This window comes from Labrus mixtus, chromosome 20 (assembly GCF_963584025.1).
Source record: "Labrus mixtus chromosome 20, fLabMix1.1, whole genome shotgun sequence".
Lineage (NCBI taxonomy): Eukaryota > Metazoa > Chordata > Actinopteri > Labriformes > Labridae > Labrus > Labrus mixtus.
This window is the reverse complement of record NC_083631.1, coordinates 12,611,933-12,684,021: the sequence shown is the minus strand read 5'-3', so window position 1 is coordinate 12,684,021 and position 72,089 is coordinate 12,611,933. Positions and strand designations below refer to the sequence as shown.

Below are 72,089 nucleotides of genomic sequence, written 5' to 3'. Positions count from 1 at the left end.
GTATATACAAAAATAACTGCAGAAATCCATAGCATAGAAGATGCAGTGGCGAACAAACAAACAGATGAACAAAAGCACGATCAGCACCTTGGAGAGCGCCGCAGCACCCAAGGCACACATCTGGGGCCAAAGGTCTCAACCCTTACGGTGCACTTCCCACCGAAGGGCGCTTGCATCCCTTGCAGTGGGTGTTGATCTGACACTGCCTCCTTTTCTACTGGGTCTCCTGAGTCAAGACACAATGTAAAAAGAACTATGTGGAAGTACTGGACAAAGCAACAGAGTCTGCTATATGATGCTATTAGGAGAATATTGGCATTTAGTGCTTGCCCCATGTGAAGGAGTTCAAGTATCTCGGGGTCTTGTTCACGAGTGAGGGTAGGATGGACTGTCTGATTGACAGACGGATTGGCTCGGCATCGGCAGTTATGCAGGCGTTGTGCCTGACCGTTGTGGTGAAGAGGAAGCTGAGCCTGAAGGAAAAAAGCTCTCAATTTACCAGTAGATCTTTGTTCCGACCCTCACCTATGGTCATGAGCTATGGGTAGTGACCAAAACAATAAGATCGCAGATACAAGCAGCCGAAATGAGCTTCCTCCAGAGGGTGGCTGTGCTCAGCTTTAGAGATAGGGTGAGGAGCTCACACATTCGGGGGGAGCTCGGAGTAGAGCCTCTGCTCCTTCGCATCGAAAGGAGTCAGTTGAGGTGGTTCGGGCATCTGTTAAGGATGCATCCTGGACGCCTCCATGCACCAATCGCAGGGAATAAACGTCACCACGCCTCCCGCTTGCTCGAAGTGAATTCTCCTGATTATTCCTGCTGCATTCTCACATGAGCTCACTCGGTTTTTCTGCAGAAAATACTAAATGGCTGGCAGGAGAAAGCGCAGATAAAGTCAGAGTAAAACAGGAGACTGTTTGCATTCACACATGGAGCTCACCCTGATATCCTCAGTTTTTGGGGAGTTTTGTGCAAGCGTGAAAGTCCTGTTAGTGTGTTATAACAGTGCTCTGTATTAGAGATGTACTATGGAACAATATGTCTGATAATGAAGGGAAAAAAGTTTTAGTCACTGAGGCAGAGAGACAGGTAAGAGTTCATACTCAAAAACAGTGAAGAGCCCTGTGGTCATGTGCACTGCTTTTAATTTAATGAACTGATTTCCAGGACTGAGGATGGTATAGAAAAAGGCATACTGTATGTATAGAGGAAATAAATTAATTCCCTTTTATGTTCAAATCTGGATAAATCAAAACTCCCCAACCTCTACCAACACACACGCACACACACAAATACAAGATATACAATTTCCTTCCAATACTTAAATGAAACTTTGCCCTTGTATTCAAGTTTATTTTATTTTATTCTGTCTACCACTCATGTTGTTTTCCTTCTGCTGATGCTCAGTGGGAGTAAACAAACAGAACAGTTGTAAAAATCAATAACTCAAGGTAAGCCAGGACATGTTGCAACTTCCTCTGACAGACAGGTTCACTTTGGTTGTTTTTTTCTTTTTTTGTGGAGACAGAATAAGCCAGTGTGAGTGAAACATATCAGTGTGAAATCTGCTCTAAACTAATTCAAATGTCCTTTTCTTGAAACCATCACTCCCAGTATCCTCATACTGTGGGGTGTAAAAAGGTTGTCTACAGTAAAGTGCGGTGTACAGTTGTATAATCAACAGCTTCCAGTCATAGATATTATTTTGAGCAGAGCCATCTGTGACCTTTCACTGTACGTGCTCGCACTGTCAGAGCAGTTTTGCAGATTATGTGACAAGTTGGAGGTTTGAACCAGCACACGAGATCGTCTCATCTTCACAATCTTCTTCTCCGAGGCTTGGTGAAAATGTACAGTACTGACAGGCCAGATAACAAAGACACTTTCTCAGCACACAAACAAAGATCTGTTTACATTCTGCAACTCATGGAAAGAGAAAAAAAAAAAAAACCTGCGAGTCTTTCTTTTTTTTTTGCTGTGTAGGAAAGCAGTTTGCTTGAAAAGGTGCTGTTCTTATAAAAGATTAATAGATGCTAGTGGCCCAGAGGCACCCAAAGCAACAACTCGGGATTCATAAATAAAGCTAAATGAATCAATATTTCAAGACTTCAGAGGTAACCTGTGCCTACGCACACCTTTGGAGAGAAACTTTAAGAAAGGTTAGGTTTTTAATCGATGCCTCCAAACAGTAATAATAAAGAAAGTATGTTATTTAATCATCCAACTGTTTGGTATGGAAGTGAAATCCAGAAACTGTTTCAAAAGCTCCAAAACAAAAAAAAATACTCCCCTCTAATCATGGCGGTAAAAAAGACAGTCTCATGTTGTAGACTCGCATATCAAAGAGTAATTGTGTTGACACTACAGCAGAGTCCTTTTTTTCTACTGAATCAAAACAAGGAACAAAGGATGGTATGAATTGTGACAGAGGTACATTATTCCTCGCCTGGCACGCTGACATCAGACCCTCATCAATCAACTTTAATTGAACCTGAGTGCCAAAGCAGAATGACATGTTACACTGGAAATGAAAACTCGCTTGACAAATGTGACGAATCTAGACAATTTGCCTGCAGTTTTCAAAGCCATTATTATGGCAGCATGGTGATAATTATGAAGCATATGTTGGATTATACAAGCTGTAACAGTCACCAATGAATTTGTAAAACATTTGGCATTTGATCCTTTTTTATCAGGACGTATTTAATTATACTCTATTTACCTCGGTGTTCTCTGGAATATCATAACTGCTTTTTATAGCTTTAATAGAATAACAATGCTACTATACTATACTAATGTATTACTGCTATTCAGAGGACCAGTACTTTTTACTTCTTCATTTCTACCATTTAAAAAAAGTACTGTAATATTTATTTTAGACAGTCTCCTTTTTGCATCCTCTACTTTTATTTACAAGTTAAATTAATTTGTCAGTATCTATAATGAACATCCAAAATATAAATTGATAACCTAAGAGCTTATACAATAGTCACCTGGAACATAAAAACAACAGCTGATCTGCTTTTAGAAATGTAATAATGTTTTTATCACTATATCTTATAAATTTAGATCTGAGTTCACCTTTTACAGTACATCACAAAATTGTATTTGCTTGTTTTTCTGAAGGATTTTGATGATTCACAAAACGTAATAATACATGTTTGATCTCTCTCACAGTAAATGTGCACTTTGCACCACTAGTTTTAATACGTAAGGTGTTTATGTCATATATGTGACAACTGGCAGGATAAGTGTTTAAATCCTGAACTTAAACTTCTTTGTGATTGTCATCCATGAAAGACAAAAGGAATGTGGAATTGCTTCTGGAGAGGAAAAAAAACAAGTTCTGCTGACTCATCCATCTGTTTTTTATTCTTTTTTTCTCTCCCAAGGGGGCTGATGCCACGAACACTCGACAGCCAAATCACTTTAGAGAAGACTCCCAGCTACTTTGTCACCAGGGAGGCGCCCAGACGCATCGCCACCATGTCCCATGAGACCAAGCTGATTGTTGTGGTGCGTAACCCAGTCACGAGAGCGATCTCCGACTACACACAGACTCTCTCCAAAAAGCCTGACATTCCCACGTTTGAAGAACTGGCCTTTAAGAACAGAAGTCTCGGTCTTGTTGACTCGTCCTGGAATGCCATTCGAATAGGGATGTATATCCTGCACCTGGAGAACTGGCTACAGTACTTCCGCCCATCGCAGATGCACTTTGTGAGCGGGGAGCGGCTGATCACCGATCCAGCCGGGGAAATGGAGCGAGTTCAGGACTTTCTAGGACTGAAACGAATAATCACAGACAAGCACTTCTACTTTAATCGAACCAAAGGATTCCCCTGTCTGAAGAAGCCAGAGAGCAGCAGCCAGCCGCGCTGCCTCGGCAAATCCAAGGGCAGAACTCATGTACAGATCGACCAGGAGGTCATAGAGCAGCTGCAGGAGTTTTACAGGCCATATAATATTAAGTTCTATGAAACTGTTGGACACGACTTCAAGTGGGATTAAGAGTGCATTATAGGAATCGCCTTTGGAGATTTGAAATGCAAATTACGTTATCATCAGCAAAATATTTAATTCAAAAGTTTATTGACATATGTATACATTGACTAATCAGTATAAAAGAATATACCTTTTAGACATTTAAATAAATATATATATAAATGGTATCAAACCATACAGGGTCACTCTGATAACAAGTGCCACATATTTAAGAAATTATATTCAAAGCCTAATTTTCTTTACCACATACCACATACGTCAAATTGAATTAATCGTCAGACAACCATAATCATTTCGTTAAACAAGTCATTAATCTGCAACAGTCCCCATGCTGTCCTGTCATTTGGCTATTTCAGCCAAATTAAAGACATTGCTTGAATTATTTTTCACCCTGGATTTCTTATTTATTCATTGTTTGTGCGCCAAAATCAATCACTTGCATGGCTGTTTAAAAGAGCTCTCAATGGGAAGTTGCAGCAAAATGTCAGAGTGATAACAAAATCAGCCTTTTTAATTATTCTGCAGTGAAACGTATTAAAAGTTCATAGGTAACAGGGGAGAACTGCCTTTATAAAAGTACTGTAACTGAGAAGAAAAAAGCTATATTAAGACAGATGCTTTAATAAGAGTTTATTGTTGGTTGAACTGTATTTTTGTTGTGATCATCAAAATAAAAAAGGCAAAAGTGTTTCATTCTACAATTCATTTGGAGATTTCTGGATTTCTTGCCACATTGAGTCAAGATAAGCCGATGTTTTCTTCTTCATATCAGTTATGTTCCCCCTCATTTGTGCTGTATTTGTGTTCCCTTAGCGGTATTCCCAAAACATACTCTAACCAATCCTGCTGCCAGCGTGTGTTATACAGTAGAGTAAATACAGTGTGGTGTATATGAAGCCTGAAAACCTGCCCAAGGGGTAAAGTCTAGCTTAAACAGTTCTACAAATACAAACCCACTTTGTGTTTAAGCTTTACCTTCCGGAGTGAGTGTGGAAATTCTCTCTCACATCTCCTATCCTAATTTCAAAGAGTATATAACTTACTATAAAAATGATGTTACGTACTGAGAATGTTGAAAGATAAAACCTCTCTTACCAAATGCTGCCATGCATGTCATTGATCTCATTAACTTTCAAAATTCCTCTCTTGATGGATGTGATCGTGCTCTCTCTAAATGTGCCTCCATGCTAAGCGGATAGATTAACCTCTAGAATTTGCACCCTGAAGGCAATCAGAGTTGTCATTAATAATTTCCACTGAAGCCTCCAAAATTCTCGACACAAAAGAGGAAGGGAAAAGACTGGCAAAAAAGAACAAAAAAAAACCTCTGCAAAAAAAAAAAGTAGCTCAAATACAATATAAAACCAAACTGATGATATGCTAATTTATGCTGGACGTTATCTGTCTTCTGTGAAATATGGCAGCAAATGCATTCGGCAGATTAAAGATGTGAGATTAGCGCAACCTTCTGCAGTTATATCAAATGAATTCCCATGGTAATATTTGTGTCTTGTATGAATACAGCTTTCGATTTAACCTCCATTGTGAACTCACAACAACATGACCTTTCGAAACTGCTGAAACTGCAACACTATGTTGTTTCTAAGCTTAACATTTAATTACTTAATACGCCTAACTACTCTCTCTTCTTCAGCTTATATCATGTCCCTTGAATTGTTTTGGAGGTACTGACTTTGTGGTGTTTGCTTGTGGCACATCTATTTATTTGTGGCAGGAAAAGATGCACAAAGTACATTTTACAGTTTTCTTTCTTTATGTGGCTAAATAATCTGTTTCTGAACATTTACTAACAAGAATTTAACACACAAAGAATAGCTTTAATCGTCCTGTAATGTTCTTGATGAAAAACATGACACAATAAGACATGATACGATACGATGCAATACACATTTGATTCTCTTTATTGTCCAAGTAAGGACATTGGTCTTGGACTTGAATGATGCACAAGTAATTGTAATGTATCGCAAATACTGAAAACACAGACCTGCCAGTTAAAGGTAGAATCCGTAGCATTTTTCGTTGCAGCTTGTAAACACAACATTCAAACTGGAGGTCCTCGGCTCATCGCCTCCGGAAGTGCGCACTCACTGCAGGATGTAGTGCGTATGTTTACTGCTTGAACCTACACTGCAAGCTACCACACTAGCACAAGCTAAACGCCCACGTTTTGCACCTGTCTTTCCAACAGGCAGATTCCAAAGATACTGACTCTACCTTTAAGGTATATTATGTAGTTAGATAGCAAGATAGCAACTGTTGGATATAATTCAAAGTTGATAGTCTCTTCCATCACAACGACACTCTCGCAGTAGAAATGTGACGGCCAAAAGCTTATTGGAGCTTTTATTTCTGATATTCCTCCATTATTATTTGATTAGCCTGCCAATACTGTCCCTGTGGCAGAATCTAGAAGTAAAAAGAACTGGATATTTGTTTTCTGTTTTTTAATGTCGCTGCAAGCCATTTGTAACCCACAATGTGAGACATGTTACAAGCCATGGTGCAGACAATGGTGCGCCATGTAGTTCCTCAGTTCTGTACACATTCTCCCTATATACTTCTCATATATCTGTAATACTTCCTTGCAAGCCTGCAGCCTGCCTTCACCTACAGTGTCATACATGCAGCTGAGGCCATGACAACACGTTGTTCTTTGAGGTCTTAATGTATTAACGGCTCATTATAAAGGAAGGACGTGTTCACTGGGTGACTACAAGCTGTCTGACTGACCATTCTAACCTTCAGAGTAAATACCATAGAAGCTGTAGTAAATGTCATGAACTTTGAAAGACTCTGAGGTAAAATGCACCTCTGCCACTCATCAGAAATGCCTAACAATACACAAAGAAATCAATTACCACCAAGTACATTTTTCTTTTCCTTCTCATTAAACGGAGGGAAATAATGAGGAAGCATTCAGATATGTGCTTTTTTTTTTTTAACAGACTTCAGAACTGCAGAGGTCTTTTCTAACTCCTGCCTTGAAAACCTATTGAAATTCTACTGAGGCGCCAACCCTGAAACTTCACACACTTTACAAACCCGCGTCTGTAATCTCTGTATTGTGGAGACGACATCTAAAGCAAAAGAGCTGAGGATGTGCTGTGTCCCAGAAAGCACAGTAACTAGTGCTTCTTCAAAAAAGAGCACAAATAACAAAAAGAAAAGCTCAAATACAATAATGGGAAAAAATACTATCTTATAAAATCGTATAAGATATGATTTTATATATTTCTATATATAATGTCATTGTGCTTGTTTCTTTCTGGAAGAAAGAGGCTTCTCCCTTTTGCCTGCAGTGCTGAAAGTTGTAAATCCAGACATCTCCTTGTCCTATAAGCCAAAGCTGTGATGTTTCTTTTTTTCCAATGGACAATGAGAAGAGCAGACTTTCCTTTAAGATGATTTTACTATTGGCAGCCAGAAACCCCTCTGGAGGAAATCTCATTAAATACCAAAAGGGTCTGTGAGCTAACCTCTACCTGCATCATTGCACCTTTTGAATATATTGTTCCCTGAGGTTTCCCCAGGAACATATTCTCCTCTCCGGTATTAAACTTCAAGCTGTTCTTTAAATTAAGCAAAAACTTAATTTACATCCTCTGCAGAAGTATTTTTTTGTGTGTGTGTGTGTGTTTTCTCAGCATGTGCCATCGCTGTCTCTGCATAACCACTTCATGCTCTGTGTCACTATAATGAAAAGATTCACATTGAAGACGCAGTGCATTCTGGGAGGGGGAGCTGGGATAAAACACAGCCACAAAAAAAGCACACCTACTGTACTTACATACACACAACTGACTAAAGTGAAAACCTTTCCCCTCACCTCATTTCCTCTGGTCTGTTGAACATGTGCTGCTTGCCTTACCTTCACAAAGGTCAAGTGCAGAATGGGTCTCCAGGCACACAGGCAACTAATTAAGCAGTAGTGGTGGAGTATGCGTGCCAGCTCCTGGGAAACCACAGCGGTCGGTCAGTCAGTCGATAGCCACACTCAGGGGTTACGAACCTATTATTTCACATGCAGACGAGGTTGAGATTTACATAACATAGTTCTCATTTAAAACAGAAATAGAAGGAAATGCAGGAAAGAAAGCATATGGATGACAAAAAAAAAAGGTAATGGTATCAGGGAACTGTCCATTTAAACACTGTCAATGTTACGTTTCATTTGTGTCATTTAATTCTGTTAATATAGATGGGGGAAAAAACATACCAAAATACAACATTTGTATCCACATTTCTTGCTATTTTGTCAGCTACTGTCTCCTTCCAGCAAAAGTAAAAGGATCGTATACAAAGCTTGTATGTCACTTCCATGTGTTATTGCCTGGGGCTAGAAATAGTCTAATAGGCTACATATCCTGGAAAAATGCTAATTCTACACTTTGGCTTCATTCTGGTGAAACAAAGTGTTGATTAGTGTCAACCTTAGGGGATGCTGATTGGCAGGTTTTGTAAGCCATAGGACAGAGCCACGCTAACTGTTTCCCTTATCTCGAGTCTTTGTGCCCCGTTTAGACTTGCCTTTGTTTGATCTGTGCCATTGACTGATTTGATGTAACTGTCTGTTTTTAATGTCTCTGCTTGTTCTGGTCTTTTATTGTGAAGCACTGTGTGACGTCTGCTCTTTAAAGGTGTTACATAAATTCACTTGACTAATTATTTCTTCTTAAATACTGAGCAACTGAAGAGGGAAGGACCTTATGGAGGGATATGTTCTCATCAATCAAGTCAAATCAAACTATCTGATTACAGCTTAGCCAAAGTCAGACAAGTCAACCTTTACGCTGAGCCTCTTTCAACCTAACATCACAGTTAGAAATGGACTTGGTAAATGGTAAATGGACGTGAGCTTATATAGTGCTTTTGCGTCTTCTGACTGCTCAAAGCGCTTTTACACCGCAGGTCACACCTACCCATTCACACACTGATGCCAGAGGTTGGAGACGTAACTAATCCCATTTGTACACGCTCACGACGAAGCAGCGAGAGCAACTTGGGGTTAAGTGTCTTGCCCAAGGACACATCGGACATTCAGATGCAGGATCTGGGGATTGAACCCCCAACCTTCTGGTTGGGAGACGGCCGACTCTACCCACTGATCCACAGCCTCCCAGAAATCAGTCTAGCTGTGAATCATCAAATGTGTTCTTTGCATTTTTTTTTAAATGGCTGCCATTTGGACACAATGGATTGCTGCATTATATGAAGAATCTGTCAGTTCTGTTAAACTGTGTTATTGAGATACTGTTTGGTTGCAAAATCAAATGATTTCTGAACAGTATTGGAGGAATGTTCAGTGCAGAGGACTACAATGTACATGACTGCACCAAAGGGTCCCCCCACCCAGAGGGAAAGAAGGGGTATGCAGTGATTACATCCACCCTCTCCAGGAAGCTTTTATGTGTACAGTAAGTCTGAACCTGTGACTTAGACATTTACCTCCTTAATCGACTGAGTGAATGTGCCCAACGGTGTGTTCAAAGGTGAGGAAATGTAGTTAACTTTGCCAAATGACCAACACTAAATCAAACTTTCACCACATTTGACACTAATGCTAAAACTCAGAGCCTGCCCGCCTCGGCTTTAAGGTCCAGAAACGCTTTCTTTCCCAGGTGGAGGTAAAAAATAAAAAGTGCTTCTCTCTGAACAACTCAACTTAACTTAAATACTAATGTGTGGGGGAAAAAAGTCGGCTGATAATCTGAATGTAGTTAGTACGAGAAGCTGAGCTATATTACAGTAACACTTGTTTCTCATAAAGGTGCATACTGTTTTCAGTTTTCAAGGCCAGTCATCATGCTTATTATCTGTATTCTTTATTCCTGAACATACTGTAATAAAGAAAACAAAAGGTTTCCAGAGAGTTGCAGCGTTTAAACGTCTCATAGTCTCCGTCTTACAGCTATGTTTTACAAGACTAATGCTTCTGTTTGGCTTTTTGATCGATACTGTACGCTTGTGTTGCTTATCCAGTTGTAATTATTAATGTAAGGTTGAGATTTATGAAGGCATCTCTAATGAAATGAAACCATAAAGCCGTCATGATTGTTTTCAGGGTGTGAATAAAATGCCATCGGCGCCGTAAACATGGTTAGAGGACGTGCTCTGTTGATATAATGCCTCATTGACTCTTAATGTGAAGGCAATTTGGAGGGGAAAAAAATGGTAAATCGTTCTTGAATATAATTCTCTGTAATTGTGGAACTAATGGCCTTACTTTGGAGAACAGGAGACAAGAATCGGAGCAAATGCATGGCCGCTGAGATTACTTCTGCCTGCCTGGGATAGATTCTCAGAGGGAAATTATCATAGATTGTAGCGACGCTCTTTGCAATCACACTGGCTCTGTTTTATTGTAATGAGACTTATCAAAGCACTTCCATTGTGTCATCACTTTCACGCTTTCAGAGAAAATGGGCGCATTCACTCGGTGTCAGTGTTGCTCTTTCTCTTATCTTTTGCCGTCTCAACTTCGCGCAACCCTCAGCATATTAAATATTTTAAGATATTTGCTGCTCACTCCACGAGCTGTCTGCTCTGATGACTCCTCTTCACAGGGTTCCACTGTCTGAGTCTCTAGGTTTTAGGCTTAAGGTGAAAGAGAAACATGTGCAAGCAGGGTTACTATTGGGTTTTAAAAGAGAAAGAAAAGAGAAAGACATCATGAATAATTAATTTAACATAGGGAAAAATATTTTTTTCTTGCCGTTTCATAGGTTTGACATAGTGTAGGCTACATCTCAAACAATCAGTTAAGTCAGCCATTGGAAAACAACACAATCAGAATCAGCTTTATTGGCCAGGTATGCTTACTACACACAAGGAATTTGACTGTGGTGAACTGTGCTCTCTTTGTACTAATGTATAACATTAAATATCAACAATAAACACAGAATACGCAAAGAGTAGTACAAGACTAAATAAGACAAGTCTTGGACAACCATTGATTTTAAATGGAGGTATTTAACACTCAGCAATATTCGATATTAAAAGATGAGTGATCTGTCAGTGTAGATGCATTTTATTTTGGGATTTTTGAAAAGGAGGTTCTCTCACAGACAGCAGGTACAAATGTTGTGTTAATGCAGCAAACATCTCTCAAGCAGCCTGTCTGAGGTAAATTAGAGGAAAACACTTAGTCAAAATATATCCCAGATTTTAACTGCATGTTTTCTTGCGGAAGTGCAGCAATTTACATCTAAATGACTTCACACCTACCCACCCAACCTTAGAGAAGAGGTAAAACTAAAAGACATAACAAGGCTCATCAGCCCTGTCAGCCTGTAAAGTAGGCTTTGCTTAATGGCTTGTGATTGGCTGAGAAAGCTGTGCAAAGGCAACAGAGGGATCAATCTGAAATGCATGACAAGTTTCAGTGAACATAAGAGGATTATTAATGTCTGCTGACATAGCCGGGACTTACAGTGAGCTCCGCTGGAATTGTCAGCCTTTGTGTCTTACAGCATCAAAGTTGTTTGACTACTGAATCATTCAAATCGGTCTATCAACAATATATGAAGTCTTAAGTTCGGTTACATGACCTTGCTTAAGCTGAAAGTGGAAAAGAAACATGATGGATAGGAAGGAAGTTATCAAAGGGCTGTCTGACGCTAAGATCAAAGTGCTGTAAATAATCAATGGTGTCTTGGACTGGATTTCTCTTAGAAAGAGTTTTTCTGTTCTGTTTTGTTTTTCAGGTTATTTTGGGACTTTAAACTTTATTCAGACAGGAGAGCTGTATGGTGACAGGAAATGTGGGGGGGGGGGGGGAGTGGGGGATGCACCAAACAGTGTCAGGATCAGGAGTCAAACCTGGGGACTTTTCATGGGGCGCCTGATCTAACATCTGAACTTAACCATCGCCCCCTTTTCATTCTTAGACTCTTACAACCACAGTAGTGTGGATTCTTAGCAAACGAGTGTCGGGAAACAAATGTGCAAATGTGTTTTAAGTCTGTGCTGCTTCTGTGACACAGAGCGAGCTCACTGCTTGACTTTGAAGTGAGCGTCTTTTTCTTTCAGACGCGCTTACGCTTCCTGACTCCTATGAAGTAAAGCTCGTGCTGAAGGTTTACGAACATGTTTGTCTCTCACTCAGAAGGAATGACTCGGGGGGTGCTGCGCCTGGCTGCGAGGATCACAGCTCAGCTCACTTCAGAATTCAAGGACAACACAGGAGTCGTCTGTTTTGGGGTATCACTTGATTATCAATACTCAGCTATTACAACAAAAAGATGCTATGGTATATAAAGTTTTTTTTTTTCCAACTGCTTCTAAGACAGGAGACAGTGTGTGAGTTTAAGTTAGACTTTTTTATTTTTGTATTAACCTTTTTGTTAAAAACACATTATTAATATTGGTCCAGGACAAGAGGTAGTAGAAGTGGGGCACCGGTGACGCAGTGGTTAGTGCCTGCACCCCATGTACAGAAGCTATAATCCTCTGGTTTGGAATCCGGCCTGTTGCTACTGTCTGCATTTTGTTACCCACTTTCTCTCCCTGATTTGAATCTATTCACTGTCTCATCTCTCCAATAAAGGCACAGAAATGTGGGTCTCTAAAGCACGACCATCCCACAAACCACGTTCCATTACATGTTAACAAGTGTCATCTTCACTTTTGTAGATTTCTCTGTCAAGGGGAAGCGTTTTTGTCTTTTAACCGCTTTCTCTTTTTGTTTCCTTCTCTATCAAACAGTAAAGAACTGTACTTCTCTCAGTGGGTTGATATTATTGCAGGTAGTCCTCCAGAGTCAGTGGTTAGTTTCGCATCCCTAGCAATGCCCCTCATAGTAATAGTTAGTGCTTCTGAACAACTATGTGCTAGTGGGGGATAGCAGACTGTTAAGTAAGCAAATTAGAATCAAGTATTTAACACAGGCCATGTAATAAAATGCTTTAACGAGAATACAAAGACTCTGCTAAAAAGGGCTGTTAAAAAAAACTGGAGCCAAGCACAGGGATAAAAAATGTTTCCTCTTTTTTTTTCAAGCTAGGAACACATTAGAGCAAATAAAGGGGGGGCCATTCGGGTGAGCAGGTTTGATTCATGGGGCCGAGCAAAACACAGTGTGTGTGTGCTAGCTGCTTGTTAAATGTTCTGAAAATGGATAGTGGCCTTTCAAAAAGCCGCCCCAGAACTCACAGCACTGTCATGCATTCTTGCACTGAGGAGAGTTTGAGCCTCTTTGCCAAAGACTCCCAAGACAAAACGACGTGTCAGAACTGTGGCCCCACGTGGTTCATCATGGAAAGGTCACACATACTGCTGCGCGGAGGAGGGCCTGAAGAGCATTAAGACGACAGGAGCTGCAATTTAACATACACACTCTGCTTGGTGCAGATTATTATAAAAAAAAAGTCTAAAAGCGTGAGGAAACCATATTTCACACTGTAACTTACTTTCTTATCCTGCTTTTCAAACAGGCTGCGGTTGTAATTTCCCCATTCGTTGACCTTGAGTCAGCCTGCCAACTTTGTCACACGTTACACACCAGGTTCAAACTCTGCATGATGAGGTGTTACAAACTGAAACGCTGACATTCTCTTACAACAGCTCACAGTACACACGAAATGTGGAAAAAAAAGAGGGCAACAATAGAAGAGACAAGATGCCACATGAAGGAATCTGTTCAAGCAAAAGAATCACATCTACATTTATCTACAGTCTCTTATCATTTTGATACAAGAACAGTTTTTTTTCATTATTGGGAAAAGTCTTATGATCCAGAGTTGTTTTTTTTTCCATCCACAGACCTCATTATGTACGGTCTCATTAAGAACTATTTCCTGCCAAAGCACGTCGAGCAACTATTTTCTTCCTCGTGGTAGGATGCTCAAATCTATGTTAATGATGACACTGACGGCTGACATTTCTGAATGTTTCCAAACTGCACAACAACACGGTTTGAAAGGCGAGACTGAAGTGAGTAAAATGGGAAACTAAACAGAATAATTGAGCTAACAAACTTAGATATTGGAGTAACCAAACTTTTATAATTGGTTAAAAATGATAAGCAAGTCGATCTGTATGTAGCTGGTATGAAAACCTGCATTGCTATGCGATACAAAGCACATGATGGAAGATAAATTATTGCATATTCACCTTCAAATATTCTTATTACCAGAGGTGTCATTCTGCAGATAAAGATTAAAAACTGCCTTTTTTTTCCATCAGTGGCATTGCATATATGAATGAACAGCACTGTGTTTGTGAGATGCCATCCTTGTGGTACTTTGTGATATTGAAAATAGATGCGCACATGATAATGCACTGTAGGGGTTATGAAATGTCACTGAGTCAGCAATGTTTGAAATCAGGAGCCTTCAGCAGAACTGTCTCCATCTTCAAAGGGAATCAGCGCGGCACTGTAGGTTTTGATCATTTCAGACAATTGATCTATGGTCTTCAAAGAATATTTATGCTTCAGGCATCCCTCAGAAACATTTCAAACAAGCTGCCACGAAGTGTGTGATTGTAATATCAATGCCTGGAAAAATGCAAATCACCCGCCTCTCGATGGTACAGTAAAGTACCGGCTTTTCTGCAAACACTAAACAGTTTCCTGAAAAGAAGAAGTAAGTCCCAGACAGTCTGTGGATTCAATCAGTCAGATGGTAGCTATAAGGACTATAAGACAATGACTGGACAGCCTTATGTGTCTGTAAAAGCATCATCATGCATAAAGTTAAGTTTTACAAACCTCTCACCAACACGCAGGCAGCTCGGCAGGAAACACAGAAGTTCTTCACTAAAGAGCACTTCGCAGCTCTCCACAAAAACAATTACACCAGCCTGTGTTTGTATGTTAACGACAGGAAGACAGAGTTAATTCTGTAAATCACTGTCACACTCTTCGGTGTGAAAGTCGGTGTGTGACACGGAAAGTTATAGTGTGTTGTGTGTTGTGTGAGAGACTAAAATTAAGGCTTAAAAAAGCAGAAGTGAACAAACATTTTCAAGTATAACTTTGACTCTGCCTTTAAATGCATGTAGTTGCATGCAGTTTGAGTCAGAAAGATGCAAAAACAAAAATCCTTGAACATTTTAGTAATAAACCCTGTTCAGACAACAGGTAGTGATTATTTTCTTTTTTTTATTGTCTGTATTAGAGCAGTTCTAATCTATTCATTGTATGAGACTACAAATCATGATTGTATCATAAATCATGATCATTTCAACATGATTACATCAGTTAAACATGACTAAATAATATGATCGGGTATGTGGTATAGTGTTCACTTCTTATTAGAACAGTACGCTCGGATGAATATGCTTTTTTGGGGGGAGAGGGGATTTTCTAACTGTCAGCAACTGGCTGCTACAAATTGTGGTTGCATGAGAAATCTCCACTACACAGAGATGCTGTTCGAACACTGTCAGTTACTTGATGTCAGTTGGTACAGTAGTTTGTATAATGGGTTTGATATTTTCAGACAGGTTGAAGCTTGTGTGTACATCTCAGGTCATGACTTCACACACATGCGTGAATCCCAATGAAAATCAGCAGACAGCAAGAGATGTTCTGCAGATTTTGTTCCGATCCATTGCCTTTCTAGGAAGGAAAAGATTCTCTTCTCATAGGCAGTGGCGGTTCTAGACCACTTTTACTGAGGGGGCCAGGCTGGGGCCATTTGTTTTTGTCCGAGGGGCACATCCCCCCCCCCCCCGGACAGAAATAGACAAAGATGATCGTGCTTTAAAGAAATGTCTAATAGTTGATAGATTGAAGGGGGTGGCCATTCTATTCATTTATGTTTGGTTGAGACACAATTGTTTCACCTTTCGCTTTTGCATCAGTGCAATATCATCAACATTAATGTATTGTTTTATTAACATGCGTCTCATTTTTGAGAAGGAGTCAAAAGGGGACCGAGCTCAGTGTTACAGGAGCACTGGCCCCTGTTGGCCCCTGCCTAAAACCGCACAAAGACAACTGGATCAGCAACACCATTAACAATTAGATCATTTCCGAATGTTTGCATTCAGTCCGAAGGTCAGTGGTATCACATGCAGCAGGGTTGGATTGTTTTTTTACAGACTGACAGCTGATGGCACAACATTTAACAGCACCTACATTGTTTTTTCTGCTGGCTTCAGTATGTTTATAATGACCTAGAGACACATTGTGACTTTTGGGGATTTTATAACTACCCAGAAACCACTGCAGATATACTTTCCATTTGTTTGAAAGATATTCTAGTGAGGATGAACACTTGTGTCTCTCAACTTCAAGGACATTGCTTTAATGTGGACATTTGTGCGGCGTTCATGCTCAAATGCAAGAACAAAATTCACACTTGTTTTATGAACATTGTTACAGTCTTTCCCTGGATTTACTTCTACAAGAAGGAGCTCGTGAGGTAAGCTTAATAGCAGGAGGACTAAACTTTGTGCAAAGTGTTGCTGTGCTTATCAAAGAGTCATTAAAACGCAAACAGCTGTTTGAATCGCTGTTTGGCTGTAAAGATGTTATGTCAACATTTTGGGTCTGTTCCTATCGAAGCGATTAGTGATCAGAATTCAAATCATAAAGCTAATTTGAAAATTCAAATGCATTAACAGAAATGCTTTTTAATTTTCAGAATATGAGTGTATTATTTGACTCAAAAATAAAATGATGATTCATTTATCTAATTTGAATTTTAGTTTTCAACTTCAAAAATGCACATTCTTTGACTAAATTAAAATGAAGAAAATGACATTTGCTTTATCATTTTCAAAAAATGCCCCGCTAAATTTGTATCATAATTCAAATGAAAAAGCTCATTTTAAAATGAAAATACAGTAACAGAAACACGTTTTAATTTTCAGAATATAGGTGCATTATTTGACCTATATTTAAAATGAATATTCAGTCATCCAGTTTGCATTATACTTTTACTTTCTATGTATGCATATTGTATGACATAATTCAAATGAAAATGAAAAGGTCTTTGGCTTTTCATTTTCAAACTTGCCGTGCTAAAAAGTGATCATAATTCAAACCAACTCGAAAATGAAATGGCAAAGTGGACGGCGCAGGAAAGTGATGTCAGACTCCAGCTCCCAGGCAGGTGAACGTAATATTTACAGTCTATGAGGTGAGTGGGCAGAACGCGCAGTACGATGTGTGCAGGGTGAATCTTTAATGCTGGTACAAGCTCCAAACTAGTTGTTGCCCTGATTTTGATTCAATTTTAGCCTTGTAGTTGATTATTCTTTTAATAACTACAAAACAATCTCTGAAAGGGAGAGAGAGCTCATACAGTCGGTCGAGAGGGAGAGTGTACAGAGGATGAGAGACACTTTGTGCACAGAGCTGGAGAGATTATTTGAAACAGAAAATTCAATCGATAATCTTTTTTAATGTAACTAAGTTAAGCAGAGAAGAGAGTGATCTATAGTCTATCAATAAACCGGTCTTAGGACACGTCTGTGTGAATTTCACGGCGTGCAGATGCTGAGTGACTCTCACAGTCAGAGATAGTGGGCATGGTGTCATGTGTGAGACTTGGCAGCTCGGGTTATAAAGCTGCTGCGTCATGCTCGCTGAAAGTTAAGTGTGCGCTGAAAAAAACACTCCGATCGCCACCTGTATCACAGTGTGAACTAAAGTCTGCCCTATTGTGTTAAAGATTCACCCCGCCACCCATCGTACTGCGCGTTCTGCCCGCTCGCCTCATAGACTGTAAATATTACGTTCACCTGCCTGAAAGCTGGAGTCTGACGTCACTTTCCTGCGCCGTCCACTTTGCCATTTCATTTTCGAGTTGGTTTGAATTATGATCACTTTTTAGCACGGCAAATTTGAAAACAAAAAGCCAAAGACCTTTTCGTTTTCTTCATTTTAATTTAGTCAAAGAATGTGCATTTTTGAAGTTGAAAACTAAAATTCAAATTAGATAAATTAATCATCATTTTATTTTTGAGTCAAATAATACACTCATATTCTGAAAATTAAAAAGCATTTCTGTTAATGCATTTGAATTTTCAAATTAGCTTTATCATTTGAATTCTGATCACTAATCGCTTCCGTATGTTCCTAGTAAGATGGTGTGTTTTCAACAAAAGTGATTCAGTAATGTTGCTCATTGTATCCTGTCTTATTGGCCACACTGCAAAGTTTAAAGGAGGACGTAAATGTAAGAGGAGATTCAAGGGCCAAAGAAGCTGGACTTCTGAAGCAGGCACTTACTGTGAAGGCAAAACTCTTTTCAGCCGCCGCTGCTGAGGAGCTATTTGGTCCCTGTGAGGCAGTGGCAAAATGCCTGCAGAGTAAAAAGGCAATTGGACTTGGCACAATGACTACAGGCACAGTGAGATGATAGCGTGGTGAACGATGTGATCATGCAGGTGAAGAAAGAGTGTCACACTGTCAGAGGTCAGACGGCGAGCAGAGGTTTATGAAGCTGTGGATTTAATTCACTCTGGGCTCAGCAGAAGATTTGATCAGGAGGGAACAGCAGTAGCGTCATTCAGGGAGCAGACTGTCCTGATTGGGTAAACGGAAAGCCATGCGCAAAACTTGACGCACATTCTCTCTTCCTCCCTGTAAAGTTTGACCTCGGCTTCAGCTCCAGATGTTGGGAGATGTCTTTGAGGAAACTGCTCCTTGCAAAACTTTACAAGAGGTTGCATCATGTGCTTCAAAACTGCATCCGCAAACCAGGGCTCTCTTTTTTGGAAAAGTACAGAAAGTAATAAAACTGTGCATGTGCCTTCCCATATCTGTTAGATCTTTGGAGAGAAGCTCCTCTACTCTCAGACGCCTTAAAATTTAGTTGAGAAGCAACATGGAAGACTCATGTATGTGCACAGGGAAATCATTGAACAATTGGATTTACAGGACATGATGAAAAGCAAGCGTGCAAGAACCCCTATGGAGTATCAAAAGATTGCATATTTTATCATTTCAGTTTAGACTGCAACTTATTTCAAACCTATAATAACCCTTGTGCACTGTTGTTGGTACATGTGATGATGAAGTGTGGACTTGTGGCCTTGACTTGGGTCAGTGAGTGATTTATAGAATGTGTTCAGAGAGAGTTTCAGACTTCACTCAGTTCAGAGAAGAAGTCCAGTTCCTCCGCAGAGGTCACTGGGATCAGACTGGCTGAACTCCACGGAGCCAGTAGAGTCTGCATTCTTTGATTTAACCTTTGAAGATTGGGTTTGGTATTGTTTGGAGGCTGAAGGAAACCGGGCAGAACCTTGAATCGCCTCATCTCCCAAAAAAAGGAGGTTGACCATCGCTCATGCATGTTCAGAGAAACAGGACAGGATGGAGCAGCTGCAAATCCTCCCGGCAGTCTGTGCACCGAAAACCCTCCCTCCAGTTGGTATGAATGATAATGTCTCAATTTGAATGAGCACTTGGATACACAGACACTGCTGTATCATTTACAAATAGCTCCATAGGTAATGAACGGTTTCTTACATTTTGAGAGCTCAGGAGCAGGATTTATCTGAAGCGTTTGTACCTTATGAACACAACAAGAACAAGGCTGATCTTGTGGTTTTAAATCAATATCTGGTAAATGCAGCTCTGGTGAAAAATCGACACTTATCTGTTTGTAATTGAATATTTATGTGTCACACACACACATTTGGCCCGCAGGAACAATCAGACAGCTCGGCTGTGAGAATCAGATTGCAGCTCTCTGACTGCTCACCAGCCACACACAAGCTGCTCATTTGCAACGCCTTCACACTTCTGATTGCACAAGTGGTGTGACTTGCATGTCACTTGCATCGAGCATCATGAATATTCTGTTAGTTTTTTTTTTTTTTTCTTAACCTGTGTATCTCACTCAAAATCCCTGGTTTCCTGTACTGCTGAGAGGAGGGGGAGATGCAGAGGAAACCCAGAGGCTGCAAGGACAAAAAGTGATCGGGATACTGACCGACTATTTGTGCTACTCCTGCCTCAATGCTGTTCTCAATATCTGGAATGGTGGAAAGATTAAAAGCTTCTGTATCCATGAGATGAATCCATATTATTTGTTCTTTCTTTTTGCAACGGAAATGTTCTCAGCTCTTCTCAAAAAAATGTTTAGACACCAATCACACAAAAGTATTAATGTGGACTCCACAAAGTGTTTCACTGATATGATTCCAAACTTCTGCGTTATTTTCTGTACAAAGAAGTTCAATCTAAGCTTGTTATTCCAGGAGTCATGACCAAAAAAAATCTTCTTGCGCTAATAAAAGAGATCAATGTTTCATAATTGCAACCATTATGTTTTAAACTACATCCTTGTTTGAATTGGCGTCCTACGGAGGCTAATGGTCCTGATTGAGCTTTATCGCCCAGCAAACGAGCGACGCTGAAGCATTTCTAGCTTCACAGTCGCATTTTATTCAAGTGAGATTTGAAATCCCCACAATTAACCTCCCACTCAGTCGGTCTTTGTGCAAATTAGCACACAGCAAATGGCCCTTGGAACAGTTGTGTCTTCATTAAGTGGCTTATTTTTCACTTACGATATATAAGCTAAAGTCCAACATTAAAGATACAATCTTCAGAGGAAGCAATTCAAGCAACATGATTCATTATTAAAACGTTTATAAACCATCAAATGAGCTCAACTTTGACAAACTGCTCTTCTGTATGTCAAAAGTTTGAAACAATGATGGAACTTCTGTTTAATTCAGCAATCATCATGTACAGACAATAGTTTGAAACTTATGAAGGTTTATAACACAGAGTATTGGAGTTTTAAATTACGGAGGCCTGAAGCAGACATGAATCTATAGTCTACATTTTATTTACTCAGTTTTCCTGTGACAACACGTAATTTCCTGTTGTTTTCTAGATTTCTCAGCTCATTTATCTCCTACCTCCAACAAACAATGTAGGCTTAACTACTAACCCCATAAGTTTTGGCAATGGCGGCATGGCAGGTCGCGATCTGATCGATCACAGTCACCAACTGGGGGCAGCTGTGGCTCAGCTGGTAGAGTCGGTCGTCTCTCAACCGGAAGGTCGTGTGTGCGATCCCCAGCTCCTGCAGCCACATGTCCGATGAGTCCTTGGGCAAGACGCTTAACCCCAAGTTGCTCCCACTGCTTTGGTGGCGACCTATTAATGTGTGTGAAAGGGATAAGTTAATACTGATGTACACTTTACATAGCAGCCTCTGTCATCAGTGTGTGAATGGGTAGGTGTGACCTGTGGTGTAAAAGTCCACTAAGGGCTTAGTGAACCGGCCTACAGAGTATTTATGTATTTTGTCTTAAAATAAAGCTCATAAGTGTAATTTGTTACAGACATGGTGGCTGGATAAGATAAAACAATGCAATGAATAACAGGCATATAGATTTGATTAAGGAATCACAATTTTCTCCTGGTTGCAAAATGACTAAAATAGAATCAGACAATGAAGCATCATTGAGACCAATGAAAGTGAAGTTGTTTGATTGCTGCCTGAGGCTGTACATGCAGGAGGCAGAGGTAGTGCAAACATCATTATTGCAATTCTGATTGTGAAGGTGATGTTCTGCTGCCATCCACTTACTGTCGTTTTTTTAACAACTTAACCTGCACTGCCGCCCTGACACGTCTTCTTTTTATTTTATTTGGCAGTAAAATAAGCAGCAGGAGACATTTATTCAGAGCTATCATTATGTCATAAAAGCTTGGTCCAATGCACTCCAGTGTGGCGGTACAGAACGGCAGCAGCCTGGGAAATAACGTGTCCAAGTGACACGTTGTTTGTTGGCAGGTCGTGGAGCGAAGGCGGGCGGGCCACTGCCCTCAGAAACAATCAAGTGGAACTTCACCTCAGCCCTGTCAGACTAGCAACTGGAAACAAACAGATAAGGTAGACTTACTGTAGGGTGCTTTCCCATTCATTTTTAATTAAAAATGTATTTATTTGAACAATTAAGTAAACCTACAAGATATGCTTGTTTGATGTTCCTCACAGTTTGCAAAAGGGTTGTACTTCTGACTAATTGTTGACTCAACTGGAGAGCTGATAGAATCATGATCATTACCTTTAATGATTGTGATTTTTCACAAAGCTTCAAAGTGAGGTTTGCTCAACACATCAGCCAGCTGTTGTGGTAAAAACAAATATATGCAAGACTTCGATAAAAAAAGGCACTGATCATGAGAATCTTTAAATAGACAGCTCACATGCAGCAGGTTTAGATAAATGGTAAGAAGATATGGCCCATGTGTAGAGAGTATCGACTAGAGGACATTTGACCATTTGCTTCATGTCATCCTCACTTTCTCTCCTCCCAATAGTTCCTCTCTTTCTTCTGCTGTCCTGTCAATAAAATGGGAAATAGCCAGAAAATAATCGATAAGAAAAAAGGAAAACCCAGGTCATTGCTGCAGCCCGGCAAACAGCATGGACACATTTCAAACTGAAGTACATACAGCCTTTAAAGTTGTATTTAACGGTGATTTGCCTCCTTCGTGGAAGATAGAAAGGTGAAATACAGCTTCTATAGCTTCAACCGAATCCGTGCTTTCCTTCTTCATCATTAATTATGATGACCACTTACAGTGATTTGGAGTGTATCCATCCTGATGTTGACTTCATAAACCAGTCAGCCAATCAGAGAACAAGTTTCCATATTCTGAAAAAAATCGCAAAGCGACAGGAAGGAAGCTGCTCCTCTGTGAAATGATAAATGTACTCCCTGAAAAGCTGTTTGGAGAAAGGAGTGTAGATCAGTAACAATAAAAACTGTTACTGTAGAAGGGCTTGGATTGCCTTCTATGTGATCTTTGCGAGTTTTCAGGCTAGTGTGTTAGCAATGTTTGGACAAATAAAAGCAGACATGTTGACTCCCAGTACATGGTAAGTGAAATAAAAAAGGGTCTCAGTCCTTTAGAGTTTCAGAAAGCAAAGATTGTCTTTGTCTTAAATAACACGGGAAATCGTGCTTTCTTATATTTGTTGAGGTTTTTTTTTTTTTTTTTTTGCTCTTGTGGTTTAGTAATCTGTCAGGAGAGTAAGTGCATAACAGTGTAGGTATCTGACACGCTCACCTGTCCTCTACATATCATCAGAGTGTGAGGATCAGTTCAATCGTAGATGCTGAGAGAGGAATATTCTCCACGACTTAAAAGATGGTGGCAGATCAGGAGGAAGGGAGGGAGAGAGAGAGAGAGAGAGCGAGGTGAAAAGTTAATACATCCCACGTGACGTATCTTGCATATCAGCCGAGCGAAAAAACAGCGAGTCCATCAATGCAAATATGCACCGTTACAGCATGTGTCTACTTGATATTTTAAACATGTCGCAGGGATTTTCAGCTTGAACCTGAGACAGGGGGGAAGAAGTCTGAGAATAAGCAGCTGCTGTCTTGTTCGAGGATCAGTCTAATTATCTTTGTAATATTAAAAAACACGTTCATTATTCCGAGTATTGCCGCGCAGAAGGACCGTCCTCAAACAGACTGAGCAACTGTTTCCCATTTCAAACAAGAGAAAACACTGCAGTCTTTCTTATGTATGAAAACGGTTCTGAAAAGGGATTTCAGTGTATTTACCGCCAGCTCCTCATTAGCATTCCTTTGCACCCTCTTAGCTGTGGGTCATTAAAAATACCTGACGGGAAATCCTACAGCACACGGTGTTCTTTCACACATTTAAATAAATAAATTGCCGCAATTAAACATAAATACCCATTCGACTTCAGTCCCCGAGCTCGCAGCCATATTTCATTCCACATTTCATCTATTAAGGCGCCTGTGTGTGAACAGAAAATAGATACTGTATTACCATGGGCGGCCATTACTGCTCTAAACTGCAGACTCTGACCTCTGTTTGCTTTGTCTCTTCTCAATACCAGGCTTTCCATTTCAAATGTATCCAGCTGTCAGATTTGATATTTACCGGTTAAATAAAGGCTAAAATAAATAAATGACAAGAAGGGAAAGTCTGATCGATAGAAAAAAAATGACTCAAACATCTGCTTTTCGATTCCAGAATATATAAATGATAAGACAGCACTTTATTAATCCCGTAGAAATTTCAATCGCTAAACATACCACTCCGATGGGCCCTGACTTAACACGCTGGTGATGTCATTTTGAAGCTAAAAATCTGCGCAGTAGACATTGGTTGGTTGTAGCAGTGGTGCCTTTTGCTAACCCAAACAAACATTTAACTTAGAGATAGAGAGTAGAGTCCAAAGCAGAGCAGATGGTTCTTTGCACACATTGAGATGGAGCTGCATTTGTCAGCAAAGCTATCAATAATGGCATTATACCTCGTTTTATATCGTATTAAATAACTCGTTAGAGCTAAACTGCGAACAATATTGTAAAAAATGCACGATATGAACTAAACTGACAGTAATTATGTTGGGGGATGTTGATTTTTATTTTTTTTATTTTATTATCTCAAGCTAGCGTTGTAGTCATGACCATATACTAACTAACTAACTAAGATCAAACATTAAGGGATCGAGACCGAGTCAAGACCAAGGCAGGGCGAGACCAAGAAAAGACCAGGACCATTAATATCACAGAAAAATCATCATCTTTTGTGCAGCGGGCGTGTCACTCACTTTGACCGTAACACTGGGGGATAAATAAAATTTTTATTATGAATGAAACAAAGTTATTCCCTCTTTAAGAAAGTGCCGCTTTCCTTCTGATCACAGTAATGACTTGGAAAAATAGTCTTGATCAGTGGTGGTCTTGACTGGTCTTGATTATAAAATCCCCACTCCGCCCAGTCTGAGACAGAGACAAGACCGATTAAAGATGCTTCTCATTCTGAGACCAGACCTTCAAAAATTGGTCTTTAGAACAAGACCGATTTCAAGTACTACAACATTATCTCAAGCAGCCGGTCAGAAGGGGGAGCTTCAAATGTTTAGTCTTCTTCTTTTTTCTTTTTTTTGGGGGGAGGGGGATTGTCATGTCATCCATATTTTATGAGATAGAAAGAAACGATGTTAGTTAGTAACAAAAGAGTCAGCTAAGGAGAAAAGTTATAGAATAACACTGTCAGTTACACAGTAAAAGTTAAGCTGCACATGATAGTTTATGTGACATAGCATATAATATTAGAACGTAACTGTACATGAAATGACGAAAAGTAATATTGTACATGGTAGTGGAAGTGAACGTATAATTGTGTTAATATGCATGATGGATGAGTAGTAAGGCACATGGCCCAAAGGTAAGTAAAAAAACATTACAGAGACTTCTATTTAAAGCTCCTGTCGCTTCGTTATTTTTGTATGATAATAATAATAGTGTGTTATGTTGTGTGTTGTGGTGAATACTATACAAAAAATATTATTGTACACCTGTTTCAAATCACAGTTTAATACAAGCAGTGTTGATTTATGACACAATAAACTACACTGTAAAAGACTAAATACAGCTTTATAATTATTGCCTATGGAGTTCAATAGCAAGGAAGAAAGCATAATATATTACGCTGACTTATTTCCACTTCTGCATGCACCCAGATTCCAAAAGTTACCCTAAATCATTCCTACAAACCTCTTCACTTTTCCTCCATGACAGCCAATTGTGTTCAATTCCCTCTTTTCTTCTTTATTAAAAGACGGGAGTGCAGGTCCGAGCTGACAGCACACCAATCTCCGAAGCACACATATAACACCCTCCCCTGGCACCTCCTGCCCCGAAATTAAGATTAATTACAGAACAGGCCAATATGCTGAAATGGGAAATTATATGCTCCCAGGAATGGGGCTCTATAGATGCTCTGTCTCAGTTAGCGGAGCAGCTTTTAGATTGCACTCACATATCCTTATGCTGAGCACAGCATGGGTGGGATTGACTGTCTGGCTGTGTTCTGGGGGGTTGATAATACCTGGCAGAAGGGTCTCAGGATATGATGGCACTGATTAAAGCCACTTTTATTGCATACCAGGTGGGCTGGTATTCCTCTTATCTTCCTAATCAGTCACTATGCACAAACAAACAATAAACATCAGCTCTCTGTGTGATGTGATGCACATCTGGAGGTCCGACAGGCCCTATAGTACGTGCATATAACTGACAGCATAGTATTGACAGAAGGTGTATTTGCTCTTGCAGGAAAGACGCATCATTTAGCTGTTATGTCAGTGGAAGATGTATTTGGATCCCTTTTTTTCTGTAATAATGTATTTTTCACCTCTTTGGTAAAGCGGAAACCAGCTGTAAAGACAACACTGGAATATATGCTTTCCAAATCAGTTTTTTTATTTACACCTCAGAGTAACCTATTTATTTTGGACTCATGTTCCTGGCAACCTTGAAAAACTAGGACCAATATTCACTCCCTGTAGCTGGCTGGTAAGCAAAGGTAAGGGTAAAGGTAGGCACTATACTTTCTGAGAAAAAAGGTGGGAGTGCATATGGCAGCTGCCTGGATCAGTAGGACTCTAGGAAGCCAATCTCAAACAACAGAAAGTACTTCCCAAGAAAGTTCCAGAACTCAGCTCCAAGATGTTTAAGGAGACAGCTAGCTCATTCAGGGCAGCCTACATGGTCGCTAAAGAAAGGTTGCTTTGATGGTGCGACAATTTGCCCTGATGACCGATCTGATCATCCATGTGCCAAGATTGTAGAGCTTGCTGCACAGGAGATGAAAAAATAAATGAAGGCTCTAGAGGGGAACACAGATATTAAAGTCAATGAGGGGACACGCATCTGCCAGTTCAAAAGGGTTGATCTCACTGAAAATCAATCAACAATAAATAAGTCACAATTTTACCAGTAAATCATCGATAATCTCACCAGGCGTCTCCCCGATGGTGAAATGGCAACCATGTTGAAGTATCAGACATCAACGTCATGGGTATGAGGACCACAGTCGAAGCCTCCTGAAAACAGGCCATTTTGGTGTGTTTTGTCCATGTACTGTCAAGGAAGGTAAGAGAATTGCTTTTACTTTTTACTATGCTATTGCATATAGGTATTTATGGTGGTTAGTTAAGCTTAATGTGTCTATTGAATACCAATAAGCATAACAAAATCATTGACCGACTTGTGACTATCGCTTAGCTGTTGTTTCAGAACAATGGACACGCTGCATGTTGCACATGTCATGATTAAAAAATGGGCCATTGACTTCCGGTTTGGGCAAGATGGAGTAGACAGGCGTCGAGGCTCTCTCCCGCAACTGTTTCTACCTTTTAATATCCCATAAGTTATACCACTGAACCGGTGAACGATTATATTACACCTGAGTTGCAAACCGACAAGAAATGTCAAAGTATTCAATTAGACAGAGTGCAAAGGACCAGGGTGCCAAGCCTAACTCCTCCGGTGGGGCTGTCGGCTATAGCTAGCCTCTTGGAAGAACACCGCCAAGCCCTCTCAGCGGACTTCAAGGCAACTATTTCAACACTCGAAGCAAAGTTGGACCTTGTCCATGCTACGGTTTCGGACCATGCTCAGAAGATTACCTCACTCGAGGAAAATGCTAACTTGCAAGACGAGTGCCTAACAGCATTAGTAGCAACATGTGCTACGCTAACAGAGAGCAATACTAAACTGCTGGCTAAAGTTAGCGACTTTGAGTCCCGGAGTCGTCGAAATAATATCCGAGGGACCACGTCCAACCAACTTTTTTTACTGATGGAGGTTTTTGGTGAGGGCTTCCTGGAATCGCCACCGGAGTGTGACAGGGCTTATCGGACACTCGCTAGTAAGCCGAAGTCGGAACAGAGACCAAGGCCCATTATTATAGGGCTACACAAATACCAGGTGAAGGAGAAGACCCGGGCCAGGAGGGGCAAGTTACAGTTTCGAGGCTCCTCCATAGCCATCTACCAAGACTATGCTCCAGATGTTGTGGAACAACGGCAGAAATACAGGCCAGTCAAGCCGATATTTTCAAAGGCTCTACCACTATGACTGAACTTTTTTTAGGTTTTTTTCTTAATCCCGCTATTTTTGCTCTTAAGTTTCGATGCCTATATTTACAATGTTGACAGATATGAGAGTATCGCAAGGTCACATTCTTGTGTATGGTGGTGACTTGATTCCTATGTATAGGCGACCACTGTTATTATTTTTTTAATCTTATTTTAACTTTCATCCCTCCTCATTTTCTCTTATCTGCCAGGCTATCGAGAGTATTTTTGCTATATATTATACATTTACCCACCAGTTTAAGCTCTTATTGAAGTTTGGTGGTACTCAAACTCATTCTGTTACTACTCTACTCATATGAGTGGCTTGTTATCAATATTAGTAACTTTACCAGTAATTCCTAATTATAGATGGCGATCTGGCAACTATGCGGAATGTTTTGATAATATCCTCTCTGTAAGGTCATTGTTGTTTATGTGTCTTGTTCAGGGACATGTTTGCATCAGTTTACTCTCAAGATATTTGCACACAGGTTGGGATATATCTCTCGATCGTATATTCACTTTATTTCTATTTTTTTTTATTATGGGGTCAGTTACTGTTAATGTAAGGGAGGAGACCCCGGAAGTTAGCACTAAGCTAAGTTAGGCTTAGCCGAGAGCGAGAGAGCTCAGATAAGGTTCTTATTTGGGGTTGGAATTAGGTGTAGTTGCGAATTAGACTGGCTGTTTTGTTGATGTGTATTTTTCAGCTTCTTGTCATTTGTTTGTTTGTTCCTTTTTTCTTTTTTTTTTGCTCTTTTTATGTTTTCTCTCCCTCCTCCTACACTCTCCCCATCTCTCTCCACAGTGTACAATGTGCTGCACAGCGTCAGATAGACTTTTCCCTATGGTCTAATAGATGGCTGATATTGTTATGATGTCAGGTAGTGGAGTGCGGGTGATTTCTTGAAAATCCAAGGGCATGAACAACAGCATCAAAATTGGTAAGGTCTTGACACGGTTGCAACATCTTAAAGGGGACATTATGTTTCTACAGGAAACTCATCTTAAAACATCGGACACCCTCCGTATTAAGAGGGCGTGGATTAGCCACCTATTTCATTCAAAGTGAGGGGATCGACCATTATCATTCATAAGCGCATTATGTTTGAACCATCAGATGTTATACTACATACTGAGGGCCGTTATGTTGTGGTTTCGGGCACGTTACAAAACACACCCGTAATTTTAGTTTCTATTTATGCACCTAACTGGGATGATGATCAATTTTTCACAAGACTCTTTGCTAAAATCTCCAACACTGACAGCCCCCGCATAATCATGGGTGGGGATTTTAATTTAGTCCAGGATGCGATTGTTGACAGGTCCTCCCCTACACAAACCACGCTATCCAAGTCAGCAGGTGTAGTGTCGACATATGCATCTCAATTAGGAATTTCAGATCCCTGGAGATTTAGGAACCCTCATGGAAGAACATTTTCATTTTTTTCACATGTACACCACACATTTTCCAAAATTGATTTCTTTTTAGTCGATAATTATCTCCTACATTGTGTTAATGCATGTGATTATCACCCTATAGCCACCTCGGACCATGCTCTGATTTCGGGTCGACATTAAGTTCCCGCAGAGTACAACCAGACGCACACTGTGGAGGTTCAGCTCCCACTTGCTTTCAGATATTAAGTTTAAGGATTTTGTTGCTGCAGAAATCCGTGACTATGTTGAGTTTAATGACACTCCTGACATTGGGAGTGGCACTTTGTGGGAAGCACTTAAAGCTACTGTTCGAGGACAGGTAATATCCTATATTTCCCAGGTGAGGAGGGCTGAAAGGGCTAGGCTAGTGGAAATCGCAGATGAACTTCTCAAACTGGTGTGTACTCCAATTCTCCATCTCCCACTCTGTATAAGAAGCGGCTTTTATTACATTCGGAGCATGGACCTGCTTATGACAAACATAGTGGAGCGACAACTACGACAGTCCAGACAATGTTTCTTTGAGCAGGGACACAAGGCTGGTAGGCTTCTGGCACAACAGGCTTGTGCCTCTTGGTCAGGGGTGGGCAAACTTTTTGACTCGCGGGCCACAATGGGTTCTAAAATTTGACAGAGGGGCCGGGCCAGGAACAGATGGATGGAGTGTTTGTGTGAACTAATATAAATGACATGTAAAAGCCATTACATGAAAGGATTTGGCCTTTAACAGGTAGCAAAGCATGAATATGCAAGGCTCATTGTACAAATTCATTTCCAAATGCATTCATTTAATTAATTTAAATTTTAATAAACACAGTAGAGAAACTCACGTTCAGTTTCAGTGGGAACAGTGTTGTTGATCTCCCTTTTTTGCCAGTACATTAAAGTCTGGAGTTAGTTTTGTAGTGGTAATTCTCAGGATAGATCCGAGGTGTTGGTCAGTTAACTTGGATCTGTGAGGGGCTTTGTTGATGTTCATGACGCTGAATGTCTGCTCACATACGTAGGTATATCGCTTAGCTCAGGAAATTTGTCGTATTTCCCCATTAACTCCAAAAATGCGCTGATCTCCTCTTTCAGCTCCCACACTCGTTGAAACACTTTGCCCAAACTTAACCAGCGGACACGAGAGTGGTACAGTAAGTCCTGATGATCCGCATCAGTTTCCTCCAGGAACATAATAAACTGACGATGCTGAAGTCCCCTTGCTCGTATAAAGTTAACAAGTTTTACAACTGGATTCACGACATGATTAAGCTGCAATACAGACTTACACAGAGATTCCTGATGGATGATGCAGTGAAGGAAAATAACATCCTGGTCAGGGTTTTCCTCTTTCACTTTATCCTGGATTCTTTTCAGCAGCCCAACATGTTTTCCAGTTAAATTTGGCGATCCATCCGTTGTGACATTGGCAAGTTTACTCCAAGGTAGCTTCATTCTCTCGATGACAGCAGACACCTGGTTATACAAGTCCTCTCCTCACGTTTTTCCTTTCAGGGACTCCATGGTCAAAAACTCCTCCGTTATCTCAAAACTGTCATTAATCCCTCGGATAAAAATTAGGAGCTGAGCAGTGTCTTTTACGTCATTACTTTCATCCAGCGCTAGTGAATATAACTTAAAGGACTCAGCCTTTTTGTTTAATTCGCTGGCTATATCTTCGTCAATCGGTTCCACACGGCGAGTCACAGTCCTGCGAGATAAACTGATTTTTTCAAACTGGCCTTGGCTCTCCAGACACAAGAGACCTGCTGTCTCTACCATACATTCTTTTAAAAACTCACCTTCGGAGAAAGGCTTGCTAGCCTTTGCTAATTTGAATGCCAGCAAAAAACTTGCCTTGGTAGTTGACTCTTGAATCGCAGTTTGTTGGTGAAAAAAATGTTGCAGAGTCTGTAAATTAGCCTTCAACCTCTGAGCCGTAGCCGCCCGTTCTTGCGGGGACTGCTTGCTAGCGTAGTTAGCATGCTTCGTTGCAAAGTGATGGCTGATACTGTACTCTTTGAAAACTGCAACAGTTTCTTGGCATATCAGGCATACAGCCTTTGATCGGACTTCAGTGAAAAAATATTTAGTTGTCCACTCCGTATTAAACACTCGGCATTCACTGTCCACTTTTCTTTTCTTTGATCCGCTCATTTTTACAGAAGGGCTCATACGGGTTCATAGGGCAAAGCGAAAAAGTGAAGAAGGGCGTAATACACCACACTCTGAAGTGCGCCATCTATTGGGGAAACGCAGGCATTACAGGGGAAAACGAACGAGGTTTAATTATAATAAAATTTAATTTAATAATAATATAATTTGGACAAGTTCGGTGGGCCGCGGGCTGTAGTTTGCCCATGCCTGCTCTAGGTCAATTCCCAAAATCAAACTAGCCGATGGTAGCTATACTTCCGATCCAGTTGACATTAACAGATCTTTTTCTGAATTTTACACTAAACTGTACACGTCGGATTGCCCCCCGATCTCCGCAATTGCCCCCAACCCCCTTGATTCGTTAACTTATCCTTCTATTGATGTAAACATTTCCAGGGAACTGGGCAGACCTATCTCTTACAGGAAGCGATCCGATCTATGTAGAATAGAAAGTCACCCGCTCCTGATGGCTTCACAGTCAAATTTTACAAGGCTTACTCAGTACTATTAGCCCCTATTTTAGCGAGAATGTTTAATGACTCCTTTAACAATGGCCGATTACCAGGGACTCTGTCAGAGGCTTCCATCTCACTACTTCTGAAGAAGGACAGGGATCCTACTGTTTGTGGTAATTACAGACCAGTCTCAGTTTTAAATGTGGATTGCAAGATTCTTGCGAAAGTTCTCTCCCTCTGTCTTCAAAATGTGATGTCCTCAAGAATTTCAACAGATCAAACAGGGTTCACGTTGGGGAGGCACCCTTTCTTCAATACTAGAAGACTGTTGAATATAGTTCACTCTCCTGCATCTAATAATCCGGAAATTGTTGTGGCGCTCGATGCAGAGAAAGCGTTCAATAGGGTGGAGTGGGGCTATTTATTGTTTATTTTAGAAAAATTTGGTTTCGATCCAAATTTTATCTCTTGGGTTAAACTCTTGTATGCGGCTCCGTCGGCTTCTGTGCACACTAATGGCATTCATTCGGCTTATTTCCCTCTCCAGCGTGGGACCTGCCAGGGTTGCCGCTTTCACCCCAGCTGTTTAATATAGCCATTGAACCGCTGGCTATTTGGCTTAGGAACCAGCAGGAGTTTGAAGGTATCACTCGTTTCGGTCGGGTTCATAAACTGTCACTATATGCAGATGACCTTCTGTTGTTTGTTTCGAATCCCACATCCTCTCTCCCCCCAGTATTGTCAATTTAGATCAGTTTGGCCGCTTGTCAGGCTACAAACTGAACATTCAGAAAAGTGAACTATTTTTTGTGAATGACTTGGCGAGGTCTCTCACGAAATCTACGTTCCCCTTTAAAATAGCAGAGGACGGATTCAAATATTTGGGTGTATTTGTCTCAAATTCTCCCAAAGAACTGTTCCTTAAGAATTTTCAGCCGCTTCTAGATAAATGTAAATCAGACTTATCCAGATGGGCTGCCCTCCCCCTGTCCGTTGCAGGCCGGGTCAATCTCATTAAAATGGTTATGCTTCCGAAATTCTTGTATCTATTTCAACACATCCCAATCTGTCTCAATAAATCCTTTTTCACTAGCCTCGACCAATAAATGACTACATTCATTTGGAACAAAAAACCAGCCCGTCTTAAGAAATCCATACTTCAACTCTCTAAATCTGAAGATGGACTGGCACTTCCCAATTTTTGACATTACTTTTGGGCCTGTAATATAAATAAACTTTTATACTGGGTCCACTGCGAAATTTCCGGACACCTGCCCACCCTGGGCTCACATTGAAGTGCCATCTTCTACCTGCTCCCTGCTCCCTGCACTCTGCGATCTGCTCACAGCTGCCTGAAAATTTACATAGGAGCTCACAAAATCCAGTTGTTACTAATACAATCAAGATTTGGCTTCAGTTCAGGAAACATCACGGTTTGCATAGGGCTTCTACTCTTGCTCCTATTTTGAATAATCCTGCTCTGACTCCGCCTATCGCACTTGGACGATCAGCGGCCTTAAAACACTCAATGACCTGTATCAAAATGGAGTCTTCTCCTCTTTTACGTCCCTGTCAAAGAAATACAATTTGCCCAGTTCTCACTGTTTCCAATTCCTACAAGTAAGACACTTCATCCAAAAACAGTTTCCTCATTTTCCAAATCGCCCCCCAGAGGCAGAAATTGATCAGTTCCTTTCTCTTAATTTTGACCAAAAAAGATTGATATCTGTTATCTACAATAGGATTGGCCTTCTGAGCCCAGTCACCACTACACTGGTTAAAGAATCCTGGGAGCATGATCTTGGGGCAAATATATCCAATAGTCAGTGGAGAGACATTTTAAAACTGGTCCACTCTATATATGCCAGGCACAGCCTAATGCAGTGCAAGGTACTCCATAAAGCCCACTTCACCAATGCTAGACTGGCTAAAATATATCCAAGTCATAGTGATGCTTGTAAACGCTGTAAACAGTCTCCAGCTGACCATTTACATATGTTCTGGACATGCCCGAAACTCACCGGCTTTTGGTCCGCTATATTTGATACTCTTGGACGAGCTCTTAATATGTCTTTAAAACCGAACGATTTAATTCAAGTGGGATATGCTTGTGTTACATGATTCTACACAGCTACACACTTTTCTTCATTGCTGTTGCAGTAAAGCAATAGCCTTTATATATCAGATGAAACGCTCCGTCAGCCATGTACGAGCTCAGCCACACCATCTCCAGCTGTTAACATCAGCAGAGGAAAGTTCATGCTGAAGAGAACCGAGGGGGGAGCAGCGAGGAGAGTGGCACCTGGCATGTTATGTAATGTAAGGATCTCATTGTTCAACATGCAGCCCTGTGTGCTGTGTTTTTAAGTCTGTGATGCGTTTTTTGTTTTCCCTCAGCTGTGTTCCATTCTCACACCAAGGATGAATGATGGACAGCTTGCGGCTGCAACAAGCTCCTAAACTGTTTCACACATGACAGAATGTGACACAATTTTTGATGCATTCAACGGTGGCTCACATGGTCCTTATCAATGTGCCCATTTAGAAAAAAGGAAGCCTTGGTAAGAACATTTCAGTACAATTGTTTGACAAAAGGGAATCCAACAGCTATTCATTGGAACAAAAAATGACGATCTGTGGTTTGTTGTGCACGTGCTCATGAAAAATTGGGTTCTTATTTCATGGTGTGATCTTATATCTGTGTAAAAAAAACTGTAGAAACAAGAGTATAATTTAATTTTGGGGTCCAAACTGAGTCTGAATTAATGTTTGCAGAATTTTATTGCTAAAATAGTGCCTCAGTATGGTACAATAGTTTACTGTTTAATATGGAGAAAATGGCCACAACCTCCGTCACAATAGTTCTTGCTAGTGAAATATAGCACAAAAGACTAAAAAACAAACAAAGACACAACTAGTTGAAGGAAAGAGCTTAAAGTACACCCCAGCTCTGCCTGCAAAGAGAGACTATTATGAACGTTTGAAACCAAAAACATCTCGGAGCAAGCTTGTAATTTGGGTTCAATTGCACACAGGAGACAAACAAAAAAACAATCGGCACAGCTTTGAGTGCCATGAGTGTGGATTGCTCAAACAACCAACAACAATTCACCAGCATCACTTAGATGTTAAAGACAGGGGGTTGGCAGTTGAAACAACAGTGACACAGAATCAGGGCTTTGGTACTTTCAAATGGACTCTTTCCTAATAATTCACACCTTGTGATGTTAAGCTCATTCAGTCACATCTTATATCCTACCTTTACCATCATATCTCACCCATGCGCAGGCGGATCAACAACATAACATAACATAACAACATAACCCTGACTCACTGCTCCGATATTAATGGCGGAGAATTAAGAATTAAGAAGAGTGATGTCAGCCCCAGATATGTATAACTCATCTGATGATAAACGATCCCGTCCAGGGAAACTGAAAGCATTCTGTTCCTGTCTTAGAGCTGATAACTCACTCTAAACATATCTCGTCCTTCACCTCGAATGTCAGAGCGGACCTATTTCAGCGACAAAAGAATGCGATGATTAAATTCCTGCCTTCAGCCAAAGAAACTCAACACTCACAAGGACAACACGGGCCAAGGTCACTGCATTTTCATTCCAAAGAGAGATTCCTCGGGTGTGTATGCTTGTTGTTGTTGTTGTTGTTGTTGTTGTTTAGCCTCAGAGCTCGCCTGGGTAGAAATCTTAAGTGTGAAAATATGGAATGATTGGTCGGAGAACTGTCAACACGCTGGACTGTAATCTATTACAATGACAATCCCAAGGATCAAAAGCAATGAGCTGCTGACTGTTTGATAAACTGCGAGCTTACACTGCAGTATGCTCTTAACTATGATTCATTACTGTCACTGGATCCTCTATGAAAATAAAAGAGGTGCCGGAGGAGGCTGCTGGATTGCAGCCACAATAAATTGCTGTAAATTGCCTCTGCATAACATGTAAAGACTTTTTTTGTAGGGTTCATTTGGCACTGTTCTCTTTTCCTCCAGCCTTTATTTTACCCCTGTTTAAAAATGCATGAAAATAAGAGTTTTAAGGGGCTCATAAGTTGCCATGAGGTTTCTAGAGTTTACATACTCGTGGCGCAGTTTTATATTTTATTCATTAACATGTTTACTTATATCATAATTATAGAGGTAGACTTACACTGCTCGCCTAGAAAGTCACTATACTGACATTTCTTACTTTATAAGAAGCTAACTGCAGTGAACATTTCCCCTGCTCTTTATAGGGCTTCATTTCATCTGAACTCTTTAGGACACTCTGCGGAGGAGATCAAAGCTGTCATATTGAGGTCAGAAATCTGTAGAATGAGAGGTGATACATTACTCATTACCAGAAATGACTTCTTCTTTTTTAAATAATAGAATAGAACGGAAATCTCCAATATGAAATTCTGCTTTATGTAATCCATGTTTGTTTCAAAAGGAAGCACAGATCATTTAATCATGCGTCATCAAAATTAACAAGCAATAGCGGTGCTTATCGCTGAAGAAAGGGCTGTTTGGAAGGACAGCTAGAGACTGCTGGGATTTGAAGGAGAGAGTTTGATAGACAACAAACACACACACACACACACACACACACACACACACACACACACACACACACACACACACACACACACACACACACACACACACACACACATACACACACACAGAAAGCAGCAGCAGGGCTCTAGTTCAGGAAGTTGCTCTGGTTAAAGCCAACGCTTGGCTGACTCATTACAGCACGGCGACTACTCTCATTAGTCCGTTTCTGTGGGCTCTGAGAACAGCTTAAAAGTGTCACCAGAGTGAGCAGTGTACTAAAGTGCTCATATTACTCTTCAGAGTGTAGGATGATCTAGAATTCAATCTGCTGGCTTCATTGTTTTTGTCATTGGTGGGAATGAGAGTCTGGGGAATGTGAAGGGGCCTCTTTTTTTTGGTTGCAGTTAATTAGCAGAACGAAGAGCAAGGCCTTCTTCTTCTTTTTTTTTTTTTTTTTACTTCTCATGAACATGACAGACGGCCACAGGGAAATTTGACTCATTGCCATATAGCGTTAAAGTACAATCAGTAGTTATCTTTGGTGGAAAAATCGTTAGACAGGGAGAAGTTTCATAACGGTAAACTAAAGCAGTGCTTCAACCGTTTGGCCAAGTGTGTTTTCCAGCGTGCGTTTTTAATTGAAGGACTTCAAGGCTGTATGGAGACCTCATAGCAGCATTAAGAAGTACAGCTATGTTCAAGGGAGGCACTTTGTTCCTATATTCATCCACATTAAACCAACAAGCAGAATTCACCAGAGACGTTTATGTAAATTAAAGAAGTTCTGAACGCGTCCTTCATCCTCAAGTGCGCAAACACAGTGCCACAGGAAAGTGCCCCTTCAAAGTGTATGAAAACTGTATCAAGGTGCCAATTTACTTCCAGGTCCCTGGATTATAATGTAAGGGAAGAACTGCACTCACAGCAGGGTCATACAAAACGCAGATTCTATTTCAGTGCTACATTATGATTACAGAAATGTAAATGGTAAATGGACTTGAGCTTGGAGCGATTTTCTAGTCTTCTGACTACTCAAAGTGTGTTCACACCGCATGTCACACCTACCCATTCACACACTGATGGCAGTGGTTGCTATGTAGTCAGACCATCAGAAGTAACTAATCCCATTCATTTGCATTCAAACGCATCAGAGGAAGCAGCTAGAAAAATGTTGGGATAAGTGTCTTGGACATTGGACATGTTGCTGCAGGAGCTGGGGAACCCTCGACCTTCTGGTTGAGAGACGACGACTCTGCCAACTGAGCCACAGCCGCCCTATAAAATGCGTTGATTTTACTAAATATTTACACATCATATGCCAATTTAGGTTGCAATAGACTGCTTAAGGAAGTTTCAACCTTAGTTAGAACTAATTTATTGCATATGATGAATTTGTCCTTATCAACAGGCTAGATGTACCAGCTAACAATAAAACCTATAACTTAGCAGTTAAGCAAATGGCGAAACATTAATGTGTACATGCATCGGTTTATTTGAAGGTTTGCAATCTGGATTTGGAGTCTACCACAGCACTGAATCTGCACTGCATGGAGTTCAAAATGATTTACTTACTGCCTTGGAAAGATGACTTTCCCCTGTACTTATTCTATTAGATCTTTATGCTGCATATCACATGATTGTCCATCATAACTATACAGTAAAACAGAATTAATCAGTTGGTTTACATCCTAATTATCGTTTACAGCTCATACGTGTTAATTATAAGTTCTCTGTGCACACAAAAAGTCAGTTTCAAAGGGTGGGGTTCTCTGACCGATTTTATTCCTCTATATTAGCATGAGGAAACACATACACATAACATGTCATAGTTAATGCAGAGGTACCTCAATTATACCTCAATGTGGCCACATGAAATCATTCAGCTACCTAAACATGAAGCATCTCTCTCTCTCTTTGTGTTATGTCATGTTACTGACTTCAAATCTTTCCTGGAGTTTTTGTGCTTTTTGTTGTTGTGGACGACGGAGGCCTGCTGCCTTGGACCTGCTTGACTCCAACTGCTAAAATTAGAGAGACAGAGGGCGGACTGAAAAGCAGCAGCTCAACGAGAGGGGTATTACATCAAGAAGGATCAAAGAAAAAAAATGGTTCATTTTCAGTTTCATCAATATGTCTTACATGTTTTATCTGCTCAGTTACCATAGCAACTCTCAATACAGAGCTATCCGTCTCTATGCAAAGCGAACAGTCAATCTTACTTTAGCTGTGTGTAAAAAGGGAGGGAATAGACTCCAAAAAGCCGGCCTTGTAATTAGTCTGTATTTTTATAGTTCAGAAGAAGCTACCTTAATATGATAATTTGGAATATACAGCTTAGTTTGTAAAGATGTCCTATTGGATAAGGCTAAAAAAGCAAGCAATTTTAGGACCAAAGGAAAAATAAATTATAAAACACTTGTAAAAAATGACATGAACAATATGCTAAAAGGAGGAAAGTGAGGGCTTATAATGCGCCTCTGGGCCCTTGCAGCTCCACACGCTCTGTTTTACAGCTCACAACAATCCCAGTGCTCTTCAACTCAAACCCCTAATACGCCTAAGAACCACAAGTCTAATGCAAGACAAGTCTCCACGCAAATTTACAATTAGGTGTAATCTAATCTAATCTAATCTTATCGTATTATATATAGCAACTGGCTCCATACTAAGAGACACAGATTAAGGGGTTGATAATCAATTAAATCACAAAGGATTAATGGCTGGTCTTCAAGTGATCCACATCTGAAAAGGGGTTTCATAATAAGTATATTCCTCAAGGTTTCAGTTTTTTCTGGCCACTGTTGCTGTGCTTAAGTGCTGTGCTCATGGTGAATTAATGTTGGGTCTTTGTAAATGATATAATAAAGAGTACAATCATGACCTGCTCTTTTTTTTAAGTGACTTCCGATAACATCTGTTGTGATTTGGTGCTATAAAAATAATGATTGATTGATTGAACTTTCCTTTTTTTGTCATGTTTGTCCCTGCAAGCACTTTACATCATTAAAGGTGCACTATGGAGTTTTGGCAGTGAAATTTTAAAGTTGGAGAAGTGAAACAATAATATGCTATATTTTCTGAACTAAATACACAAACTTTACTGAAAGAAAAAATTGGTCCCTGAACACGGTTTAGTGCTTAAAAGCTACCAGGAGAGTTACGGTTTCACTGTTGCGGACCCCCCACCATAACTTCCCACGTAGCATTTTATCTTCAACCAGTGTTCCAGGGACAAATTTTCCTCTGAGGACAGTTTGTGTATAGAGTTATGGACATATACATGTACCACAAAATCTGTACACTTCTACAACTTTCAAATGTCTCTACCAAAACTAGATAGTGCACCTTTAAAGTATGTACATAGAAAATATCTTGTGTTCTTGCAAATCTCTCTGTCGGGTTTCTGAAACCTTTAAAATAATATTACATTAAAAAAAAAGTCATGAAGTAATTTATTGAAGAATCTTCTACACTGACCTGCAATGTCTAATAATTAGGACTGTGCAAGTGCAAATACAAATACATTGTTTCTTCAGCAAATACAGAACACATAAATGCTGGACTATGCATGTCCCTATTGCCTTCATATGCACTAAATAAAATGTGTTTGCTTAGCATGTACCATCAAATCTCTATTTCCGTTGTTATATGAAAACATATATGTGAATCTCACTGCCTCCACAGGCTCAACGTTTATCCCCCGTCTGATTTGGTTGACCACGTTTAACACATTCTGTGTTATGGGATAAAACAAAATGATAAAGTGTTACTTTTAGGGATTTGACAGGTAATAAAGAATCCAAGACCAAGCCTTACAAATACCTTGGGCCATTTCCTTAAGCCAAGGGGTATTTAATGCAGTTGGAGAATATTCATTCATAAATAAATAATGGTGGAACAGCTTATGGGGGCATCTGGCTTTGTATTCATATTAGCTGCTTTCCTCATGAAACCATGTATCATGATAAAGAGGATTCATGAGTGCTGGGGTTTTTAAAATATGGATCCTTCAAGGCTTTGTTCCTGCACAAAAGCTTAATATAAAGGTTTTTGCAGAGTTTTTCTTGTTCTATTGCCCGTTAATCTCATAATATGTAGGTCTCTTTGAAAAAGAGAATATGCATTTACAACAGAAGTTAAATGTCTGTATGTTGGCAAAGGTTCAACTACTCTGTAATACACAATTTAAGTCAAATGTATTTGTAAAGCTAATTAAAAAAATAGCAGCTGATCAACAACAGCGCTCTACAATGCATGAAAGGGAAAATGCATACGAACCCCAGCAAATAAAGAATATAGAGACATACAACACAGGAAACACAAAATAATACAAGCCGCCAACTTGCCTCAGGACCAGAGGGCTCATATTCCAACATGTATATGAGGGTCCTGCTGGAAGTCAGTTTTACTTGGAGCTGCTGATAGAGGTCATTCTATGATGATTTGCTGCACAAAGTCATAGTTTATTAAAGAGGACATATTATAGCCCTTTTCCACCTTTTCAAACAGTCCCCTGTGGTCTCAATGAAACATCTGTGCTGTGCTTTGGTCAAAATATAACATGAATCAAGCATCAGAGGAGGTTTGTGACCCTGTATAAACCAGCTCTCTCAGAACGCTCCGTTTCGGTGTGTGTGTCTCTTTAAATGCAATGATGTAAATGTTGTAAAGTTTTTCAAAGAATAATGAAGTCAAACTCAAAAATGTAGGGTAACATGTAGTCATGCTGCTCTGTCTGACAGGATGATCACATGTCTTTGATAGCATTTAAATATGTTTTAAAACGTCTCTGGAACACCTCAATGTGTGCGCAAAGACACTGTCTCTCTGCAGGGAGTAGACAGTGAGGTGGAACAGCACTGTGTGAGTATGTGCACGCCTGAGTGTGTGTATGTGAAGCTCCCTTTGTGTGTTCACACATCATCATACCTCTCCAGCTTCTGCAACCCCATAATGCAATGTGAAACCATTCACTGGCATGCCAATGTCTTAATGGATACGTCGTACAAGTACAAACGTGTAGTGACAGTGGAAAAACATCAAGATGCTGTTGCGGAATCTCAATCTATTAAGTGCTCTTAAAATCAATACGTATGCATATTGGGAGTCTGTGAAGAGATACTAGGACAAATCTGATATGATTCCTCTTCCTGGAACCAGTCAGATGTCTGGCTGCAGCATACTTGACCAGTGGCGGGCAGGACAAGGATGAATGGCTGATCCCAGTATACAGGAAGTTGCAACAATCGACACAGGAGAAGATGAAATACTGGAATACTTTTTCTAAGTCAATGAATGACAGGACAGATTTTGAACTTTGAGATTGTATGGAGCTGAAAGCAGATGGTTTTTACTACTTTTACCTGGAGGTCAAAGTGTCAAAAATAGATCTAAAGGGCCTGGCATGGGGTCTGGCGTAAGACAAATCTGTCTGATGACATCTAGGCGGCCAAAAAGCACAGCTTCAGCTTAGTTGTAGAAAATGATTGGCCATCCAATTTTCATGTAATCGCACAATGATTTTTATGTTCAAAACACCAGGTGTAGTGTGCTTTGCCAGTAGGTCCATTTATCCCTGTGTACTGACCACTGGGTTTCTGTTACCGTCTTTATTATCGCCCTGTGGTACAGATTTGAGCATTTTAGTTCCATCGACGTCAATCATCTAGTTTCACTCTCTTGCAGTTTTCAAAACATTTTGACCTTAGGCTTTTCTTTTTTGTTTTACCGGTAAGTTTTGAGTTTAAGCCTCCAAAATATCTTCAAATTGCAACCAAGTTCACCATTAATCCATTAACAAAGACGTTAACTGATATTATCAACAAACAATCAAAAACATTAGCTTTCTGCAATGTCATTAGATTTGAGTCCTTAAGAGGCTGTGATGGCTTAGAAAAAGTATCTTTAATGGAATGACACTAGGACATATTACCACTTACGGAAATCCAGAAGTACCTTCATGTAAGTCAAGTAGCATTTCACAATAAAGGCGCCCCGGGGCAGAGACGGGCATTTTGGCTCATTAATCAATAAGCTCTCTGAAGAACAGGAGGTGTGTGCTCTTGCCTAGGTTTTTCCTGGAACAATCTTAACATGTAAGAGAAGGGTTTGGACGTTAATGGAAACCAAATGTACCAAGAGTTAAAGGTGTGAATGACTGTTTCCCAAGTTAATGCCCATGTTAAAAATTTAATTTAAAAAATGAACGCTAATTATCCACGATTAACAGACGTGCACAGCCTCGGGACTAAAGCAATAGCTGAATCTAATGTGCTCCGCAAACAAAGCTGTCTGGCAAACATAATCCTCATATTATGTGGTAGTCAACAAATGTATGCGTACTGCACATTCAATGTAAATTACACTCTCGGGTTTTGACCTGCTGTCTCAAAGGTTCAGGCCTGTTTTATCCTCCCTTGACGGAAAAATATGGCAAAACACAGAATCACCTGTCATCAAAATAGCCGAGAGAAAACTGCTCCATACGGCTATCATTTGAAATGTGCTGAGCAGCGCTGAGCAAAGGGTCACTACAAACTGTCTGCTTCTGATCCTGCAACCAAAACAACAGAAAACTGGATATGTAAGACTTACAGCACGATAAAAAGCTGTGAATCACACAATGACAACACTATCACCGTTTTCAAGCATGCACTCAGCCTGTCCCTGAACTCTTCCTGAGTTGCTTGTTTTCCTCATGTCCCTTACACAGAAAGATTTCCCTGTCGTTCAAGTGTCACATAAATCACCTGGTCTCAGGAGGGAAGCCCTAATGTTAAAAGAACGTGCCAAGATGGCGGATGAGCCACAGGGTCCGACACTATGATGACAGTATTTGACTTTATATAAATGCTGCATGTAATTGGACTTATTACCGGAAGGTCGAGGGATAGTTTTCCCCAACATGCCCAATGTGTTAGTTACTTCTCACTACATAGCAACCACTGCCATCAGGGTGTGAATGGGTAGGTGTGACATGCAGAGTAAAAGCACAAAACATGCTCAATTCCATTTACCATAGGAGTATGAAGCAGTTTCATTATGTGCACTAATGTAATTTAAATATATTATCAACCCGTTCGCTTGTTTGGAATTTCCCTGAATATTACCTGATTTGTTCATACATTGACTTATCCAGATTTCTTGCAGCAATTACACGTAGGGGCTGGCAGGAAAAACTGTGAATAAAGTTAGAAATTCACATACATACACATACAGCTCACCCAAAAAATGTCAGATTAAAGATAAAACCTCTATCCATTATCTTTCTACACTGCTTTCCTCATTCAGGGTTGCGGGGGGCTAGAGCCGATCCCAGCTGTCATTGGGCAGGAGGCGGAGTACATCATAGATTGGTTGACAGTCAATCACAGCGCTGACGTTAAGAGACAGACAACCAGCCACACTCACATTGACACCTACAAGCAAAATAGAGTCACCAGCTTACCTAACAAGCATATCTTTGGACAGTGGGAGGAAGCCAGAGTACCCAGTGAGGACCCACGAATGCACGAGTAGAACATGCAAGCTCCACACAGAGAGACTCCTGTCCGATGGGGATTGGAACCAGGAACCTCCTCGCTGTGAGGCAACAGCGCCAACCTCACCATGCAGCCCTTAAGATACAGACTGATACAAATACAATGACACCCAAACAATCACATATAGATATTACAACTCTGCTAAATGTAACTTTAACATACTTTCCTTTTTTGCTAAATAATCACAGCCAAGTTACCCTATTTTAAAAAAAAACGACACCATACATCAAACATGTTCAAGCCCAGCGCACACAAACACACACGCACACAAATATAAAAGTGGAGCGTGACCCTGAAGATCAACTTCCAAAATCTCTATTGTGATACGGAACCAATCATTCTTGTTTATGAGAGTGCTATTTTCATAAAGGAAGAAAACTCTGTGCAACACCGTGACAACATTTTTGATTGGATGTCCAAGTGCGTGCACATCTATATTAAAATCAACTCACCGTTTGGGTGGCTCTGATCAAAATCGGAAAGAGTGACGATTTCTCTCAAGGCTAATCTTGGTGTATTTGCTTCGTCTGAAACACTAGATAAAGAGGGAAAGGAAATGATGGTTGGGAATAATAAAAATTCAATAAAGCACACAAGAAACAGAGTCCTATTTTCTTTGAAATGTCTCTTGTCTCGAGCTATTGACGGATCCCCAGGTGCTTAGATCTTAAAGTCTGCAGGTACTGAGGAGTCCTGATGACATGGGAGGCACGGCCCTGTGGTCAAAAGACCACACACACACCAACACACACACTTCACTGATGGATACACCACATCTGCAGTCTCTCCAACTCGCTCTGCTGATGCCGTGGATCACTGCTTGTTCTGTCCGACAGCGGCTCCGCCCGGGAAAGATCTTCAACTGTCGATCTCCCTGCTGTCAGCCACACTGACCCACACCAGAACCCCCTGGGAAACGGATCCAGCAAATAGCAATCAAACACACCCTCCTCTCTGTAGTGCCAGTCTGTTTCTGTCTTGTCCTGCTTTCAACTTTAGCCCGTGAAGGTTGATTGAGTGGCCTCGCAGAGAAAAGGGAGAACAAACAAGCAGTGTGAAAGTGAATGTGAAATGAAGCTCAGCGGTAGATAGCGGGAAACAGGCAGCTAATTGGCTGCTACAAGAACATGACAAATTAATGCTGATAGCAGGGCAGCAGGTTTGACATCAGATTTAGTGTCAGTACATTGTTTCCCGCCTCGGATGGAACGTCAAACGCAACCAAATCTTGTTGTTTTATATGCATTTAATCCGACACAATTGCTTTGCTATAGGAAGAGGGCCTTCAAGAAAATGATTGGAAGTAACCCGGGCTGCAGTTGAACGCAACCCAACCCTCCTCTGTGTGGATGAAAAATGATCCTACCATTGTTCCTGCCTTATATTTGAGGCCTACACACCTCATCATCCGCTGCTATATAGACATAGTCCCTGTTGGTGACCTTTAGCCGTGCTCTAGCACATGCATATTATGCTAAGGGCCTCGCTCCTGTCTGCTAGCACCTCTCTATCTCTGTCTTTGCCTTGTTCTTCCCTTGAATTCCAACTGCCTCCTACTGCCTTCTAAGATCAATAAGTATTGATTTTTTCTGCACCCTCTGGGGTAGAGTCAAAAGAGGGGACAAAGGAGATAAAACCACAGGCGAATTGCCAAAGTAACTCCACTGTACCGCGGGGGGGGGGGGGGGGGGGCTGATATTATCATGAGAGAGGAGTCGGAGGCTGCTTTGACTTCATTTGAAAGCACTGGAAAATGAGAGTGAGTGGCATTTTACGCCCCAAGAGGAAATTTCAAATGATTGGAGAGGTGGAGCTCAGACAAGAGACGGCCAACAAGTTGATGCCAATCACATCGACCCAGACAGAGAGGGACTAAAAATACCTCAGAGTCTGTGGTTCAACAGCTGCTTTAAGGTGACCTATTGTCTGGAAAACAGCTGGTTTGTACTTTTGACTTCATTAAATCCAGATGTTTTGATTATCTATTATCAAAAAGAACTCCTATATTCGACCATCTTGTGATAGCCGGACAGCTTTCTTTCTTATCCAACTTTGCTAAACTGACTCATGAATAATAAGTTCTTTGATCAGAAGATCTTTTTCTTTATCACTGCTTTAAAGTGGTTAAAAGACTTGCACTCAATGCACAAATGCACTCAATGGCTGATTTGTTTTAAAGTACTTAGAGGAGTGTTTCCATTTATGCCACTTGTACTCCACTCTACTTCAGGTTTTATTCTTTTTTATGAGATGAGGTGCTTATTTTATAGAGAAAGTAGATCAAAAGTGAAATACTCCTGTCGTGTCAATCCATCAAAAATCAAATATTTCTCTTACCTAACAAACACAGTGGTGCAGTGGTTAGCATTGTTGCCCCCCAGCGAGTAGGTTCCTGGTTCAATTCCCTGTCAGACAGGACCTCTCTGTGTGGAGTTTGCAAGTTCTCCCTGTGCATGCATGGATTCTCACCAGGTACTCTGGCTTCCTCGCTAAGTCCAAAAACATGCTCGTTAGGTAAGCTGGTGACTCTAAACTACCTGTAGGTGTGAATGTGAGTGTGGCTGGTTGTCTGTGACTAACTGTCAACCAGTCCAGGGTGTACTCCACCTCTCGCTTAGATAGGATCCGACCCCAAACGGGAAAAGCGGTATAGACGATGGAAGGAGAGACCTAACAGACATTTTAAAATTAGGAATTTTACATGTCATGGATTACTTAGAAGTTGTAGTTTTGCAAATGACTTGACAAAAGGATGTGAATGTGAGGCAAAATGGAATCTTCATACAGCCAAAAATGACTTGTAATTCTTCTTGCTAATAAAAAAATAATGCTAACCTCATATTCCTATATAGCCAAAAAAAAGTGACATTTTAAAAAGTACTGCAGTCAGTACTAAATAAAAAGTGGGAACCCCTCTTTGAGTAAAAACTGAGCCCAGCTACTCTTGCATCAGTACATCCCTGCACCCAGGACGAGCTTGAAACAATAATCCTACCCAGACATTTAGAGCCACAAATGTATTGCACAGCCTTGAGGTCTCAGATATTACAGTGTCTGCAGCAGCCAGACTATGAGCAGGAGATTTGTGCGCTCATCCACTTGCTTGCCCGTCTCACACTGGATCTAAAGGAGATCAAATGTGAATCTTTGAACATTTGCCTGAAGTTGTGCAATTTTTGAAAGCTGGAAGAAAGCAAAACTATAGCACAGTCCTCCTGCAGATCTGACATATGACTTATATTTATAAATGCCATTTAATTAGTGGTGATAAAACCTAAACAGACTTTTTTTTTTTTACGAGGCATCAGTGAGGCTCTATAAACCACTGAAATAGAGAAGCTTCATGTGATGTGGAGTCAAGCAGAGGGAGGATTTGTTATAGTAAAGCTCCCTCTAGTGTAGGAGCACAGCAACCATCAAACAAGGTTTAAAAAAAAAAAAGAAAAAACATTAACTGTTTCAATATTTTTTTTTAATCAGATTTGTTTTTAATTGTACTTGCATGGGTAAAACAACAAAGTATGTACACATTTGTCCTTTTAGAGAAATCCAAAGAAACATTTAAAAAAAAGTGCATAAATGATGATAAAAAAAAGAAATAAATTAACATACAAGACTCAGACAGAGTCTTAAACTCCTAGAAGTCAAAAGAGGCGAGCACTGGAATAAAGGCTTACATGTAAAAAATATAATAAGAAATCAAAATAGAAACATTAGGGCCCATCCAGACTTTGCAGATGTACAAAACAACCCCGTGAAGCTCACAAACATGAATACAGTAAAACTCTTAATGAATGCAACAAACAGGACTTTACAAAAGACATTACAAATGATGGTTTAAAAAAAAAAAAAAAAAAAAAAAAGTCATAAGTCAAAGACAAAAAGTTAAATGGGGAGGCATGCTAATCATTTAGCACTGTAGTGTTCATTGTTTGCTTTAGGAGCTGTAAATGAGAGTCATGGCATTCATTCATTACACAGCTCCTTAGTATCATTAAAAAAAAATATCGACACTTTCATTACAATTCTCCTGGCTTAAGGCTTCGGAAACGTCTCCGCATCATCTGTTTGTAGTGTTAAAAAAATACCACTAAAAGTCTTATATATCTAACCCTGAAACAAAGTCAGGGTAACTCTTTAAATTCAGGTCACAATACTCACCATTAACTACAGGTGTTGCTTATTAGTCATTAATAAGTGCGTATTTATACCTTATTCTATATGACCATAAGTACTAGGTCATTAACTAAGAGTTTGCCTTCCTAATAACTGTCTTTAGAGAGTAAGTTATGAAGTTGTTGACCATAGATTATGATCTTAATATGCTTTGCTTAGTACAGCCTTTATAAGGTAAAAGTAAGCAAAAGAATATTAGAATCATGTTCAACGACTTCCTAACTTACTATCAATGAGTAGTAATAAGAGGAAACTCTTAGTTAATGACTGTCTGAGGTCCAAACTGTACAAATTATTATTAACTCAATCTGATTGGTTGAAAAGTATCCAAAATTTGGGTGGCAATTTTCAAAAGGGAGTTGGTAGTTGATCCCGAGGCTAGACCAGTTGAGAAGCACTGCTTATAAAGAATAAGGTAGAAATAAGTGCTTAATAATGACTAATAGGCAGTCAGTATGATAACAGTTAGCAGGCTAACAAGCAACTACTGTAGATAATGGGGAATATTGTGACCTTAATTGAAAGTGTTACCAAAGTCCAAAACTAAATGACAAATGAAGACACTTTTTAAGAGCTGCTGTTAACCAGTAGGATGTTGTAGTCCGAGTTTCTGGGGTTGTTAAAAACCTTGATTCGGTGGTAAAATGCCAGAGCAGAAACGTTGCAGATCATTACATTAATTTATGGTTTCCTCTTTAGAGCGTGGAACTTTCTTTGACTTTGTTAGCGACAAAACAAAAACAGCTGTGTCACGACGACAGCAACAACAACAACAACAGGAACTCTGTAATCTTAATTAACTTCTGCAGGGAGACCTGTATGCATTTTAACGAGTGCACTGATTGATGTGGTTATCAGAAACACGGAGCGGTGCAGCTTTTACAGCATGTAAGGAAGTTGCCTTTCGTTTGCTGATAAACAGACTGCTGGGAATATAAAAGAATAAAATTCACATCATGGTTTAAATGAATGATGTGACATAAATACTAAAAAAACAACTGAACATTTACATTTTAATGCCATTTTTCATCACTTACTGTCATATAAAACTACAAACGTACTATCTCTCTTTATTGCATTTAGCTGTATTGTATATCTATATATATATATTTGAATTATTTGCATTGCCTTTATATAAGTAACTGGCCACATCTTTGACGCAGCAGAGAACATTTCAACAGGGCGTCACAAACGTATCACAAGAGTGAATCAATGGAAGGCTTTTTTCCACAACATACGTGAGGCTATTCAGGAACCACAGAGAGATGAATGACATGTATAGTGTTGACTGCTGGTGTACAACTGTAAGTATTAAACATCTGATCCTAAAAAAAAAGAAAAACAGTAACCCAGCAGGTTGTGGTAGGAGCACCCAGAGAGCACAGATCAGCAGAATTCAATCCTAAAATAAGAGGAAACTAAATTGAAACGTTAAAAAATGGTTGAATGTTCAAAGCGATCTTTATATAGGCATTCTTTATAAGTGTAATGCTTTTACTGTACAGAGAGTATTCTGTACTAAAGGGTCTAAATAGATGAATGGTGTGCAAATTAAACGATTGAATACACCGTCTACGCTCAGCTATTTTTTTTTTTCTACTTTACAGCGGCACAGGCTTGCATAGTTAATGAAGTACATGCATTAGCGTTTTCATGCGATACTGCATCCCATAATCATATAATCTTAATTCTGTTCTCTGACGACAAATAAAAAATAACAGACTGTAAGTGCAGTGAAGAAAGCTAGGGTGCTAAATCTATTCTGTGAAGATGGTGATTCTTTCTCTTTGACAGGATGTGTTGATTCTGACATCGTGTTTGCGCTGTTTGTCAACAGTTGCGGACACACGGGTCATAATGAGTACGGTAGTTGTCTGCAATTCAATGAGTCAGCCATGTTTTGTTTCTGTATTTAGAAGCTATTGCTCCTAAAGTCTAATTGCTGAATATTATAAAACAGGATTATAGCTCTACAACTACTATGTCGCCCATGCGCGTCTTAAAGTGTGATGTTTTGTGTGTAAACACCCGGAGGCTCCTGTTACTTAAAACAGGACCGAAGTGAAACTGTAGACATTCAAATTATATACATTGAACTTTTTTACACCATCTGTGCTGCAGACTTCAGCTCATGAATGAGCTGAACATATACAAAACAGTTATGCAGGCAATATGGTAGCCATGGAAACGATTGTTATGAATGCATATGCAGCGTTCAGAAAAAGAATCCTGTCATTTGCTCATATAAAGTTAAGTTTTGCTAAAAAAAATAACATTGTGACTCACATTGCAAACTGTAAAGTGTGGGGCCTAACGTCCTACTGCTCTACCCTTAGAGAATGGATAAGTCCATGAAACATCTTCTGAAGCAAGAGGAGGAGCAGATGTTCAAAAATGTACACAAGCCACCACATCCTAAATGCTTAGCTTAAAAGACGAAACAACAAAAAGAGATGCTAAAAGCATTTTTTTTTTTTTTTTTTTTTTAAATGGTCCTGCCTTGATCCAAAGTGCCATGCATAGGTTCCTGATAGATTACAATGAAAAGTAGAAAAGAGCAGCTAAAGGGGAAAACCCACCACTTTTAAAACATCACCGTGTTATTTTAATGGTCGATGAGGGCTTGAGCAATGTAGCCGCTCTTTTCGGTCTGCTGTTTAAAAAAAAAAGAAAAAAAAAAAAAAGAAAAGAGTCCCGCAGAGAAAACAGAGCTCCTACATGAGAAGTGTGCAGACAGAAACATCACAGCAGATGATTCCTAGTCTGAAGTTACAGGCAGCACACTGTGTAAAGTCATTGAAGGGCACAAAGATACGTTCATTCTTTGGCTATATCGATGTTTTTAGAAGCCAATGGAGAACTTTTTTATTTCCTCTAAATGTCAGATTTCAGGCTCTGGTTTCAAGTTTGCTTGACTTGATTTTGGAGTAAAAAAAAACAGGAAACATAATCTATAATTACCCTGTGTTCAGTTCTGTTTTTTCTTTGGCTTTGATATTTAATATCAATGAAACAGAAGTCACAATTTAGCTTCTTTTTTTAATCATGCTATCCACCCCAAAACATGACATATCATGTCGTTTCCCACAAAGCTTTTTCGTTTTTTTTAAACTAAATGAGATGAAGTCTGAAAACTTGTGGTTGGAAATGAAGGCTGCCTTGTTTGCTCAAACCCTGCTCAGGCCATCAAAATAACAAACAATAAACCCTACTCAGGGTGGAATTTCCTCAGAAACCATCTGAGAACTGATGTAAACCTGGAAGATGCTACAGAGAAACAGCTGAGATAGAAAATGTTCATGTGTTAAGTAAAAACGTACTAATGCTCGGATTAGATTAGCGTTAACACATTCACTCAATAAAAACAGACTCTATGCTGGTATCTCATGTCATGAATATTGCAGTTGTTAATAAAGACGATTGTTCCCAACGAGACCAGCCAGAGTCATGACAGCTGCCGTAAATACACCCATGCAGAGAAGTCAGCCAGCACGTTCATATTAGGACAAACTCAAGGACGTGTATCAAGGTAGTTCTAGGATTCATGAAATGGCTCATTATTGATTTTCACTTTCAGCCTGATGAAGAAAACAATGTGAAAAGTATTATTACTCTCCTATGAGGTACCACAAGTTAGGAGAAATGCTGCCGACTTTCACTGAAGTGTGTGGTCACAGTTTTCAACATCAGCATTGGAAGTTTTTTCCATTGAATAATTGTTGCTAGAGGAGCATTAGTCTGTTACAGCACCAGGTGGAGTGAAGGAGCCTTTTTGTTTTTTTAACATATATGACCCCTAAAACATTGAGATGAATGTACCCTTTTACCATTTCAAGTCTAAGGCCTGTTCACACCACTTTACAACATGTCTAAATCATGAACACATTCCCATGAGATCATGACATCGTTAAGTTAGTGTGTATCTATATATCTCTATAAATATGAATGTTCTGGGTCAAAGAAAACTACTTTCTCTATACAAAGTGCAAACCATACAACATTCCTACTCAGTGATGCATACAGTAGTAGACTACAATGTTGCCAAAGGCAATTACTTGTTTCCATGTACAGTATTGGAAGTATTGAAAGGCGCTTAAGATCATTTTCTTCTTGCTCATGGAAAGAAAAGACGAGTAATATACGACATACTTTGTCAACATCTGTACAGACACGTATATATTTCTATTTATATTCTTTGATTTGAAAAGGGTTTCATTCCAAAACTCACCACCTCCTCAAAAAAATACAAATAATAAGAGAGTTAACCCTAAATAAGCATGTGATAAAATCTGTCTATCCAAAAAGTATGATTATTGAAGAAAAAATAAGTGGAAAATATTGGAAAGTTTCAGAACAATGTGTGTACCGATTCTTAAAACCTTTTTCTGTTTTGGTCCAGCATCACCCGCCATCACATCTGTAGTTCTGTTTTACATCACCATGAAACAACGCGTTAATTTACTTATCTCTAAATGTAGTCTTTGTTCCTATGAACATCTTTACCTAAAACCAGCCTTACTCCTTTCTTACCAAACGCATGAGAAGGAAAGAGAAAGGGACGGACCGACGGGTTGTGTGTTGATCGATGAAAACGAATGCCAACGCTCAGCCACAATCGTTTGGGAATGAAACTCTTCTAGGTGTGTGTGTGTGTGTGTGTGTGTGTGTGTGTGTGTGCGCTCAGTTTCAGTATTTGTCCAGAGAAAGGACTTTGATTTTAAAGTTTTGTTTCTGATGCTGTTGAGTTTTAAATGCTGTGACAGGCAGCCAGCGTACTTACACCCTTTGTGTCTTTAAAAGGATAGGACGCTTGTTATATTAGATATTTCACATGCAAACTAAAATCACTGTTTGCAGCGATGCAAAGATATAAAAAGCATTTGTGTGATGGAAAGATAATTGGAATTCAAGATTCAAATTGTGAATTTTGTCAGCTGTCAAATAGTTCTCAAGTACACACAATCGGAGGGGGTGTGACATACAGCTGAATGTGCTTGGATCATTAATCCTCCATGCTAGAAAACATCTAATATGTCAAGCAGTCATCCTTATCAAAGTCAGTCCCAATGCTCCAAGGTGTAATTGGAGACAATCTGCACCTCTTTTAAACACGTTTTGGCAGAATACCAGGCAACTGTTTGGCACCTTAATATGATGATGATGTACAGGCCTCTCTTTTTTTCCAGTTAAACAAAAATGACTCAGAGCTGGCTGCCAACATTCAGAGCTCAAAAGCATACGCATTCGACGCCGTTGAACAAAACCATATCATCAAAGAAATGTCTCTTTACAAATACACTGGTGCTCACTGAAACATAGGCACAAAGAAAAAAAAGCTGCATTATGTTCAGTACTCATTGTTACTTGCATGAATCGTCATTGAGGCCTCTGTGTTGTACGTGCAGGAGATTGCATGCTCGATGACAGCTTCTGGAAAGACGCCATCCTTTCGGGAGGCTTCTTCCCATTAGAGGGAGACTTGAGACTTACTTCAGAAATGGAAGACTTGGATTTGCCAACGTTTAACAGCGTGCGGCTGAGAGAGCTGGGGGTCTTGAAAGACTCCTTCTTCGTTGATTTTGTATCACCCCCTTGAGTCTCTGCAGGGGTCTTGGAAGACGCAGCGTCTCCCGTCTTTCCGTTATCACCGCCCACGTCCTTGGCTTGCCCGTTTTGCTTACTTGTCCTTTCTGAGGTCTTCTTGGCGAGCAGGGAGCTTTTCCCCAAGTCAGCCGACCGGCGGCTTTCCCTTTGTCGGAGGGCATTCTTGAAGAAGGACAACCCTTTTTCCTCGGTTTTGCTGCTGCGCTGCAGGTCCCTGGTGGAGACGCTGGGGGAGCGCAGGCTGGTGACAGAAGAGCTGCTGCTGGAGCTCCTCACAAATCTCCTGTCAGTGCGGTTGCCTTCTCCGCTCTTGGACAGCGAAGAGCGGCCGACCGAGCTCCTGAGGGTGTCCACCAGGGGGCTCGTGTGCATAGAATCTCTGCTGTAACTCCTTTCGACCATCTTTTTCCGACTACTCGCGGTAGTTTTCTCGGCGACGCTGGGGGCTTTCTTTGCAGTTGGCGAGGGAGATGCCGAGGACTGAGGGGTGGAGCGGACACATTGCTTGTACTGTGGCGTTGCCTCCTGAGGTTTAGCTGCCTCCTTTCTTTTGGAGGGGGTTCCACTGGGGGTAGATGGGCTATTCTTGGCATTTACACTCTTCTCTTTAGTATTGCTCATCTTTTTACCTTTCACAGGCGTACCGGAAGATGTCTCAGGACTGGAGGTCTTATGGGTTGAGCACAAGCGTTTTTTGGAGCTTTTTTCCTGCTCCTCTTTGCTGGAACTCTTTGCCGAGCTTTCTGCTTTTGAGCCGAATCCTCCGATGCTGCTCTTGCGTTTTTGTTCTTTGGAGGGAGTACCTTGGGTCGGTAGAATGTTTTGGTCTATAGCTGTGATCTGGTTGTTGTTTTCAGTATGCTCATTTTTGGAGCTCCTCTTGTCCACTGGAGTGGGAGCCCTGCAGTACATCATGTCAAGGAACCTTTTACTGTTTTCCGGCTCACTGAAGTTGCTTTCCATCATGGACGTGGGAGTCCTGCTGCCAAAGTAGCGCTCGTGTCTGCTGTAGCTGCCAAAGCAGGACGTGGAAACTTTGTCATCACAGGCTTCCCCGATCTTCTCCAGAGGAGGAGAACATCGGGAGTCGAGGGAGAAACGTGAGGGAGAGTTGGATCTCATCTGCAGCTTAGCAGAGAGAGACCACGAAGGTTTCATCCCACTGTCGCTGAGGGCTAAAGGACTAGCGATGGACGACCTGGAGGACGAGCTTTGACGCTGAATGCTCCTCACAAAAGGCCGGACAGAAAATCCTCCTGAAAACGAGCAAGCGTTTAGTAAGAAATGTTACAACACTTTGAAATATACGAGTTTAACAGCTTTAACTAACGTACATGTCTAAACACATTTCATTTTATGATGAATCTTAACATCATAAATACTATTATATCACACATACACATTTAAATGTCACATAAAAAGTGATGATATAGCAAAATATTATGTATTTACATACAAAGTTTTAGAAGCATCAACTCTTGTGATATCTGGGAGAATTGCAGTTGCATACCAGATTGCTTTTCCAACATATTTAGGGACTGTGCTCACCTTGTATTCTACATGGTTTAATCGATATTTTATATTCTATATTTATATTGACCACAAGCAGCAGCCAGAGCCAACATGTGTGTTATGTGAGGTTTCCCCCAGCAGAGGGCTCTGTCTCTTCTTTTTCAAAGTAAGATATGGCACATTATGACAACTCTCTTGTTTGTGTATTATTGTCTCTCGTTCCAAGTTTATCAAGTCACTTTAGAGTTGGCATTTGGAAGTCTAATTTGGTGTATTTCTATCTATTAAGAGGCTTATTGAAAGCTGAAATTACGAAGCTGAAAGTAAAGCATTTCTTTTTCTCTTTGGGTCTACAGCACCATGAGGCCTGGCAGCACCAGATGTTCTTCATTATTTTCTAGCAAATTAACTTCAATACAAATTCAAAAGGATCCTCCCTCAACAATCAGTCAGTACATGGTTAGATACCGAACAGACAGATTGTAATAACATCGCCATCTCTTTACCAGGGTCTGAGGGCGACTGGATGAGAGGCAGCACTGCATACAAAGAAATATAAGAATGACTAAAATCTGGTGAATATAAGTTGTACTTAGAAGGAGGAGAGGGGGAGGGTTCAGGGTGGACACACACACCACATACAAGTTTCTTCTTGTTTTTGCAGTTTTAAGTGTTAACACATATTGTCACATGTCCCACATAGTATTGCTCTTGTCATGTATCTCACTTGCTCTGTACTATTATGCGTCACTTAATATATATATATTTTTAAATAAAAGACAGAAGACAGCTACAGGACATGTGTGTGTGTTATGAAAATATATGAAGCACAAATACTACTTCTCCGGTGCCTGTAAAGTCTAGACGATAAAATAAAGTTCAAGCACGTCTCACCGTCATCTTCACTGCGTTCTCCTGGAAACTCTACAGACTCTGCCAATGATGCCAGAGAGGTGCGCCTGGATGAGGCTCCAGAGGCCAAGCTAGCAGGCCTACTGCCGGGTAACCTGTTGATCCAGTGGTCACACAGGGAGGAACTGGTGGAACCTTGGGTGATGCACAAAAAAAAACCAAGTTTATTCAAAGGTGTAGAGTCAAGGTCAGGTTAGGAGAATTTTCTTAAATAATAAAACTACTTGATCTGAGGGGTACATTCAAGACCTGGGCGTTTTTTATACCTTCATTATAAAGAAGGACAGGAAACTGAGTAGGAAATGAGGGATGAGAGATCGAGGAATGTAATGCACCAAAGTGCTAAGGGTCTCAGTCAAACCCAGGCAACCTTCCTCAAGGACTACTGACTTTGCAAAAAACAGAACCTCGGCGAGTTGCCTGAGTTCCTGTTGTGACCCTTCATAGAGGCTTTTGAATTGCTCTTTGTCTGGACCCTCCCCTTGGACCAATTTGCCTTGGGAGACCCTATCAGGGGCTAATTGCTTAGCTCTAGTGTTTAACCTTTTGTAACAGTTTGATGTGGTGATAAAAAATACTGACCAGCAACAGAGCTGTTGGCTGACCAGGAGGGGATAGCCGTCCTCCTCTGGTAGAACAGTATGTAGGCCGTCTGCTGGCACACGTCATCATCAGCTACTGGTGAAACCTCACTGTCATCAAAGCAGTACCACTGACCATCAATGGAGTTCTTACAGTAGGCTGTGAGGGTGAAGCAAAGAGAATAATGGATCAAAATGAACACTTAAAAAAAAAACACCATCTTTGAACTAGACTAACCGTTTACAGCGTTACCTGTGTAATGGCCTCCGTGCATGTTCCCATGGTGGTTGCACACAGCATACAGGTCATACAGGTAGTCGTCTGGGTTTCTTCCCAGGCCATATGGCCGTCTCCATGGCGACCAATGGGAGGGTAAACTCCAGCTGCTTTGGCTTCTCTTCACCACATGAGGCGCCATGTCCATGCCCATCAGCGGGAACCTCACCATGTTCTGCATCTTCACCCTGCGGTCTCCCTCCTGAAGAAGAACCCAGAAACAAACAGAGACACATTATAGGAACGCCACCAAGCGACTAGCTGCAGCCAAAGACTAGCTGCTAGGGTGAGGTGTTTAAGATGATAAGATAAAGTGTTTTTAATAAAGTACACATTAGCTACAACCATTAGTGAGAACTTTACTGCCGCAGACTGCTCTTACTCAAAATGAGGATACTTTTGGTTAAACTTTTTAGATGAATAAACAGGTATAAAAAGTGTGTCCTATAAACCGCATTTTAGGTAGGTTTATAGATTTAAAAAATAAAACATATTTAAGTAATTAAGTGAGGATGGAAGAGTGCCGAGTCAAAGCAACAACTTCAAATCAAATGGATACATTCTGAGCGGGGTTTGGTGGAGCTGATGTACCTGTCTGAACCTCTTGAGATGCAGGATGAGCACATCCGGAAGCGTCCACAGGCTGAGCTTGATGCGGCCTTGCTGCAGCTGCTTGCAGTGGGGACAGCGCCAGGCATCGTCTGGGGCCAGCTAAAACACACACACAGCTATCAAGGACAAGTTCCAACCACACTGCTTATAAAAAAAGAGGCCTCGCACAGGAAGAGGCCCTGAACCTTTCTCTTTATTCAACTCCAGAGCAATAGCAGGCAAGTCAAACCACAGTGTGTGTGTGTGTGTGTGTGTGTGTGTGTGTGTGTGTGTGTGTAGGTCTGTACTGAGAATTTTCTAGTTTAGTCCAAACATAGCAATTGGAGGGAAACTCAGAGCTAAACACAGGCTTTCTGAACTTGAGAGGAGGAATAATAAACCAGTGGGGAGAAGAACAATTTGAGGTTCCAATTTAAAATATACTGCCCACTGCCATGTGCTGAGGTGAAGCTAAGATTTATTTTCAAATGTCAATCTACTGACAGTGCAGTAATTGACTCTGTATGTGTGTGTGTGTGTGTGTGTGTGTGTGTGTGTGTGTGTTACCTGCTCCTCTTTAGTGTAGAGGTGGAAGCACTGAGAGAGGGTGCAGGCCTGTGGCTGATGATGTTGCTCCCTGTGCAGATACACACTCTCAGCATCAGGAATGTACTCCTCCTCAGTGTGTCCAAACAGACTGTGGGAAAATTAGGCAAAATAAAAAAAAAAAAGTCCATTCATGCAACAGTAAAGTCATGGGAGAGAATCATAAGATCCTGTGAAAAATGTGTTCAAACTACATATACATACGTTTTAAAAGCCCCATGATTAAGACGGGGAATAAGAGCAGACAAGTCATTGACTGTGTAGGAAGAACTTCAGACTCTGGTGTTTACTCTGTTTTAACACATTTTCAGCACATCTGCAGGTAGATTAGCATTGTTTATTTTTTCAAAAGCAAGAAGTTATAATTGTGGTCAGGGCCTGACCGATATGGGAATTTATGGGGCCGATATCGATATTGGGGAGAGAGAAGATCTGATACCGATATATCGGCCGATATATTTGTTAGATCGATGAAGTCTGTAGAGATGGATGGATGTAAATTAACATGTTTATTGCGTTGATCCCTCAAATCCAATTTTCAAACAGTTGTCAAAAAGATATACAAAATAACGAAGACAAGATGCTCACTCAACTCTAAAAGTAACTGCACATGTACCTGCATCAACGCTTGACACTCTGGAGAGTGATAATGCTTGATGTAATGCAAATAGCACCCTCTGCTGGTGAAAGAGAACTGCTTGATTAATACAATGAAACTCAGATGAAATGCTATTTGACTGGTGAATAAATCTAGTCATATCAGCGCTTATCTGCGATAAAATTAGGCAATACAGATAGTCACTGGATAAGCTAATATCGGCAGATGTTATCGGCGGGTCGATTAATTGGTCGGGCTCTAAGGGGGGTAACGGAAAATATTTGGCTGCTTACGTTGACAGTTTTTAGAAATCCAGCATAATGCTAAGATTTTCATCCCCAGTTTAATGACATGTTTCCTCACCTCAGCTTCAGCTACGACACAGCCAAAAAATGACTGCAGCAAACTGTTGCTCAATGTAGTCGCACTTAGTTATAATAGAGATAAGTTTTAGATTACCTGACTGACCAACCAATACATCATGAAGCCAATTAACAAGAATCTTAGCACTGCCCGAAAAACATGATGATCAGATGTTGGTCTGCACTACAATTTGGTGATAAGAAAATGCTGTTCTGAATATTTTGACATTGTCATTTCTGATCAAGCATGCTCTGCCAATTAAAGAATCAAAAGCTTGGCACTCAGTTCAAGAAATTTCAGGTCGAACTTTGTGTTGATACATGATGCCAGTAATTGTATTTCCCCCATTGCATCACGTTAAGTGTTTAACTTCACAACTTAGCAGTTTAGCTAAGTAGGCAGAGCACAGAGAGCGGACAGAGGCTTATAGGTCCTCACCACATCTCTGGCCCTTAGCACTTTTATCCCTTTTATGTCTCCCTCTGCGCTGCTTTCCAAAAAAAGATTGAATAAAAACTTCACAACTAATTCTGTCATCTCGACTCAACAAAATCTCATAGGCTCACATGGAAAGCTTTTCAGCCTGACTGATCACATCAAAAATAAAGCTGTTTAGGCATCAGACGAGTGTCTCAAACTGTCCAAATAGATACTATGTTCAAACCAGTTTGTTTGGTGTATGCATGTCTCCTAAATATAATGGTTTTGCAGTTGTTTAGATTTATAGATTCTATACATTTCCCAAGAAGACTAGAGAAAATAGATATGTTAAACTTGTATTTTGTTCTGCACAAACAAAAATGCAGCAGAAAAAAAAACACAAAAAAAAACAATGCAAACTAACTGTTAAATGTAGTCTTTTTCACTTACTAGTCCTTGGTCTCTTTGTCCCACTCCACCACTATCTTCACATGTGGGGGCCCTCCCTGTCCACAGGACTTGTATGCTCTGTAAAGGAAACAGTATGACAGTGAGAAACGAATGACTTCGTCTTTGCAGGTGTCACTTACAAACTGGATTTCATTTATGTCATATTAAAGTCGATGATGTTAATCAGCCTTTCCTCTCAAAGTTGAGTGCCTCATAATGAATTTCACTACTTAAAATAAACTATTTAAAAATGAGGTCAGTGTAAAATCATTCTTCTGTCAGGGATTGGTTGGTGCAATATCACCTTAAAAAAAATATATATAAATTAATCAGTTACTCTCAAAGTAGATATAAATGCTGAAACTCTTATGCTATACTAGCTGTTGCCAGGGTTACAGAACTGTGTAGAGATCAGACAATAATACAACAAATAACATTTTATCTTTTTTCAAAGAATCTATAGTTCAAAAGTAGAATAAACAGATCAAGTGTTTATTCACGCAGCTCTGTGAAGCAGTAAGGTTTGTGACTTGTATAGACTGATGCACACTTATGTAGGTGATAGGCCAAACGTGTTAAACTGGCATTTTAACAAACAGGAAGAATCATGTCTGGGCTTGTGAGAAGGAAGCCTTTGAGAGCAACAGATGCGGCATGTCATGAGAAGTAGAAAGGATGAGATTGATGTCATTCTGACCTCACCCCAATACTCTAGTACTTCCCTGGAATTAGCTTTGTGTGCGTTCATCTACACTTTGGTTGCTTTGATTACAGCTGAGCTTACTCCCTTTTTCAAGACAAATGTTGAGCCAAAAAGAAGACGACCTTGATTTGCTTTGGAGAGTTTTAATAAAAATGTGGAAAAAAATATAGGAGATCAAACCAGATGAATGCAGTTTGTTTGTTCATATTGTCATGCTATTTGGACTTTTGTCTTGCTGATTAAAAAAAATCACCCCTACTTCTACTGCACTCGGTTCAGCCCTCTGAAAAAGTCATAGAAAGTAGAGAACCGTGGTGTAGCACGTTTCTTTTAAGCTTTACAAAAAGATGTGTGTCAGTTGTGTTACTTGCGTCATCAACTTCATGATATGAAAGCTACGCAGTCTGCTTACTGCATATGGCCACAGTGTTAACCAACAGCACCTCGAGGTGCTGCTTTAATGGAAACACACGAGCTGAAAAGCTGCCTGCTGACTGAGTGTCTGCCTCTTGGATTCAGCTGACATGATCTGTAACGGCAGCAGTGTGTCCTGTGCTTGTTTGCAGTCATGTGACGTGCAGACTCTGCACGCAAAGCTGCCAGTTCACTCTGTGATCAGGTGAAGGTCTGCTATAATATGATATCAGACAGACTTCTCCATTAGAATAACCACTGAACATGAGAAACTGGGCAGCTTTGGTTTCGCATTTAGCACCACAGAGCAGGTAATATTCTTTCCATCCAATGTCCTGCACTCTTAACTATTTCACATGTACAATAGAGGGCATAACTGAAGTGATAAAGGACCTTTTAAAGGTTAAAATTGTGTAAAAGTGGAACAGCTTTGTGAGGCATTTTGTGACAGTGTGTACTGCATGCAAATCTGCAAGGCATGCATATCTCTCCAACTGCAAGACTTCAAAATGTGTTATATAGAGCAGTGAACCGAAAAAAAACTTACCTATCAACAGTGGGATGACACAGTGGGCGCTCGTCTTGAGGAAGGAGGTAGGTGATACCAACAACGCCTACGACTCGAAGACTGAAAGGTCCAACCTACACAGATACACCACAGTCAGTACTTCTGTTACAGTACATCTGAATCACTAAAGGGATAGTCAGAAACATCAGTAAAGAATTGCACCAATTTTAATGTAGAAAAAGAAACATATTTGCAATCTCATATTTAAAAATAAAAGAAGAAGTTTTTTTTTTTAAAAGTGCTTGACCTTCTCCCTACCTGAATGTAGACGCCAGGCCTGAGCAGATGACGCATTTTCTCCAGGATCTCTTTCTGCAGAGCATCCCAGGTCACAGTGCGCTCCATGTATAGTACAAAAGGCAGCCCAAACCTAAAACAACACATGTAACAATGTTTGTTGCTTTGTCAGCTGTTATGAACTGCTTCACAGGGCTTTCAGGAACAGCCCATCAACCTCTATACTCTGGATATATTAGGAACAAAAAAACACAGATTAGCAGTGAGGAAATCAAACGATCTGATTGTACCTCTTCCCTTGGTGGCCAGAACAAGCTCTGTTGCACACCAGAAGAATGATTTTTTCTGGTCCCAGGTTTTTATTTGGGGATGCGGTTAAAGGAGTCATGGCCCCCTGCATGAAAGACGGAGTCCTGCTGATTTCTGTCCCGTACTTCAAGTTGTTGTGATTCAAGTTTGCCAGAAGACTTCCTGTCAAAGACACACAAAAAACAGTCTCTGTAGATTTCATTCCATTCATTTCATGTCAAAGGGGATGAGTGTTGACAGAAAACTTTACCTCTCTTTGTGCGTATGTTTTCCAGTTTGAAGGTCTCCGGTGTCTCAAAGGCAAATATGGAATCGCTCTCTTGAATAATGTCGAGATCGTCGTCGTCATCGCAAAATGATCGATGAAATCCATCATAGTACATTTCCGTCAAAACAAACTGAAAGAAAAAAAAAAAAGGTTAAGATCTGTGTCACTTATTTGTGTGAATTATTTTATGTTTATCTTCTCAAACTAAGCCCCCTTTTGTTTCTTTAAAGGTCATGACAAACAAGCGCTGACGGGTAGAGGAGGCTTCAGGAACAGGGAGCTAACATCGTGTGACTGTAACATAGCCTCACTGTGTCAGACCCTGAGCTGATAGGAGACTAGGAGACAAGAATAGCACCTGGTCCATAGGGATCTTTGTCTCACGTGACACCACATCTCTGAGGCGATAGACGGTGCTGTTGAGGGGAACAGCAACCCCGATCCTCATACAGTGAGAGTACTTCCCCTGGTACACCATTGTCACATACAGGGGCCTAGTGAAAACAGATTACAAAAATAAGAACACATGCCACTATGAGAGCTGGGTTACTCTTCCTTTGCAACCATGGTTTGTGTGAAAATGTAAAGCTTATTGTACCCTTCATTATAGTTTAGGGTTTTTTTCGTGACAAAAGACATCCTAAGCATTCAGTTGTTTTGTCTTAAAATTTCAAAGTAAAAGCAACTTCGCAAAACCTGTTTAACTCTCTTTCTGCACCCTCAACCCCCCCACTCACACCAACACACCAGACCACATTCTTTCTTCTCATATTTGCTTCAGGTTCTCATAAACTTGTCAAAACACTAGTGAGCCTTAAACGAGAGGTGTCACACCTTGAGAAAAAAAAATGACCAAAAAAAACTTATTTTGAAACCCTTTTTAAATTACTTATGAGTCCATAAATGCTTACTGTGGTTAACCCAATCAATCACTGACTACAAATAGTAAAGCAGTAACAATAAGTCATTACTTAGGCAAGGCACTCACCGTGTGTGTGGCAGTGGGATGGGTAAGGAGATGCAGAGGAATGGATCGAACGTATTGCTCTGCTTTTGGCAATGTGGACACGTGAGAGAGGATCTGTGGGGGAGGAAATATGTTTTTTGTTTTTTTTTCTTGTACGTACTCTTCATAAAGTAGAGATCATTTAACCAATAGGCGGAATACTTTTACTTGACATAAAGTGTACCTGTACTGCGCTTGAAAAAGTTCCTGTACAAATGACCCAGCAGAGAGGGGAGGGGAAGGGCCCTCTAAGCTTTGGTCATCCTCTTCAATAGGTGGCTGAATAAACACAACAGGTTTTATCAGTCTGATTAATACATCACGAATAACACCAGTTTATCAGGGATTATAACCTTTCATATGATGAAGAAGCCCTCATACTCTGTTGTCATTGACTGGCGCAAGGAAACAAGACCAGGCATGCCTAGTTCAGCCTGACTGTGAAAGACGCTTATTAGGAATATAGAAACAAGTGTGAAAGAGCAGTCGGAACACATGAGAGTTACAATGCACTCTAACAAAATAGCCAAACAATAAACAGTGGGAAACGTTTTGTCAGCTTAAAGGAGTGCACTGACAAATGTCCAGTAAGGTTTCATCTAAACTTCCCTTCAAGTCTGTATTTTCCAAACACATAATCTTTGCAGTCTTGAATAAATCGTCCACCTTTGTCCGTCAAGTAAATCAACAAATCCTTTAGATTCACCTTTATAGCAGGCCTGCTACTTGGGTTGACTGTGTTGAGGTCTTCGTGCACTCTGTCCAGCAGCCACAGTAGAAACTCTTGAGCATCATGCTGAGCGTGCCCTTTAAACTGGGTGGCATTTTTCGACACAGCATTCTGAAACAAATAGCAAAAAGATTGCAATTATTATTATTATTTTTTTAACCTTCATTTTACCAGGCCATCTTTTTCGAGCAAGGCCTGGCCAAAATGGCAGCAGCAAAAAAAAAGAAATATAAGACAAACCCAAAAAGAAAGCACAGACATGAGAAAAAAAGAGACAAATACAGTCCAGAAGGTGAAGAAGGAGAAGGAGGAGGAGGAGGAGGAGGAGGAGGAGGAGGAGGAGGAGGAGGACAAGATCATGTTAAACAAAAACAAAGCACAACACACACTAAAAGAACAATTATGTGATGATGATAAAATACTATGCAGTGAAACATTTACACACTCCAAAATTAGCCTTTAAAAAAAACTTGTGAGCCGAGTTTTAAAAATGCAATGCATGCACTGAAATAAATGTGATGTTTTCATACTTATGTGGCCTTGGATTATTGTAGATTATTAACAGCAGATCCTCAGCATCAATGTTTGCAAAAATATTTGTTTCAGTCATTCGATGCCTGCGATAAATTTACCTTGAAATCTCTGCTATGCTGGGGGGTGTACTCAAAGGTCCATAAAGCCCGCACAAGTCCTGACAATTGCTCCGTGACCTCTCCTTTGCTGAGAGGGCCCTTCTTCTGCAGGAGCAGACCATTTGTCTTGGGCTTATCCTCATCCAGCTCCTCGTCTTTGTAGTGCTCCAAGACGAGGTACTCGGCAAAGAGTTCAGTGTTGCTGAGGCACTGCAGAATGGCGTTCATGAAGCAGGTGTTCCCGTGGTTTTTCAGACCTGACACTCCAGGGATCTTCTCTCGAGACAGGAAACCCCCCAGGTCCCCATCATCCATGGGCACGTCTTTGCTTCCGGATTTGAAAGTGGAGAAGCCCCCGTCATCTTTGTCCTCCTCAGTTGGCACCTCAGATCCAAAGTGGGATAACGCTGTGAGGGTTCTCAGGACTCTGCTCATGAAACTGCCCACGGAGCGCACAGAGCCTCGCCTGAACAGCTTCTTGCTGAAACTCGACTTCTTGTCCTTGGTTGCGGCTTTGCAAGACATGATTTCGCTTTCACGGCCGGACTTCTCGCACAGATGTGTCGTGAAGAGGCGAAGCCAGATCACCGGCTGCTACTTGCGGCTCAGCTTTAACCATGTAGACAGCATTGACGCCATCTGGCTGAAGTTACACGCTGACAGCATTGGGTTTATTAGCTCACCTTAGTTAAGAGGAGCATTTTACTAAAAGGTCTTTCTCAGAGTTAAGCATAATTTAAATCGAAGTGTCAATTAATGTGAGCATATCTAACATTACAATCTTGCCTTAAATACTGGCCGTGGCCAATTACGAAAGGAATATATAGCGGGAACAAAGACATAGCTGGGTTAAGTTGCTCCAGAGTTACCTTGTTTATGCGGTTTACAGCCCCGCTGCAATGAATCAATGTCGGGTTATGCTGAGAGCGAAGACAGCAGTATCAGCTAACGGAGCTAACGCTAGCGCCAGCTACAATAACAACACGAGCGACAGACACAACAACAGTCCTGGACGCCCGGACTGTCTACGTCCAGCAGAAACTCATAGTCCGCCATGGTTCGCAGGTGGCAGCAGTTAAGCAGACAGTGTGTCCCAAGTTTGGTTAACCGCACTTGTCAAAGTATTTGAAGCCTCAGCAGGGCTAAGCTACCAAAAAAGCAGAATCGTTTTACTTCTTCTTCTTCTTCTTCTTCTTCTTCTTTTTCTTCATGTTTGTGTTGGAAAGTGGTAAGCTGGTTTACATCGACATCATCGCCACCTGCTGGACTGGAGTTAAAACAGCAACCGGTACAAAAAAAAATAGTTAAACTAAACCCTATTTAATTTAAGTAGTTTATTTATTGACATAGCCAACCATGTTTAATGCGAGAAATCCATTCGAAATGCTATTATTTAAGAACTTGCATTAAAATAGGATCGTAAATCTTTAGCACTTGATCAAGATTAAGATTTACTTTTTTATTGATCCCTGCAAGGGGAAATTTCCGTTTTTACACTCTGTAAGTCATGAACACACACATGCAGAACAGGATCCTATGGACATGCACTAATAGAGAGAAGCCAGAGTGACAGAGAGGCACACAGGGGGCGCTCCTGAGCTGATGGTGGGAGGGGGGGTTCAGTGCCTTGCTCAGGAGGTGATCTGGCACCTCTCCAGCTACCAGACCAACTTCCATATTTGGTCCACACTGGGACTTGAACCGGTGACCCTCCAGTTCCCAACCCAAGTTCCTACAGACTGAGCTACTGCCACCCATCAACAGAATCAGGACCCTCTATGAACACATTTATCAACAATAATGAGCTTGCCTTTTACAGTATCCTATATTTAGGCCTATACTGTATAATAAATTGTGGAATTGAGAATATGAGAGAAGAAACACTGTGACTAAGTGTTGGAAGTGTATTGATTCATAAATATATTGTAAACATGAATAATTTGTTTTCCTTTGCAGGTATAAGTGAGTGGATGAGATGGCTAGTAAAAAAAAGAATAATAAAACTTAAACTCAACACTCCAGAGGGGCTGTGGCTCAGAGGTATGTTCTCCTGCTGCATGTGTATAGTGTATGGAGTAATACTTTAAGGCACAGCCCTTGCCTTCAGTGTGTGACTAACTGGGTGAATGTGACGTGTCCTGTAAAAGCACTTTGAGTAGTTCAAAAGACTAGAAAAGCGCTACACAAGGCCATTCACATTTTTTTTTACCTTGTGACACTGCATTGTTCAAATGCTAAGGCATTGACGAGTATTACTTATATTCACATACTGTACTATTGTTACAGAGCAAACAGCCGGTATAAATTCAGAGATTTCCTTTGAAATAAACAAAGGAAATATAGTGAGTGAAAATCTGAATAAAGGAGGGACAACAGATTGATGTCATTACAGGCCTGCTGATACAATCTTTCCAAATGACTACTACTACCACTACTACCATATCAAGTTTTGGATTCATCCAACTCAATCAAAAAGTGTGTCAAGAGAAACTAAAGTGCTGTCAGTAATTACAATGCAACTTTTGGGTTTTGGTTTTTGAGTGACAGTTGTTTTGTGTTGTCGTCGAGTGCTTATTTGCTGCTTGTTCTCGTTGATGATGGGATCCACATACTGCAAGCAACACTGATAGTTTCATTGTGTGTAGAGAAGAAACTCAGTCACATTCTGTTTTTTCGTGGGTGTTCTCCGCACAGTCTTGGCATAGGATCAATACAGGAAAAGGAAAAACTTAATATTTGTCCTCAGGAGAGAAAAAGACTTAACCCCATCCTTCAATGAATTCCTTCTTAAATCCGTCTATTGAGGCTTTATATTCTAGTTTTACCTCCAGGCATTTGTTTTGCAAAAGTAAAAGTAACATTACTGCACCATGGATGCATGACTGATTTGTGTTCCAAAATTGCAACCAGATATTTCTGACGCACAGCTTTGTTCCGCAACTTAATGGAAGTCTACATAATAGTGACAGTGTTTGAAATACTAAGGGTACATTACATACACACTCCTCACCACTTGGTGGCTGCACATGCATGTCAAAGCCTATGTTTTTATTTCATAGTCATGCTGCTGTGTGGGGGGTTTTCTGGCTCAGCACTGTACAAAGATAACTTAATGTCATTGCTTTATTCAGCAGTTTTTTTCTGATTAAAAACAGTAGAAAAATGTTGCTTGTTCCATTGTGGATTGCAAATGTCAGCTTGAGCTCTCAGCGGAATGTGTTGCTGCAGCATTGATGTGTAACGTGAGCAGTTAACGCTGCAGAAGCTAGGACTGGGAGGTAATCAATGTGCACAAGATCAGATGCATCTTCTGCCTATTATATAAGGCTATACCGGCAAAAATAACCATTTTAGTGTGCTGCAGGAGCATGCAATCAATCATGAATAACCAAGGAAGAAGAAGAAAGAAGAAGTCTGAATGGCACATCCATGCATTTAGTTGTTTTACTTCTATAATTTTAAATCTATTTCAGCCTTCTACTTAAGTGGACATTGGTCCTTTACAGAATTAACAAGTAATCAGTGTTTAGTGACTGCACTTTCAACCCTCAATCTTGTCTCAATTCACTGAGTCATTCAAAGGTCAGTCGGACACTTATTCATTAGTGACACTGGGGCAACTTCAAGATGTGCCATTCAGACTTTTTCTTTTCTTCTAAGAAATAGAAATCAAATGGTCAGATGTCTTAAATGAAAACGAACAAATGTGAGGTAATGCAGCGTGCTCAGAAAGAGAGAAGCTACTCTCTGGAATATGTCCAAAAGGTCTCAAATATGGATTACATCATTTTTGGATTCTGAGAATATCAGCATGTGAGCATATAACAGGAAGAAAATGGATCTTCCCAAAAGTAAACAAATGGTTGGTTTGGATGATTTAAGCAGTGAAACGTTAAAGATTGCATTTGCCTACCTCGACAAATGAAATATCAAAACCTTAGCTTTAGCTTTGTAGTTGTCTCTAACCTTTTCTCTAGATGTATATAGGGTTACATTATGTACATGTGAATGTGTACGAGTACTATAATCATTAATATTTATGTGGGCGATTGCCATCTTCTTTATGTGTGAATCATTTATGTTCTTATTTGTTTTGTATAGGTGAGGTTTAACAAAAGTTACAAAAAAACATATTAAGATCACTTGAAACAACAGGAAATGTACTTATGCACTCAATAAATAAATACAATATACTTCATGCCAAATCGACTTACTGTAATTGTTTCATTGTTTCACATCTGTATAGTTTCATCAAAGTTAGTGTTGGAGTTGGCAGCCATCTTTGCTTTTGTCTTGGTTATAACTAAATCCTTCACTTGTTGTTTGCCGTGAACACTTGAAGTGACGGGGGCCAGCTGGGGAAGATCTCTAATAATGTGTCCATGGAAACAAGGGTCACATGTGTCTTATCACTCAACACAGGAAAACGCCTTCTGTTCAATGTTGCTGCCATTTTGAAATGATGTCAGAACAGATCACAATCACAGAGGAGTCTTTTCCTTTTGTTTTGTTCCTTCATTAGTGAATTACAAAGGTCTCTGAGGAATTTCTTGGTCTCTTTCTGCATGTTTTTTAGCACCTCAGAAAGCCCCAATTTATCATAATAAGAATATCCATCTTTCATGTGCATTGATGAGAAAATAACAATTAATTATTGTACAATAAAAATACAATAATGCATGCCCCATATGAGCAGTAATCCAATCTTGATCAGGCTCAGGGTAAAGTATGATCTGTTTCTGACCTTTTGACCAATGAACTGCTGCGATTTTCATCTTGAATCCACAAGTTTTTGTTCATTCTGATGGAGCGCTGTTGTATTGGTATTGTTGATTTCCTGCATCATTTCAAAAACACAATGAAATCTACTGAATGAGCTCTTGCGTCAGTGACAAAAGGTAAACAGTGATAGGGAAACTCCTAATGGCAGGATTTTGACCCAAGCCATTCCATTGGTGGATTGTCAGCCCTACACTTTGAGATGGTGCCTTGCTGCAGCTTCCTTTCAAATGGCAACGTGTGAAATAATTTTTGTGTGTAGAGAGAGAATCACCTCTCAGCTACAAGCGTATAATTAATGTCCCTGTGACTATTTTAAGCATCCATGCCCTTCAGTTCATGTGTGCTTATGTGCAAACAGATGAGAAAGAAAAATCCTTACATGTCCTCTGATACAGTACAACAGCTTCAAAGGGCAGTTTGTCATTTACAAATGTAATTCATAAAGAACTACAAACCATTCTGTCAAACAGGTATTAATGCCAAGAGGAAATTAAACACGAGTTGAAATGAGACACAAGGAAATGTGTCATTTGGATACCAATCACTTCCTTTAAATCAGAAGGGAAACAGGATTACAATGTAATACTGCTTAAATGTCAGATGTTCTATTTAATAAGTCAAATAGTTGACTACCATGGCATGTTGGGTAATGCAGTATGCAAATATAGAGGAGAAATAGATAAAGAGATTTTCAGCAGTCTACCTCATGCCACTGTCTCTTTTGAAATGGAACCCCTCTCATAACAGTGTTTTCTATCATAATACTTCTAAATGTGACATAATGTCTGTGAATAATTAACTATAATGGGTATATAGTTAAATAAGTACAGAAAATGCCAAAAAATGAAGGCACAATTTTTTCATCTTTTAAAAAATAATGTATTGTGCCAGTCAATTATGTTATTGCATAAATACATTACCTGTTGTTTCAAGTTATCTTCCCATGTTTTTATAACTTTTGTGAAACCTCACCTATACAAAACAAATAAGTGAATGAATCAATAAGAACATAAATGGTGCATACATAAAGAAGATGTTACGTACCCACGTAAATATTACTGATTATAGTACTCATACACATGTACATATATACATTCATGTAGCCTAATAATTTAAAGATTAAAAGAAAGAAAGGAAGAAAGAAAGAAAGAAAAAAGAAAGAAAGACAAGAAAGACAAGAAAGACAACTACAAAGCAAAAGATCAGGCTTTGATATTTCATTTGTCGAGGAAGGCCACCTTTAATGTTTTACTGCTTAAATCATCCTCACCAAACATGGTTCATCTAACATTTGTTAGTCTGTTAGTCATCACCCAGTACGTGATTTAAAAGAAGCCAATCTTTTTTTTCAAACTGCTTTTTCATTCATATTAATTTCATATGTTATCTTTTCCATAATATGCCCTCTTCTGTTGCCGACTACTTGTTTACCTTGGGAAGTCCCATTTTTTCCAGCTTCTTGTTATTACACTTTAGTGCTGATATTCTAGGAATCCAAAAATTATATAATTAATTTTTACCTATGGGACATATTCCAAATGTCACTTTTACTGGGCATCCTAGCTGACATTCATTCTTTTTCATGTAAAACATCTGACCAATAGATTTATATATGTTTTTGAATTTAAATAAATAGATGTGTTTTGTACAGGGTATACGCAGATATGGAGTTCTTTCAGTCTCCATATAACCACTTCTAAATCTCCTCCGGTTCACACCATCGATTGATTGACAATATTCAGTAGTATGCTGCATTTTTCCTAGGATGGTGAAGGGATGACCCTCCCTATTCTGTCTCTAATTGGTTATTATGCACTAACTTAATATGCAAGAGTAGTCTTAAATGTCACTGTTTATAACAGACGCTGTTCATCCTCTGCTCAACGGGCCACTGAAAAAAAAACCTTTGGGGGAAACATCACGAGTATACCCACTTCTTCAGGCACCACACCACTGGATGTGTATGCTCTGCGTTATTTTCCTTAAATTGTCAAATGTAACTGGCATTATTTTGTGTATCCTTTGATACAATGGATGGTGTTCTACAATAGGCCTTCCATACTTTCACCTTCAATGCATTTTCCTGCCAATAGGGTGATCTAATGTAGAGGTAAATGATTCTACTCAGGTATCATTATGTCTCCTTCTCCCATTTCTCTTCACCAAGCCTGAAGCTTCAACATTTCCTTCCTGAGCTATTTGGTTGATTTTTCTGATTACATTTTCTCATTAAACATTCGGTAAAATCTTGTCCATCAAGTCCTTTACCACCTCATATATTGAAAACATCATCAAAGGTGTTTGATAAGATAAGATAGGCTAACACTGTCTTTATTGTCCGTTTGCACAGACATT

At 40.2% G+C, this 72,089-nt stretch overlaps 2 protein-coding genes across 3 annotated transcripts in view; one reads left to right on the top strand and one right to left on the bottom strand.

The window, feature by feature from the left end:
- Nucleotides 1-4,708, top strand: part of hs3st2 (heparan sulfate (glucosamine) 3-O-sulfotransferase 2) — a 23,216-nt gene extending 18,508 nt beyond the window's left edge. The window contains exon 2 of the mRNA XM_061027141.1: nt 3,393-4,708. Coding sequence (XP_060883124.1) covers nt 3,393-4,011 — 619 coding nt within the window. The 3' untranslated portion in view covers nt 4,012-4,708. The remainder of the gene's footprint in view (nt 1-3,392) is intronic.
- A 15,925-nt stretch (nt 4,709-20,633) lies between these two features.
- Nucleotides 20,634-66,361, bottom strand: usp31 (ubiquitin specific peptidase 31). Of its 2 annotated transcripts, XM_061065778.1 has the most exons (17): nt 64,953-66,361; nt 64,297-64,431; nt 63,775-63,869; nt 63,573-63,665; nt 62,943-63,078; nt 62,567-62,714; nt 62,298-62,478; nt 62,029-62,140; nt 61,750-61,844; nt 60,086-60,163; nt 58,216-58,345; nt 57,649-57,768; nt 57,034-57,259; nt 56,782-56,940; nt 56,182-56,334; nt 53,662-55,031; nt 20,634-21,094 (listed from the first exon to the last, which is right to left on the bottom strand). In XM_061065778.1, the coding sequence occupies exons 1-17, from the start codon at nt 65,475-65,477 to the stop codon at nt 21,059-21,061; spliced, it is 3,792 nt and encodes a 1,263-aa protein (XP_060921761.1). In that variant the 5' UTR covers nt 65,478-66,361; the 3' UTR covers nt 20,634-21,058. The 2 variants fall into 2 exon arrangements, with proteins under 2 accessions (XP_060921761.1, XP_060921760.1); XM_061065777.1 differs by lacking the exon at nt 20,634-21,094 and having other exon boundaries at nt 47,446-55,031.
- Nucleotides 66,362-72,089: the final 5,728 nt, after the last annotated feature.

Bases quoted from the DNA above. Each gene is read 5' to 3' on its own strand.
- usp31 (XM_061065777.1), bottom strand. From the start codon at position 65,477: ATGTCTTGCAAAGCCGCAACCAAGGACAAGAAGTCGAGTTTCAGCAAG. The intron at 60,164-61,749 runs GTAAGTTTTTTT...TTTCCTTTACAG, and splicing joins TGTCATCCCACTGTTGATAG to AGCATACAAGTCCTGTGGAC. The intron at 56,941-57,033 runs GTAACGCTGTAA...TCACCCTCACAG, and splicing joins GCACGGAGGCCATTACACAG to CCTACTGTAAGAACTCCATT.